This window comes from Dromiciops gliroides, chromosome 4 (assembly GCF_019393635.1).
Source record: "Dromiciops gliroides isolate mDroGli1 chromosome 4, mDroGli1.pri, whole genome shotgun sequence".
Lineage (NCBI taxonomy): Eukaryota > Metazoa > Chordata > Mammalia > Microbiotheria > Microbiotheriidae > Dromiciops > Dromiciops gliroides.
This window is the reverse complement of record NC_057864.1, coordinates 250,353,783-250,425,871: the sequence shown is the minus strand read 5'-3', so window position 1 is coordinate 250,425,871 and position 72,089 is coordinate 250,353,783. Positions and strand designations below refer to the sequence as shown.

Below are 72,089 nucleotides of genomic sequence, written 5' to 3'. Positions count from 1 at the left end.
TTTGTGACCCCATTTGGGGTTTTCTTGACAAAGATGCAGGAGTGGCTTGTCATTTCCTTCTCCAGCTCATTTTTATAGACAAGGAAACTGAAGCAAATGGGATTAAATGACTTGCCCAGGGTATAAGAGGCCAAATCTGAACTCAGGAAGACAGGTCTTCCTGCCTCAAGACCCAGTTTCTATACACTGAGACCTTAGCACTTACTAAACATTATTTGCTCAGTCAGCACATAAAATGCATTGCTGACTATACATGATTGACTTTTTTAATAGTTTTGGGATAGGATGGGGTTTTAAGAAATGTTTTAAATAACATGAAGGCTAGCCAGACTATCACTCAAGCAAACAATCAATAAGCATTTATTCAGTATGAGGCACTACTGCTAGGCATTGGCAACACGAGCCCTCTCAAATAAAATAGTTCCTATGCCCAAACTTGCATTTTATCAGGGAAAACAACATATTTTAATATATGTAAAACATATAAAATGTATAAAAATGTATAAATGTAAAATATGTATAAAAACATACAAAATGCAAAAAAAGTACAAATCAAATATAAGGTAATTGAGAGGTGAGGTGATACTATAATTTGGGGGGATCAGAAAAGGCTCATGAAGAAATGGCTCTTGAGGTAAACTTTAGAGAAGGTGAGGGTATTTAAGAGAGAGAAGTAAGGAGGAGGCATATTCTCAGAATGAAAGTCAGTACAAAGGTACGGAGATAGGAAGGAAACAAACATTATTAAGCAATTACTATAACGCCAGGCACTGTGCTTAGCACATGGAGAATAACAAATACAAACAAAAAGAAGATAGTCCCTGCCTCAAGAAGCTTATATTCTAATAGAAGATAAACAGCTAAAAGGGAGTGGAGTAGAGGTAGAAGCAAATGATTATGGTCCAGCATAAGGACTATTCTGGAACTATGCCCAAAGGGCTATGAGAGTGTTCATACCCTTTGACCCAGTGGTACCACTGCTAGGTCTGTATCCCAAAGAGATCATAGAAGAGGGAAAATGACCCACATGTACAAAAATATTTATAGTAGCTCTCTGTGGTGGCAAAGAATTGGAAATCGAGGGAATGCCCATCAACTAGGGAATGGCTGAACACACTGTGGTATATGAATGTAATGGAATACTATTGTTCTGTGAGAAACGATGAGCAGGAGGATTTCAGAGAAACATGGAAGTACCTACATGAACTGATGTTGACTAAGGGGAGCAGAACCAGGAGAACACTATACACAGTAACAGCAATATTTTGTAATGAACAATGGTGATAGACTTGGTTCTTCGCAGCAGTGCAATGATCCAAAACAGTTTCAAAGAATTCATGATAAAAAATGTTCTCAACATCCAGAAAAAGAACACTGTGGTTTATGAATGCAGATTGAACCATACTGTCTCTACTATTGGGTCGTGTGTTTTTTTTTTCCTTTCCTTCTTTTTTGAGGTTTTCCCTGTGCTCTGATTCTTCTTTCACAATATAACTAATGCAGAAATATGTTAATGTGATTGTACATATATAGGCTTATATCAGATTGCTTTCTGTCCTGGGGAGGAGGGAGGGAAGGGAAGGTGGGAGAAAAATTTGGAACGAAAAATCCTATGAAAACAGACCAAAAAAAAATAAGGACTTATACTGAAGCCAGAAATAGGGGTTGGAGGAGAATGAAGGCTGCCTACGCCTATATACATAATGAGGCTCTGAGGGTCCTCACTACGGGAGGAGATAGGTCTGACAGAAGGAGTTCCATGTTGAGAAAGCCATAGGACTGGTTGCATTTTCCAGGGTAAGGGAAGGCAGTTCTAGGATGGGGACAGCATGGTTTAGCAGCCCAGAAGCCAGGCTTGGAGGAGAATGAAGGCTAGCAGGGGCCCCTCTATACAATGGAGCCTCCAAGAACTCACAAATGGGCAGGCTTACAGAAGAATAAGGCTACAGGGTAAAGCTGCATGTTCAGGCAAGGAGGCTCCATAGGCTGAGAGAATTTCTAAGAGGAGACAGCATGGTATTGAATTGCTAGAAGCCAGGAAAAGATATACCTGTTACAAAGTGAGTGAGAAGGCCAAACTGAATGAACTGTATAGTACATGGAGGGAATATGTTAATAAGTCTGGAAATAGTTGGAAACCAGGTTAGCTATGGATCAAGTGACTCTGGTACTACATGTAAATTTTAAACATCAAATTTTAAACTCTACACCACAATACTTGCCAAGAAGTTGTGTGGGGATAATTGTGTAAAAGGAAAATATTATGTTGTTTTAGTTTGGAAATAACCAAAAGTTGAAACAAACTCTTACCTTTAATATTTTTGAATGTGCAACATTTAACACATTTAGACAGCTTACAATCTGGCCCTTTTTAATCTGCTCAATAATAAAATTAAATTTAGCAGACATGCGCTTCCAGTGTTCCAATTCAGTGAGTGGACCTGAATCATCAGCTTCTTTTCTCATCTGTTCACTCTCAATTAGAACCTACAATCAATAAAATGATAACTTTCTTAATGTCATCATGTTCAATTGAGAAATTTATACTATATCACCAAAAGTTGCTATAGATATAAAATCTCTGCAAAAAAGAAAGAGTATGCAAATGCTACATTTATTGGGCAGCCACCCACCATATATTTAACAAATTCATATTTATAAATCACAAGTCTGACCATGTAGTCTTTTTTTTTTTTAGTGAGGCAATTGGGGTTAAGTGACTTGCCCAGGGTCACACAGCTAGTAAGTGTTAAGTGTCTGAGGTTGGATTTGAACTCAGGTACTCCTGAATCCAGGGCCAGTGCTCTACCCACTGCGCCACCTAGCTGCCCCTCTGACCATGTAGTCTTGACCTGTGCTCAAGAAGCTTCACTTACACCTAATACTTATTGGATAAAATACAAACTCCTCTGTTTGACATTTAAAGTCTTCACAAACTGGCTCCAACCCATATTTCCAGTCGACTTTACATGACTCTCTACCTCATGCACTTTCTATACTACAGCCAGACTAGACTATATGATGTTCTCCCATGCATGATATTCCATCTCCAGCCTCAGTACTTCTGAACATGCTGTTCCCCATGAATGAAATGCAATCCTGCCTACACCTCTTAGAATCACTAGCTCCACTCAAGGTTCAGTTCAAGCGCTACCTCCAAGAGAAGGCATTTCCTTATCCCCAACATAGCATTTTATATGTGTATTTTTCACTGACTTAACTGCGTGGCAATTGTCCCCTCACCACCTAGTAAAATTCAAATTACTTTTGAAGGCAGAGGTTGCTTCATTTCTGGCTTTGTATCCTAAGCACCTAGTCTAATACCTTGCAAGGCAACCAGAAAGTAAACTGAATGAATCCAAATGTGAAACTAACTTCACCCTGTAATACTGTTTCTCTTTCATGTTTTTGTAGCACAAATTAACTAGTTTAGGTGGGAAATGCTTGTATATATCTATGGCCATATCAGTAGGAACACTATTTTTTTTAAATGAGATTGATTTATTTGGCATTACTTGCACTTAGTGATTCTTTGCCTAAATTTGGCACTTTCTTTGCTAAATGAGCATTCACCCTCTGTTTAACAAAATGTGAATTTGGTTGCAGAATGAGTTTTGGCTATAGTCTGTAATTTCTGGAATCCAACAATATTACTGAGATCCAACACTTTAATACTGGTGGTTATAGAGCAGAATTTGATAGTAGGAAGAGCTATCTTAGATCCTATCCAAACAATTTTAGCTATTTAATTATTTTGCCAAAAAGTCTCAGCATATTTCACCTATGAAATTCTCCCAGGAATAGGGATGTCAATTGATAGCAACACTATATCAGTATATTTTTGTTACTAACCATTGTAAAATGGTTAATATAGGTACAGCAAAAACTGTAACCAGTTTTTTGGTGTTTTTTTTTTTCTTGAAATCCAAACTTGATATAACTATAAAGCTCTGGTATTCAATTTCCATACTCTACAGAGATTGAAAGAAGAAATAAAGGGCGTATTGGAAAATGAGATATTAAGTACAACACATAAGTTGACTGCTAATAGAGAATCCACAAAATCATAATTAGGAGGTAAAAGGGACCTCAAAGGCCATCTAGTCCAACCATCTCATTTTACAGATGAGAAAACTGAAGTTCAAGAAAGTGATGTGACCTGCCTAAAGTCACACACAGTAAATGAATCAGATGAGGTCCATCTGGAGAAATTCCCTTCACATTCAAGAATCATATGCTAGCCATCATTCAGAAGTCTTATTTAAAGCTAATACAAAGTATGGTGGCTCAGTCTACCTGTTCAATCTGTTTATACCATATCATAAGCACGGTCTTCTAGTTGATGAACCATTTCTGAATTGGCAGCTGCTAATGACACTTCATCAAAGGGAATGCAATCTGGTGAGGTCAACGGTCTCTATCTTCTTTAATTCTACAGTTCCCCTCAACTACTTACTCTGGCACCTAAAGGCAAACTCAACATTGGAAAATCCATAAACTCTCTGAAAAGGAATGAAGTGGTATATTCCTCTTTGTAATACCCCTATGTACTTTAATATGTGGTAGGCACTCACTAGCAATGCGCTAAATTCAAATTAAGCGAATAATAAATACCAATGCTGAATTTGATCAATATCTGTTTCCCAAGAGCATTAAATTTAAAAAGATAGTCATTCATTTAACATAATACAACTTAAATAAAAATGTATGTTAGTGGTTTGGTAAATACCTTTTCCTCAATTTAATAATGCTAAAATTGACAATTTCAAATGTGAAGTAAAAAACTCAGTACAAGCATTCAGTAGTAAAAGAGAAACATATTCACAGAACAATTTCCCCTACTTCTATATAAAAGAGGAAGAGTTTGTAGCAATTGATTCCTGATCCGAAATCTGATCAAAAGGCTGATCATATTTTGTAGAACAGAATCATCTTTGCCCTTTAATTCTCTTTAAATGAAGTTCTTATAGTCATGATTTCTATCTTTTTCAGCATGAAGACCCCTTTTTAAATATATAAAGAACCCCTTTTAATATACAAAATTTCAAGTTCCCTTCGTAATAAAACCTGTACTATTAGTATATTGATTTGAGAAAATAGATGACAAAAACCTATAAATTCAAGTAATTCTTTTAAATAATCTTATGATTTTATAATTATATAATTTATGTACATTGAAAAGAATAAATATACGAGGTATTATTTATTGCAAGCTATAAATGGAATGTCTAATTATTTACTGAGTTACTTAATGAGATACCTTTTACAACACACTAGGCAGAAAAAAAATTATGGCAGGCATATAGCTAACTAAAGATAGACAATGCTTGATGAGCATGTGATTGGAGGACTTCTTGTACTGATTCCCTAATCTCCCAGGGGGTACACCAGTCCACAGCTGAAAACACTGGTCTATTAACAAGTCCAGTTTAATAAGTACCCCCCTTGTTTTTGGTAATCTATTTTATTCCAAACTATAGTTTTATTCTTACCATCTAAAAAGGCAAGGAATCTGTTAATGGTTTCTATGAAGATAATTTTTTTCCAGATTCTCCTTGTTTAGTCTGGTTAAAGCACCCCAATTACTTGTTGCCTGAATTAGCTGGTAGAAAAATTTGTTGTAACATATTCTAATTCCAATTAAGAGTCCTTCAGATGCATCCATTAAAACTAAAAAGAGTTTCCTGTAAAGATAGCAATCAAATATTTATGACAAATTATATTTTGGGAACTACTGAAAAGTTATAATCAAACTAACATTAACAGTTTTCATAACAATTTAACTTTATAAGAAATCTGAATAGTAGAAAAAAGAATGGCCTTCTAAACAACATAATGGGCTTTAGCTCATGCTCAACTATTTACTCCCCACTATATCAGGGCCATTTTTTCTTCTGTGTTCAGTTTACTAATCTACAAATTTTGAATTTTTTGTCCATGCTACCTTTAGATGTCATAAAGGCAACAGGAACTAAAAATATGATGATGATGATGATAAAGTACAAGGAATTATATTAACTATATTTTATAACTATATATGAGAGGTATTGTAGCATGGCTTAGGAGACAGACAGATGGCCAAATCAGTTAACAGCCCACATACAGTGACCATGGCATGTCATTTAACCCCAAGCAAATCCCCAGGGCTACAAGTTAAAGAAATTTGATATCTGCACCAATGAAGGGAGTCCTCAACAGGAGTTAGAAACCCTGATAAACTTAGATCCATACTAAATATATTCCAAAATTGGCTTGGGGGCCTGTAAGGGGACTAGGGGGGTGGGGGGTGGGATAGGCATAGAACATGTGAATTCATTGGTCTGGGAAACTTCCAGTGTGGAAACTCCTCCTGATATAACTAAACCTGTAACTCATGGTTTTTTACAGAATTGCCTCAGATACTAAAGGTTTAGTGACTTGCCCAAAGCAGACAGTCAATGTGTATTTCAAAGAAAAAACCTGAACTTGTCTTCCTGATTTCACAATGCAGTGCAGCTTCTTAACCATATATGCCTCCCACCATAAATTTCTTCATTATTTATATTAGCACTTTAGCTGAGAGCTGCTAGTTTCCTAGAACAAAGATTTGTAAGATTCAAACTACAATTCTGAAAGTAAAGGAAATCCTAAGCAAAGGCACCGCCACCCGTTTTTTCTGTTGTTTAGTCATTTCAGTTGTGTCTGACTCTTCACAAGCCCATTTTGGGGTTCTCCTTGGCACTTAAAAAACCAAATGGAAAAGGAGATACAAAAAAACTCTCAGAAGGAAAATAATTTACTAAGAATTAGGATCAAACAAATGGAAGCTGGTGAATTTTAATTTATAAAAAACCAAGAAACAGTAAAGCAAATCCAAATGAATAAAAAAATAAGGGTAATATCAAATATCTCCTTGGAAAAATAGCTGACCTGGAAATAGATCCAGGAGAGATAATTTGAAAATCATTGGACTACCTGAAAACCATGACCTTAAAAATAAGAGTTTAGACAGCATCTTCCCAAGAGATTTTCAGGGAAAATTGCCCTATATTCTAGAAGCAGAAGGTAAAATAGAAATTGAAAGAATCCACTCATCACCTCCTGAAAGAGATCCCAAAAGAAAAACCTCCAGGAATATTATAGTCAAATTCCAGAGCTCCCAGGTCAAGGAGAAAATACCTGCAAGCAGCTAGTAAAAAATGAATTAAAATATCGTGGAGCTACAATGAGGATAAAACAAAAATTTAGCAGTATCTAATTAAAAGACTGGAGGGCAAAGAATATGATATTCCAGAGGGCAAAGGAACTGGGATCTACAGCCAAGAATCACGTACCCAACAAAACTGAGCATAATCTTTCAGAGGATGTGACCAATGAAAAAAGAGGACTTTTAAGCATTTGTGATGAAAAAGACCTGAACTGAATAGAAAATTTGACTTTCAAATACAAGACCCCAGAGAAGTATGAAGAGGTAGACAGGAAAAGGAATTCATGAGGGATATTAAAAGATTAAACTGTTTACATTTCCTACATGGGAAGATTATACTTGGAACTCATAAAAACTTTTCTCAGTATTAGGATAGCTGAAAGGAATTCACTTAGAGGACACAGGGCGGAACGGAATATGAAGGGATGATAACTGTAAAGCATTTATTTTTTGTTTTATCCTTGTTCTTTTTAGGGCAAATAGATGGGGTGTCTTATGTCTGAGGCCAGATTTGGCTCAGGGTCTCCTGGGTCCAGGGGATGTGTGCTCTATCAACTGTGCAACCTAGTTAACCCATTATGACAGTCTTTAAAATAGGTTGAGGGATAGAAGGAATGCACTGGGGAGGGGGAAGGGGAGAGGTGGACTAGGGAGAGGTAGCTCACATGAAGGAAACAAGAAAAAAGGTTATGGAGGGGAGGGGAAGAGGGGGAAGGAATTGGGGAGTGAGTGAACCTTACTATCATCAGAATTGGCTCAAAGAGGAATAGCATACATACTCAAGTAGGTATAGTAATATATTTTTGCTCTGGGAAATGGGAGGGGAAGGAGGGAAGGGTAGATTGGGGGAGGAAGCAGTAAAAAGCAAAACACTTTTGAGGAAGGTTAAGATGTTCTGCATAGCTGCACATGTATGACTTATCATTGAATTACTTGATTTCATAGGGAAGGTTGAGGAGGGAGGGAGGAAGGAAAAATTTAGAACACAGAATTAGCTCAAAGACCTTAATCTCATCAGAGTGGGCTCATGGAGGCAATAACATACATACCCAATGGGGAGAAGGGAATCTATTTAACCTTACAGGAAAGTAGAAAGGGGAAGAGGATAAGGAAGAAGGGTGAAAGATGGGAGGGCAGAGCAGTGGAGGGGACAGTCAGAAGCAAAACACTTTGAGGAGGAATAGGGTAAAAGAAGATAGAAAATAGAGTAAATATCAGGGAAGGGAATAGGATGGAGGGAAATAGTTATAATGATTGACTATAATGGCAAAAACGTATAGTACCTATTTTGCTGGGCTACTGTGAAGAAAATTCTTTGTCAAGTTACTCTATAATAGTTTGATGAACAGATGCTAAGCAGAAAAAACCTGGAAAGACCTACATGAATCTGAAGCAGAGTGAACGTACTGTATACAAAATAACAGCAATAGTGGTAAGATGATCTGTAGGGAAGCACGTGGTTATTTTCAGCAAGGCAATGATCCAATATAAACTCTGAAGGACTTAAGAAAATTGCAATACATCTACAGAGAAAGAAGCTGATGGTACTGAAAACAGATCGAAACGCTTTTTTTTTTGACAATTCCTTATCTGAAGTTTTGTTTTTATCTGTTTTCCCTCTCCACAACCTAGCTAATGTGGTGATGTTTTCCATGACTACTCATGTATAACATATTGAATTGCGTGAGTTCTTGGGTGTGAGGGTGGGAAGGGAGGGAGGAAGAGAAGTTAGAACATGAAGTTTTAAAAATTGATGTCAAAATTTGTTTTTACATGTAATTTGGAAAACAAAATTCTAAACATAGAAGAAAAAAAAAAAGAGTACTGGAGTGGCTTGCCATTCCCTATCCACTCATTTTACAGATGAGGAACTGAGGCAAACAGGGGTGAAGTGACTTGCACAGGGTCACATAGCTAGTAAGTGTCTGAAACAGGATTTGAACTCATGAAGAAATGATTCTAAGCCCAGTGCTCTCTATTTCAACACCTAGCACTCTTTTTAATCACTTGTAAATCATCTTTTTCCTCTCCTTCATGATACAGCCACAACCTTGCTAAAAAGCATTCTTTTTAAACCTTAAAGAATTGCTGAAATGAGAAATATTAGATCTAATTTCCAATTATTTAATCAGAGGCGTTCTAAGATTAATGAAGTTTGCTAATAGGGGCAGTGGATCATTTTTAAAATGAAGATATGGGAGGAAAGGTGAGAGGAGAGGACTTTATAGAGTAAAAATACTTAAAATCTACATGGTACTAGGATCTCACCAATTTGAGTCCTCCTTCCACGGGGACAGATTTCAAAGGGACAAACTAAAAAAGGAAACATGCTTGGGGAAAATTTAGAGCTGGTAGGTACCTTTGTGGATCACCTGTTCCAACTCTTTCACTTTATAAGATCGTGAGGGGACCATGCTACTTAGAGGGAGAGCTTTACAACTCTGTAAGAACTTCACAACTTACTAGGGAAGTTCAAAGTAAAGTTCAAACTGTGACCCTGGAAATATATTTAGATTTTGATTTTATAGTTAGAAAACAATTTTAAAATATACCTCAGAAACATTTTTGGCATTTATAACAATATCATTCTACATCGAACAAAAAATAAACATAATCCTTTGAGTCCATCGGGTGCAGAATCCACATATAATCTCATATTTTTGCTCCTTTTGCAACTCCAGTCAATACTCGACCACATTCTGAAAAGAAACTCAAGAGGTTTTAAGTGAGCAGATGGATCATTTGGATTGTATACAGTTGTGTCTATTTCTCTATTCCATCATACATTTCCAATACATTGAATGACTCTTTAAATGACAAAATATAGGGTCAAGGCCAATCTTAAGGGAAATTCCTATCTCTTAGCTAAATTTCCCCACAAAATGTGTCTACATGTATTGTGTGTGGTGTGTGTGTGTGTGTGTGTGGTGTGTGTGTGTGTATATATATATATATATATTATAAATACCACACACAATACATGTAGTAAGTGTCTGAAAGTGTAGATATATATATAGATAGATAGATAGACAGCATTAGGTGAATGACCAATCTAATGTTGTCTATTCTCCCTATCTCTAGAAGTTAATTTGGTTCCAATGTAGGAAAAATTAGTACAGACTAGGCTGGTGGTATAGGAAAGGAAACCCTAGTTTCGACCCAAATGATCCTAGGAGGTACCACGTGAATAAAAGGCCATTCCTTATACAGAAGTTTCCTAAGAAGTGTTGAGGAGTGAAAGTTCAGCTGTCTGGCAAACACTCTCCTTTAAAACAAATCTGATTTGAGAATAACCCCAAGTCTAGCAGAATGTATAGTAAATAAAATTGATTTTAAACATGTTGCTTACAGTTTAGAAAAGACAATGAAACCTAGAAATGTAAGCAGTGCCCTACTAGGCAGGATATTAATATTTGGCAAAGGGGGTTATAGATATTTGTGAAGAACTTGGGATTTCTGAAAAATAGGTTTAAAAACAATCACGAGCAGCTCCATAGCAAGAGAAGAGAGTTTAGGTGAGGGGGTGAGAGCTATAAAAGTAAAACGAGGGCTCGTTTAGACAAGTCTCTCTTTGGCATATATACTAGGTTGGGTACCAGAAAAGGAAGCTTCATGGAAATCTGAACAGGGCCTTCCTTGGTAAACTACTAAAATTTTCATCCAAAATATATACTTAAGCTTTTAACTCAAAATGACTGATTCTGTATATGAATAAATATTACAGAGGACAGCAAGGGGAGTAGGGATATCACAGTAATCAGGTACAGATGAAAGACATAATTGTCATGGGCCTGTTCTTTGAAAAGAAACCCTGACACAAATGTCTAGATCAAGAGATATTCCTCCAATACATAAACAGTCAGAGATATGAACAAACAGCTCTGAAAAGAATTTCAAATCTTTAACAATTCACATGAAAGAGTGCTCTAAACCAATGACAAAAAGAGAAATGCTAAGTAAAACAACTCTGATGGATTGAGAAGGACGTGAGTTCAAATTTTGGCCTCAGACTACTTAACACTTACTAGCTGTGTGACCCTGGGCAAGTCACTTAACCCCCAATTGCCTCACTAAAAAAAAATTTAATTTTTAAAAAAACCTTTAAATTAAAAAAATTGGGGGGCAGCTAGGTGGAGCAGTGGATAAAGCACTGGCTCCTTGGATTCAGGGAGGACCTGAGTTCAAATCCGACCTCATACACTTGATACTTACCGTGTGGACCCTGGGCAAATCACTTCACCCCCATTGCCCTGCAAAACCAAAAACCAAAACAAAACAAAACAAAAAAACAACTCTGAGATTTCACCTCACATTCAAAAAATTGACAAAAAGAATCCATTGGAAATAGTCAAAGTTAAAGGAGTTGATAAAACTAGGAATGATGCTACAATGCTGGTTGGAGCTATGAATAAGTTCAATGATCCTGGAAAATAAGTTGGAATTATGTGAAAAAAAGTAACTAAAATGTCCATGCCTTGACTCAGAAATCCCACTATTGATAATGTTTCACCAAATAGGCCAAAGATTGATCATGAAGATGAGATTTCAGGTAGGGGCCACTCCAAGGGGTCAAAATGAGAGCTAGCATGCCTGGGGGGGCTCACAGACACTCCCAGGAGATCAGCCTAAGAACAGGACCAGCTTTCCTATAGTTCCTACTGGAGAAGTGACAGACTTCTAGCTTCTAGCACTGACACATACTTTTTAAAACACTTTATTATTCTTGTTTTTTTGACGGCACTTCCTTTGCAACTGTCTAATATAGGAGTGTTTTGCATGATTGTATATGTATAATCTATATCAAATTGCTTGCCTTCTCAAGAGGGGTGGGGGGTGAAGGAAGGGAGAGAATTTGGAACTCTATTTTTAAAAACCAAATGTTGGGGCAGCTAGGTGGCGCAGGTGGATAAAGCACTGGCCCTGGATTCAGGAGTACCTGAGTTCAAATTCCGACCTCAGAACACTTTATACTTACTAGCTTTGTGACCCATAGCCCCCACCAAAAAAAGATGTTAAAAAATTTTTCCATGTAATTGAGAAAAAATGAATAAAAATTAAATGTAAAAAAAACAATTTGGTGCTAATATGTTTAGTATTGATATTTCTTCATTATTTATGGTACCTTTTAGCAAATGTAGTTTCGCTGCTTATCCCTTCTAATTAGATATAATTTTGTTTGTTTGTCTGAGATCCTTATTGTTAAACCTGCTTTTTTTTTTAACTTCAGCTGAAGCACATAATAGATTCTGATCCAGCCCCTTATGTTCACGCTGTATGGTCTCTGTTTCATGTTTGTTTCTTATAAACATATTGTCAGATTCTTCTTTTCAATCCATTCTGCTACCTACTTCCATTTTATGGATGAGTTCATCCCATTCACAGCTATGATTACTGTGCATTTTCTTCCATCCTATTTTTTTTTTGCCAGTTTTATACTCTCTCTCTCCTCCCCTGGTCCCTATGCAAAAAGTCTGTTTGCTTCTGACCACTGCTTTCCTTATTCTGCCTATCTTCGTACAATCCCCAACCCCCACCCCTTATCCCCACCCTTTCTATCCTCTTCCCCTCCTACTTCCCTATAGAGTCATGAAGATGTCTATACTCATTGATGTGTGTTTGTTATTCCTCTTGAACCAATTCTGATGAGAGTAAGGTTCAAGTGTTTCTACCTGCTACCCCTGCATCTTCCTTTCCATTGTAAAAGCTATTCCATTCATACCTCTTTTATGTGAAATAATTTTACTCATTCTACCTCTCCCTTGCCCCTTCCCCCAGTGCATCCCTTTATTTTTTGAAATCATAGTCAACTCACACCCATGCCTTCTGTCTATGTAGCCTCCTTCTAACTGCTTTTTAGGATAAATCTTCTCATATAGAAATGTAAACAGTTAAACCTTATTGAATCTCTTATGATTTCTTTTTCATGTTTATCTTCCTATGCTTCTCTTTAGTCTTGTATTTGATAGTCAAATTTTCTATTCAGCTCTGGCCTTTTCATAAGGAATGCTTAAAAATCCTCTATTTCATCAAATATCCATTTTCTCCCCAAAGGATTATACTCAGTTTTGCTGGACAGGTTATTCTTGGGTGTATTCTGAGCTCCTTTGTTTTCTGCAGTATCATATTCTTTTAATATAAAAGCTACTGAATCTTGTGTCATCCTATGGCTCTACAATATATGAATTATTTCTTTCAGACTGTTTACAATAATTTCTTCTTGACCTGGAAGTTCTGGAATTTAATTATAATAATACTGGCATTTTTCATTTGGGGATTTCTTTTAGGAGACAATCAGTGGATTCTTTCATTTCTATTTCATCCTCTGGGTCTGAGACATCAGGGCAGTTTTCCTTGACAATTTCTTGAAATATGATCTCTAGGGTTTTTTTGATCATGGTTTCCAGGTAGTACAATAATGCTTTAATTATCTCTTCTGGATCTATTTTCCAGGTCAGTTTGTTCCAGTGAGATATTTCATATTTTCTTTTATTTTTTCCTTCTTTTTACTTTTATTGTTTGTTGATGTCTCATAAAATGATTAGCTTCTACTTCCCCAATTCTAATTTTTAAGGAATTATTTTCTTCGATGAGCTTTTGTACCACTTTTTCCATTTGGCCAAATTAAAATTTTTAAATGGAATACCTCATCACAGCTGAATTTCTTGACAAAAAATTTAAAATGAAAATAAGGTTGCAACCAATATATGTTTCCAAATGGCTCCCTTGTTAACCAAGCAAGGGAAGCTGTTTACTGATTATGAATTATTGGATAATGTTAGCTGCAGCTAAAGAAACATGTCCAGAGAAAATACACTTGTTTAGGATTATTAGCCTTTTGGCTCAATTAAAATTATATGCTTATGGACTGATAATAGTATTTGACAGTTCCTATTTGTGTGAAAAGACATTTTCAAAGATGAAATAAGTAAAATCTCATTATAGATGAAAATTTGTGATTGATTTTTATAGGGAATACTAACTTTGAACCCAAATTAAATCACATAGTATCCCCCACAGAAAATAATTTAATTCTTCTCATTAGTAGACTTTTACTACAAAAAAGTAAAGTATTATTATTTTGAATCTCATCAATAAAAATTTTTAAGTGCCTACATCATATCACTGATTTTGCCTCTTGGCACACAAAGCCCAAAATATTTACAATCTGGCCCTTTACAGAAAAAGTTTGCTGCCCCCTGGAACAGAGGACTTTCAAGCATTTCTGACAAAGAGAACAGAGCTAAGTAGGACCACTGAAATATAAACTTAAAGAGTTAAGACAAACCAAGAAAGGTAAATTTATCTGAGCAACTAAAAAGGATTCTATGATGATGTAATGAAAACATTCTAATGGCAGTAGAAGAAATGTGTCTCTTCTGAACTTTAATGTCTCTAAAGGGTATTGAGAGAGTTAAATAATACAAGTTGCTGTGGGTCTATTGGTTCTGTTCTAAGGAACTGAAGAAGGCAAAAAGGAGGAAATGAAAAGAAATATGCTAATATAGGAAAAGAAAGGAGGAGATGCAGCTTATTACTCCTCATAAATGGAGTCTGTGAGAAGAGTGTACAAGCATGGAAGAAGAGGTGGAGGTAACAGGCAAAAACTGAACCTCATTCTTATCTGAATAGACAAAGAGTTTAGTGTAAAAATACATCAAACAACAGAGAAAAGTGGGGGGAGGGGGCTAGGAAGGAATGGGTTAAGAAGGAAGATAATACCAGAGAGGGAATAGCTGCAAGCATAACTAACTTCCTGATCCTGAAGGGAGAAGTATAAGGAAAGAAAGGAAAGGGGGGAATGAAAGTAAGGGGAAAAGGGAAAAGAAAAGAAAAAGAGGGTGACAGATTGTTTTTATGACAATTAGGGAATGGCTTAACAAAATCTGCTATACAAATGTTATACAACATTACTGCATCATGAGAAATGACAAAAGAGGTTATTTCAGAGTAAAGTGAGCAGAACCAGCAGTACAATTTATACAAGATAGCAACATGGTGAAGAAAAAAAATAACCTTTGAAATAATTAAGAGCTCTGGTCAATCCAATAACCAGGTCTCAAGAAACTAAAATAAAGCATCACCCACATCCTGAAAGAGAAGTCTGAATACAAGGTACAGAGACAGACATTTTTGAACATAGCTACTACATTCTTATTTGTTTTGCTTGACTATATTTGTTATGTCCAGGAGTCAAAATGGCAGGGAGAAGCCACGAAGTTGCCTGAGCTTTCCCAAATTTCCCTCAGAAACAAAGCTAAATTAAGCCTCTCAACAGATTCTGGAGCTGTAAAATATACAAAAAGAGAGAAGGAAGCAATCTTCCAGCTTAAGATAACCCAGAAGGTTTTCAGAAAAGGTCTGTTTCACATAAGTAAAAGGGGAGCACAGCTCAGTAAAGAGAGTATCTGTGCAAGTCAGCAGAAGGCTCTTAGTCATAAGCACAGATCAGCAGCTGAGGACCCTTGGTCCTAGCTCAGCAAGCTATGGCCATAGCAGGCCAGTTGTGAGGCCCCCAGCTTCAACCCAGAAGCCAATCTTCCAACTGGGGTATCTGCTACTCAACAGGTGCTACTAGGTGTGAGTTTACTCCATTCCAGTGAGCAAGCTTCAAGCAGCCAAGACCTCAGAGCAGAAAGGCCCCTGGCCTCCAGCAAAAGAAGCCTGAGACAGAGCACACTGTACCCCAGGAGCAGAGATCAACTTTAAAAGGCATGAAATAGGCTAAAATATGAATAAAAAAACAGAAAAGAATCCTCACCATAGAAAATTACTATCGTGACAGGGAAAACCAAAACATAAACTCAAAGGAGGACAATAATGTTAAAATACCTACATGTGAAGCCTTAAAGGGGAAGATGAATTGATCTCAAGACCAAAAAGCCCTCTTAGAAGAGCTCAAAAAGGATTTTATGAACCAAATAAGAAAGGCAGAAGAAAAACTGGGGAAAGAAATGAGAGTTATGAGAGAGTCAATAGCTTGGAAAAATAAAATAACACTTTAAAAATACAATTGGAAAAAATGGAAAAGGAGGTACAAAAGCTGACTGGGGAAAATAATTCCTTAAAAATGAGAACTGGGCAGAGGGAAGCTAATGACTCAATGAGACAACAGGAAGAGATAAAGCAGAATCAAAACAATATAAAAGTAGAAGAAAGCATAAAATACCTCTTCAGAAAAACAATAGACCTGGAAAATAGATCCAGGAGGGGCAATTTTAAAATAATTGAACTACCTGAGGGCCATGATCAAAAAGAGCCTGGACAACATATTTCTTGACATTATCAAGGAGAACTGGCCCACTGTCTTAGAACCAGAGGAAAAAATAGTCATTGAAAGAATACATGGATCACCTTCTGAAAAAGACCCCCAAAGGAAAACTCTAAGGAATAGCATAGCCAAATTCCAGAATTATCCCATAAAGGAGAAAATACTGCAAGCAGCCAGAAAGAAATAATTTAAATATCAAGGAGCAGCAATCAGGATTACACAGGACCTGGCAGCTTCAACATTAGCAGATCAGAGGGCTTGGAATATGATACTCTGGAGGGCAAAGGAACTTGGATTAAAACCAAGAATGTAGTACCCTGCAAAATTAAGCATAATCTTTTGGGGGAAATGATGGGCATTCAATGAAATAATAGGTCAAAACCTTTTATAGTAGCTCAAAAAGGGAATAATATATATACTCAGTTGGATATAAAATTTTATTTTACCCTAAAGTAAAGTAAGAGGGGAAAGGGGAAAGAAGAGGGTGGGGTAGGGGAAGAAGGGAGGGTAAAACTAGGAGGCAAAGGGGGAAAGGGCAAAAGGGAGGTGGGGTTGATAGAAAAGGAGGTAAACTGAGGGAGGGGGTGGTCAGAAGCAAAACACTGGTGAAAAGGGACAGGGGGTAGGAGAGAGGAAAAGCATAAACAAGAGGAAAAATAGGATGCAGGGAAATACAAAGTTGAGTAATCATAGCTGTAACTGTGATGGGATGAACTTTCCAATAAAATGGAAGTGTATAGCAGAGTAGATTAAAGAATACATTTGTTTTCAAGGGTAACAAAAGTTGCTACAAGGTTTTTTTGTCTCTTTTTTCTCTCAGTTAATGGGTACTGGAGGAAGAGGGAGTAGCAATGGGGATGCAGAGAGAGGCGGGGGGGGGGGGGGTGGGGGGAGAGAGAGCACAATTGTGACTTTATAAAAAACATACAGAATAAAACCAAAAAATAGTGAAGGAAGCACAGACAGAACTGTCACTTTGCCTGAGCCTGCCAAGTAAGAAAAGAAGCAGCTGCAAGGGAAGGATGGTAACTTCCTGGTGCCAGTTTTCCTGAGCCAGCCATTCCACCCACTACCTCTCAGCACCCGCTTTACTCTCCTATACTTCCATCAGTCACATCACCTGAGCACTCTGCCCATGGTAATCCCTAACCCCTCTACCCTTCCTGATACCCTTCAAGGACCAAACACCTAGGGAAGAGGATAATCTAGTCCTCAATGATAACAAACTCCCACTCTGTCATACACTGCCCACCCCAGTAATTCTGTACCCCTAGCTACCCACTATTGAAATCCTGCTCTCTGTAGCCCACTGATTACTCACTTATTACCATCACCCTCAGCTCAATCTCCACAGCATCATTTTAAATTATACTCTTTCCACTGGGACCACTGGTAACAAATTCACTTTCATTGGAAAACCTTTTCCTTTCTCACTCCTTCCATCTCCTTGCATGCAGTGAGGATCCAGCTATTTCCTGACCTATGTGTCACAGCTTCCCTGAAACACCCTTTTTTATTAACACTGGTTATACTTTAAACTCATGTTAAAGTATGGGAGTTGGAATACTCCTTGCCACTACTATCACTTCCAGGGTCATCTTCTACCACTATCATTCTTCTTCTTTGAGGTTCACTCAACTCTTTATTTATTGCCCAGTCAAAATTCTGGTAGCTGTTGCCTGCTGACCTCCATAACATTCTTCTTTCCTTCAATGAGTTTAATCCCTGGCTAAGTATTCCTCTCTCTCATACTCCAGCTATCATAGAATGACTTCAACATAGATATTGATACTCTCCCAAATACCCTAACCTTATACTTCTTCAACTTACTCATTTTCCATGACCTACTCCTTCACCACATGCTAACTACATACAGAAATGGTTCATGCCCTTTATCTTTCATCACCCACAAGTGTTTTACTTCAATGTTCATAAATTCTGAAATTCCCCTCATTAGACTGGCAATCTGTTGTCTTTCTAATTCTCTCTCTGCCTTGTAATTCAACCCTATTCTTCATCCAATTCACCTAAAATTTTCTTTACTCTTCAGTTCTTCCCTAGGTTATTACCCTTGTACTGCCTATACTGTATTACTGTCCCCATCATGACCCCTTGGTGAACCAATTCAACTCTCTCAATTCTTTGTCTCCTTATCCTATCACCCATGCTGCTTTGCAAAGTTTCAATATTAGATTCCTCCCACCATCTGCTGCCTAGGCCCTTATTCACAAGCTGCTAAAAGATGGAGAAAAATCACCAAACCATGATGACTGATTCCACTACAAATTTATGTAACATAATTTCAACCACCAATTATTAGCAAAAATGGTGGCCCCTTCTTTGTCTATAGTCACCCACCTATCCAAAGAAAGGAAGGAGATGCATTTTATCATTTCTTCTTTAGGATCAAAATTGGTCATTATAATGACACAGCATTAATATTGGTTTTATTGAACTGTGCATATCCTTTGATATGGTTGGCAATACCACTACTAGGTCTGTACCCCAATGATATCAAAGGAAAGGGAAAAGGATTATATATTTAACAGATCTTTTTTTGGTGGCAAAGAATTGGAAATTGAGGAAGTGCCCATCAGTTGAGGAATGGCTGAACAAGTTGTGATACAGGATTGAGATGGAACACTATTGTGCTATAAGAAATGATGAGCGGGGTGGAGCAAGATGGTGGAGGAGAGGCTGTGACTCCCACAAGCTCCAGATAAACCTTCCATTCACGCCCAAATAATGCGGTAAAAAATCAAAAACCCAGAACAGCCTAATGCACATAAAAACAGAGTGAGTGACTATTTCCCCCGCAAAAGAGGGCAATTCTGATCACTACTGATCAGGCTGAACAGCTCAGCACGCAGTCCGGTACCAGCCCGGGGACACTGCTTCCAGCACATATCAGAGTCTTCAGCACCAGCAGCTTCTGAGGGCTCCAATCATGGACTGGTGAGGGGGTTCGGCAGTAGGCTGGGGTGAAGTGGAGGCAGTATCTACTGGAGTTGGGGCAAAGCGCCCTGGGTCTGAACCAGTGGGCTAAATCGAGTGGTGGTGGCCGAGTCGGGGAGGGGCAAAAGCACGCCAAGCTTCCGACCATAGAGAATCAGAGTTCAATCAGACTTCTGTTTCTGGGTCAAAGAGAAAGTGGCTGGGATTACTCACAAGCCAGGCAGGCTGAGAAGAAGCCCAATCACCCCTGGGCCACACTGTACGCACAAACAGTGTGTCCTGGAAGCAGCGCCACACTTTAAGAGTAAAAAGCCAAGAAACAGTAAGCCAGGATGAGTAGGCAGAGAAAGCAGAAGACCATCAAAAACGTCTTTCGGGGGAAAGGTAGACCACAATACATCCTCAGAAGAAGAAGATAATACTGGGTCAAAGCTCCAACACCCAAAGCTTACCAAGAAAAATATAAACTGGTCTCAGGCCATGGAAGCTCTCAAAAGGGACTTTGAAGAGAAAGTAGGAGAGATAGAAGATATAGAGAAAGAGAGGAAGGAATGGAAAGAGAAACGAGAGCAATGCAGAAGAGTCATGAGGAAAAAAGTCAACAGTTTGAAAAGCCAAATGGAAAAGGAGATTAAAAACTGTCTGCTGAAAATAATTGCCTAAGAATTAGGATTGAACAAATGGAAGCTAGTGACCTTATGAGAAACCAAGACACAGTAAAGGAATCCAATTGAATGAAAAAAATAGAAGGCAACGTGAAATATCTCCTTGGAAAAACAGCTGACCTGGAAAATAAATCTAGGAGAGATAATTTGAAAATCATTGGACTACCTGAAAACCATGACCAAAACAAGAGTTTAGACACCATCCTCCAAGAGATTGTGAGGGAAAATTGCCCTGATATTCTAGAAGCAGAAGCTAAAATAGAAATTGAAAGAATCCACCGATCACCTCCTGAAAGAGATCCCAAAAGGAAAACCTCCAGGAATATTATAGCCAAATTCCAGAACTCCCAGGTCAAGGAGAAATATTGCAAGCAGCTAGAAAAAAGGAATTCAAATACTGTGGAGCTCCAATAAGGATAAAGCAAGATCTAGCAGCTTCTACATTAAAGGACCAGAGGGCACGGAATATGATATTCCAGAGGGCAAAGGAACTGGGACTACAGCCAAAATTCACGTACCCATCAAAACTAAGCATCATCTTTCAGAGGAAAACATGGAATTTCAATGAGAAAGAAGATTTTCAGGCATTTGTTATGAAAAGACCTGAACTGAATAGAAAATTTGAGTTTCAAATACAAGACCCTGAAGAAGCATAAAAAGATAAACAGGAAAAAGACTTTATGAGGGATATTAAAAGATCAAACTGTTTATATTCCTAGATGGGAAGATAATACTTCGAACTCATAAGAAATATCTCAGTAAGGAATTAACAGAGGACACAGGTCTGAACTGAATATGAAGGGATGGTATCTGTAAAGCATTTATGTTTTGTTCTTTGTGGGGTGCTTATGTCTGGGGCCAGATTTGGGCTTGAGGCCTCCTGGGTCCAGGGCTGGTGCATTGTCCACTGTGCCACCTAACTAACCCATAATGACATCTTTAAAATAGGGTTGAGGTGTAGAAGAAATAGACTGGGGGAGGGGGGAAGGGGAGAGATGGTCTGGGGAGAGGTATTTCACATGAAGGAAACATAAAAAAGCTTATGGAGGGGAGGGGAAGAGGTGGAAGGAATTGGGGAGTGAGTGAACCTTAATATCATCAGAATTTACTCAAAGAAGGACTGACATACATACTCAAGTGAATATAGTTATATATTTTTGCCCTGAGGGAGGGGAGGGAGATAAGGGGGGGAGAAGAGGGGAAGGAGGGAAGGGCAGATTGGGGGACAGAGCAGTAAAAAGCAAAACACTTTTGAGGAAGGTAAAGATGTTCTGCATAGCTGCACAAGTATGACATATTGAATTGCTTGATTTCATAGGGAGAGTTGAGGAGAGAGGGAGGAAGAAAATTTGGAACACAGAATTAGCTCAAAGACCTTAAACTCATCAGAGTTGGCTCATGGAGGGAATAACATTCACACCCAGTTGGGAGGAGTAATCTATTTAACCCTACAGGAAAGTATGAGGGGAAGAGGATAAGGAAGGAAGGGTGAAAAAAAGGGAGTGCAGAGTAGGGGAGTGGACAGTCAGAAGTAAAACACTTTTGAGGAAGAATAGTTTAAAAGAAGATAGAAAATAGAGTAAATATGGGAAGGGAATAGGATGGAGGGAAATAGTTATGATGATTGAATATAATGGCAAAACGTATGGTACCTACTTTGCTGGGCTAATATGAAGAAAATTCTTTGTCCTGTTTGAGGTACTTTATTTAGGTTATGATGAACAGGATACTATCAGAAAAACCAGGAAAGACCCACATGAACTGAAGCAGAGGGAAATGTACTGTATACAAAATAACATCAATAGTGTAAGATGATCTGCTGGGAAGCATGTGGTTATTTTCAGCAAGGCAATGATCCAATATAACCCTGAAGGACTTATGAAAATGGCAACTCATCTACAGAGAAAGAAGTGATAGTATCTGAAAATAGATGGAAACACATTTTTTTTTTTGGTGAGGCAGTTGGGGTTGAGTGGCTTGCCCAGGGTCACACAGCTGGTGGATGTTGAGTGTCTGAGTCCGGATTTGAGCTTAGGTGCTCCTGGTTCCAGGGCCAGTGCTCTGTCCACTGTACCACCTAGCTGCCCCTGGAAACACATTTAAAAAAACCTTTTTTTTCTTCTTTGACAATTCCTCAATCTGAAGTTTTGGAGTTTTTTTGACTGTTTTCTCTCACAACCTAGCTAATATGGGAATGTTTTCCATGACCACTCATGTATAACTTATTGTGAAATGCTTGAGTTCTAGTGGGTGGGGGGTGGGAATGGAAGAGTAACAGAAGTTGGAAGACAATTTTTTTAATTGATGTTAAAATTTGTTTTTACATATATTTTGGAAAATAAAATTCTATTCAATAAAAAAAAAATGATGAGCTAGGGGCAGCTAGGTGGAGCAGTGGATAAAGCACCGGTCCTGGATTCAGGAAGACCTGAATTCAAATCCAGCCTCAAACACTTGACACTTACTAGCTGTGTGACCCTGGGCAAGTCACTTAACCCTGACTGCCTCACCAAAAAAAAAGAAAAAAGAAAAAAGCACTGAATCTAATATTCCACCTAACTGCCTTAAAGGAGAAGTTGCTGAGTGATCATGGCAGTCTGAAAGAGGCAGAGAAGAGCAAAGACACAGTGGAGGAGAGAAAGGAACAAGAGAAGAGGGATATTTGGTCCTCGTGAAGATGGCCAGGGATAGAAAGTCTTTTGGAGGAAGCCAGCTTTGGGTGTGTATAAGATGGAAGGAGTGTGAGAATGAGAAGCCTAATACAAAGGAAAGTTTATCAACAAGATAGTGAGGTTCCAGAAGGCAGAATGAGATGGAAACTTCAGAAGTGTAGAGCTAAAGTAGATGGGAACTAGTGAGGGTTGAATGGGCAGCAAAGGAAGAGAGTTTTTGTATATGTAGCCTTTGATTTAATCCTCAATTGCCTTCATTCAGAAAGAGCAAGGAATTCGAGAACCATAGGAAGGTTGATTGTTTCATCTTCCTCAGTAAGGAATTGCAGTCCTTATTTCCCTGCAGTCCCCTGTTAAGTTGTAACGGAGAATTCTGACAATGTTGATTTCCTTTCTCTCCTGATGGATAAAATTGGTCCTCAGTAGAACTGGTCTCAGTGGCAAGAAACCAGCTGTCTGGGGACTCTATGATTATGATGAGTTAAAATGTTATGGATTTTTCTCATCCTTCCCCATAAACAATGGTGATAAAATGATAGTGTTTTATTAAAATTTATTTTCTATCATTACGCAGTATGGATTATAGAAAAGAGAGGCTATTGGTTTGCACTGCTTACAGAGATGGCATGATAAGGTCTGAACTAGAATGAGAGTAGTGAGAACAAGGACAGTATCAATTTACCATTTGGAAGGAAAAGTCCAAAGGATTCTGGGACTGTTTAGATTCTAAGAGATTAAGATAGGTTTATGATGATGTTATGGCATTAAGGACTGTTGATTATTATAAGAATTACAAACATAGTGTGGTAAAAAAATATGAAAGTTTTTTAACAGTCGGTTAGGATAACTGAAAGACGCCAGTTTTTCTTTAAGGACCACCCTTTCGGGGAGGAGACCAATGGCATGAGCTACGCACGCAAGTGCACCTGCTGCGCATGTCAGACTGCCTGCTATGCACTCGACTTCCGGGGTGCGAGCTGAAAAGACAAGGAGAGAACGGAAGTGGAGCTTTTTCCTGCTCCGCTGGTCTCCTGGCTGCGCTGCACAGACAGACGCGGACTGGAGTTTGATTCGGCCCGACTCTCGGTTAACAGCACGCGCTTGACTTGGTCTCTCTCCCCAAAAGTGGCCTTGGGTTTTGGTGAGTTTTATACAGAATATAGACTAAGCCTAGACTTAAGACGATTTGTATTGTATTTCTACTTTCCTATCCTTCTAATCAACATCACCTTGTGACTACCATACAATAAAGGCTCTATCTAGAAAACCAGAAGCTTCTTCCATTTACTAGTCTGGGAGATAAATTAAGGGAAAGGTTAAGTAGGGGAGATTTATGATCTAATATCCAATTTTAATCTCACAATAGGAAGAAGAGTTGGATACTCCAGCTGGAAGTTACAACCAGAATGCTGATAGCACTGGACATCACAGAGTTCATTCCAAAGAATGTTTGGGTAACAGAATTCTTATAACACCAACTTCAGTATAATAAAAGATTTTGGTGAAAACCTGTATCCTAACCTCTAGAATTTCATTATTCCCTTCTAAAACCATGATAGCAATGACTAAAATTTTGGGCATTTCTTTCAAGCAAACAGTAATGAAAAAAATATTGAAAATCAATTCTTTTCAGTACAATAATACTTTTCTCAAATAAAAGTTTTGTAATACATTCCTTCAGGAATTTGGGATCCCACTAGAGAAAATTATGACTTTGTCTTAGCAATATAATTGCTAAGGCTAGGGCATTTGAGGGTATATAAACCTATGGTTTGACTTAATACTTGTGTAATCATAAATAACTTTTAAAATATATTTACCTATTCCAGGTGCCTCTCCTTCCTGATATATAAATTTCAACGTTTTACAACCACCCTTCATAAAAAATGTTAAAAAAGGGTTCCATCTGTAAAATTGAAGAGCAAATCAGTTATAAACTAAATTATAAGAGAGAATTATGTCATAGATTCAGCTTAGGCTAACAAACTAAAAGGCATGAATTCTAAGAGATTTTAAGGACTAAATGTAAGCAGTTCCCTGGTTTTAGATACATTGCTATTAAATATGTTATGTGACTCCTACCAGGCACTTAATCTTTTTCTGTTTCCTCGATGATAAAGAGAGTAATTCTCTTACCTACAGACTCTTCTGGGAAATGTACATGGATCACTTTGAGCTTATGGAAGGTAAATGCAAAATATTATTAAGTGACCAAACAGGTTCCATACTGATGCTGAAGCATAATATCCTGATAGAAAAGGACGGATTCAGGGTACAAAACGATATATGGTTTTTGAGACATGGCTAATGTGGGAATTTGTTTTACTTGGCTTGCATACTTGTTACATGGGTGTTCTTTTTCTTTTTTTTCTTCAATAGGAAGCATAGAGAAAGAAAAAAAAAGATGCTTGTTAACTAAAAAAAAACTATGAGATTAAGTAAAACCCATTTTATAGTGCTAATGTTGGAGAACAATTTTCCCTATCAACCACATATATTAAAATTTCTTCATGTTTCAGGATACATGATTTAAATCACAGGGGATGTGGACCTGGTATTTTTTTGGTATTAGGAATGCCCAGGTTGAGAAAATTCCCTCTGCCAATGCAGATCAACACCTTCCCTGCAACTCATACCCTCAAGAGAGTTGCCCTCAAGATTAAAGGGTTAGTTACTTGCTAAAATCAAAGTGCCAAGTATGTGTCTGAGCTGGGGACTTGAATTCAAGTCTTCCTGCCTTTGAAGGTGGCTTTCCATCCATTATACCATGCTGCCTTTCACCTGAACAACAATGCAAGTCAAACCCATATTTTAAAATCCATTCTCAAGGAATTGTTTTACTCAGAGCTGTGGAAGGGAGCTTAGGAAAGATTTTGTCCCACAACTTTTTTTTTTTTCCTAAACAAATAAGCAAATTGAGGTGCAGAGATATTAAGCCTTTTTTCCAGGATCACACAGACTTGGAATTCAAATCCATATCCCTCTATAGTATCATTTTTAAAAGTCATTTTCCTGTGATAATTTATAAGTTAATTGAATAATTTGATAGGCTGTATTCAATAGCCATGATAGTTGCTCACCTCAAATTCATGAAATAGGAATTACTCTTCATACCTTTTCCCAAATGCATTAGTTCCTACCCTCTCCAGAATGCCTATCTCCATCTGCTGACTACTTCAGTTAAGCAACCCAAGTCCAACAAAGCCACTTTTCTTTGAAAACTGGCAAACAATAGTTTGGTTCCAGCTAACTTTCATAGCTTGCCCTTCCATCTTTTATATGGCCCTAACAGACAGAGCCACTGCCTCTCTACAAAACTATTCTCATTAATCCCCTGACAAATCACTAATTCATTACTTTTTTGTGTCACAGACCCCTTTGGTAGTCTGGTGAAGTTAACGGATCCCCTTCTCAGAAACATGATTTTAATGTATAAAATAAAATATACAGGATTGCAAAGGAAATCAATTAATATCAAAGTTATCAAAATATTAAAAGTTCCAAGTTCAAGGGCCCCTGAGTCCTTGTCCTAAAACATTTTCACATCACTGTCTCCTGATTCTGGATGCCCGCTCCCTTTTTGAAGGCATGGAAATTCTCAAAACTAAATCAAATTTCCATTGTCAAGATGGCAGAGTGAAGAAGGAACTCCCTGGGGCCCTCCCAAATTCCCCTTCAAACAACTTGAAAACCACTTCAGAACCAATTTAGGAAAAGGAAAGCTTATTAACACAGCAGGAAAGGTCTATCTCACTGGGGTAGGAGGGCAGCAATCATCCAAGAGGCACATAGCAGGGGACCTTCAGCAAGGCTCCAAGCCCCAGGGCATTCCACCAGCAAGGGCCCACCCTCCCATGTAAGCCAGCAGCCTCTATGCAAGTGAACAGTCCATGAAGCCCAACCCACCAGGTCACTCCCATCACAGACCACCACTGAGGCCTCAATCTCTATTTCTGACCAGTAAGCTAACCACTGCTAACATCTTGTCCTTGGGGTCAGACAACAGTTAGATCCCACCCCCAGGGAAAGGCAGCAGCAAGGCCCTGAGCCCCTGCACAAGAAGCTTGGGATAGGGAAGGAGCATAGCCCAACTCTCATATAAAAATGCCAAGTCACAAACCAGGCAGAAAAAATGAGCAAAACACAAACAAAACAAACCCTTGCCTTTAAAAAGTTAACTGGTAACAAGGAGGATCAAGGCACAAACTTAGAAGAAGCCAATGGAGTCAAAATGTCTACATGTGAAGCCTCAAAGAAAAATGTAACTTGGTCTAAGGCACCAAAAGAACTCCTGGAAGAGCTTAAAAAGGATTTTTTAAAAGCAAATTAGAAAAGTAGAAGAAAAATTGAGGAAAGAAATGAAAGTAATTCAGAAGAATTATGAAAAAAAAGTCAACAGCTTGGTAAAAGAAACACAACAAAATGGAAAAAAAAAAAGATATACAAAAATTCACTGAAGGAAAAAACTCCTTAAAAATAGAATTGGCTAAATGGAAAGGGAGGTACAAAAGCTCACCAAAGAAAATAATTCCTTAAGAATTAGAATTGGGCAAGTGAAAACTAATGATGTTATGGGACATCAAGAAACAATAAAATCAAATCAAAAGAATAGAAAAATAGAAGAAAATCTGAAATTTCTCACTGGAAAACAGACCTGGAAAATAGATCACAGTGAGATAATATGAGAATAATTGGACTACCTGAAAGCCACGATTCAATTGGGGGGGGGGGGGGAGGGAAAGAAGCCTGGACAACATCTTTCAAGAAATTACCAAGGAAAACTGCCATAATATCCTAGAACCAAAAAGCAAAACAGAAATTGAAAGAATCCACTGATCACCACCTGAAAGAGATCCCAAAATGAAAACTCCCGGAAATATTATTTATATATGACATATATAAATCCTTTCCATCTTTCTTCTATTTATTGTCCTATTTTTGATCTCAAGGCCTTTGGGATGACTTTTCTTAGTTAAATGTTCTGCCAATCTTTCTTTAAAGTGACTTTGTCTCCACTGCTTCTCTCTGATTTATGAGATTTAAAAAAAAAATTTTTTTTGGGCGGGGGCAATGAGGGTTAAGTGACTTGCCCAGGGACACACAGGTAGTAAATATCAAGTGTTTGAGGTCACATTTGAACTCAGGTCCTCCTGAATTCAGGGACAGTGCTTTATTCACTGCACCACCTAGCTGCCCCCCTGATTTATGAGATTTTACTGTTCGTAACTGTCCATCATCCTCCTTAGTATGACATTACAAATGAGTTCCTATTCTAATTGGTAAATTAGTATTAATTCTAATTTGGTATCCATCTCTGTGTACTTGGCAAATAAGTCAAATATATTTGCTGACTGAGGTATTTTCTGGACTCTTTTTTAGTCTCCTTGTGGCAACCAACTTATTAAATTTACTGCTTTATTGGCTAAACTTTCATATAAAATTATTACATAATTTATGCCAATGTCATTTCTGCTGTTCACTTCCATTTTTTGAAGGGTCATTACTTGTGTACATAGTTTAAGATTAAGTCACTTCAACTATATATCATATCTTTTTCTTATAATTCTTTATGCTTTTTACTAATTCTAATTTTACCTGTGACAAAGTGATGTTCTGAATTTAAAGTCACCTGATTCAAAGATAACTCCACATAAATAACAAATCTTTTCCTATTAAAATATAATCTTTCATTTTTATGACTATTACTTGACATTCACTATATTTAGTGCCTATCAATTCTTTTCTTGAAGAAAGTATTCATGATATAAAAGCAGAATGAACAGGCGCGGGGCAGAGAAATTCAAAGTGACAAGTTGATGACTTCCTAACAGTGGAACCTCTAGATCATAACCTTAGGGGAAAGTTCTTAACCTTTTTTTGTGTCATAGTTCCCTTTGGCAATTTGGTAAAGCCTATGGACAAATTCTCAAAATAATGCCTTTAAATGCATAAAATACATAGCATCACAAAGGAAACAAATCATATTCAAATAGTTATCAAATTACTGGGGAAAAAAATAAGGTTCTCACATCCCAGGTTAAGAATCCCTTGCTCTTGGGGGCAGCTAGGTGGTGCAGTAGATAAAGCACAGACCCTGGATTCAGGAGAACCTGAGTTCAAATTTGACCTCAGACACTAGACACTTCCTAGCTGTGTGACTCCTGGGCAAGTCACTTACTTAACCCTCACTGCCCTCCCCCCCCCCCAAAAAAATCCCTTGCTTTAGATAATGTTAGCTTTGGGTGAAAAAAATAAAGTCTACTCATAAATTGACCAATTTATATCTGGATTTCAATGTCTGTATTTATGTTTTAGAACATATTCAGATCTGCAAAAAAAGCACAACCTATCATGATAGGATTGTTCTATAAGATATTATAACACATAAGCTTAAATTGTCTACTATGATGTATAAGCAAGAAAAAAAGTGTTGGTCTTTAAAATCCATGGAATTTTGGCAAATTAAGTTTTTTTGTTTTGATGACCATAGGGGAATGTATTCAATGTATTCAATTCAATATCTGACATAGATCAATAAACTGTTGCTGTTTATCATCTGTGGTGATGAGTCCTGTCACAAACTGGGATTTAGAATCAGGGTTCAATAAAAATTCTAAGCTCTGAGCCAAATTCTATCTCTACACCTACTAGAAACGTTTCTTTATCACTCTGAAAGCCTTGAAAACAGGCATAGGGACTTCCTGTGGTCAAGTATTTGTGATCTATTAACTTTCTCAGTTTGTTTACAGTCATGGTAATGATAAAATTAACTGTTCCCTAGTTTGTCTTTGTGCTGTTCCTTTTTCCTTCTTCAGACATTTGTATCTATACTTCAGTTGTCTAAATGTTTCCCTTCTGAATATATTTTATTCAATTTTGCCCACTTTTCTAACTTATAAAGTAAATTTGTATTTAATTCTATCCTAATGCAATTTGGGAGTTAACCACCCTTCCATTTCCCTGTGTTCACAACAGTGGACCTAATGTGAAAATGACTTTTAGCTATCCTAGGCTAATCCAAAAATAGGCTAATCCAAAAATAGTCAAGAAAATATAGTGGCAGCCATTGTCCCAAACTATTTTTTTTATAACAGCCCTATTTTCCAACTATATATTCACAAATATCACACCCTCCCCACCCCCAATTTTTTTGGCTACATAAGAATTACTTAAACTTACTGATGGGCAGTCCAAGATCATGTCTTCAATGACTGTTATGTCTAAACTGAGTTTATCTGCCAGGACTTCGAAGATGTGTTTGTAGGTGGAATCAATCTTCATCCGTCGGCCCTCCCGTGCCTCCTTATATCTGGCCTAAGCAGGAGGAGCAAAAAAGAGCCTTCAGTGGGTATCTGGGAAGCACGTGGTTATTTTCAGCAAGGCAATGATCCAATATAACTCTGAAGAACCTAGGAAAATTGCAGTACATGTACAGGGAAAGAACTGATGGTATCTGAAAACAGACTGAAGAAGAGCCTTCAGTGCTGGCCTGGCAGCGGCAGCGTGTAATTGATCCCCCCCACACACCCGCTCTCCGCACCTGCTTCTCTTTCATGGTCTCCTGGAGGGCCTGGATACAGCTCATGCTGCGATGGAACTTGGACTGCCTGCGGGCCTGAGACACGAAGCCTTCCGAAGAGGGCACATTACGGCTGGAGGGCCGCTTGCGAGGGCGATCTGGGGCATCGTCCTCGGGAAGCACCATGGGCTCTTCGATAGCGGAGGCCGTTGCTGTCACCGGGGTCGATTCTTCCTCGCCTGCGGGCACCGGACCCTCACCTTCTGCAGGGCCTGCTTCCCCCTCAGCGGGGGCGCTTCCCTCCTCTGGAGGAGCCCCTTCCGGAGCGGGAGAGGCGCCCTCTGGAGGTGCAGCAGGAGGGGGTGGAGAAGCGGAGTCTCCGGGAGGGGCACCCTCATCGGGAGGAGGGGGCGCAGCGCCCTCTTCTGGAGGAGGAGGTGGGGGAGGAGAAGAAGGAGGAGGAGGGGGAGAAGGAGGGGCGGCGCCCTCTTCTGGTGGAGGAGGTGGGGCATCTCCCTCTTCTGGCTGAGGCGATGGGGCAGCACCCTCTTCCGCACTCATGTTTGGTTTTCCTTTTTTCTTCTGCAGGACGCTTTCAGCCTCAAAACCTGCATTTTTAAAGCAGTCAATTAGAAAGAAATGCTTAATAATCTATCTTCCAGCTCCACTGTTTGCAAAATTCCCCATCTCCGGGGCAGCTAGGTGGTGCAGTGGATAGAGCACTGGCCCTGGAGTCAGGAGGACCTGAGTTCAAATCTGGCCTCAGACACTTAACACTTACTAGCTGTGTGACCTTGGGCAAGTCACTTAACCCCAATTGCCTCACACACAAAAAAAAAAAAGAAAAAAAATTCCCCATCTCCTTTGTCCTCTTTCCAGATCACATGAGCGACCTGGATGTGTTGTTAGTATCCTGAGACAACTGCTTAACCACCACCAAGATAATGATGGCAATGTAGGCTAAACACTGTCATTTCTACACATATTTAAATCAAGTAAAATATCAGCTTTTTAAGAAAACAGAAGGAACAATAATACCTTCCTTATTCGGAACTCAGGCACTTGATAACTTTACCTTTGTAGAAGTGAAAAAGCAGGTAGTACGCAAAAAAGAAAAAATTAAATTAGTACTACTAATAATAATAACAATACCTAGTATTTCCATAGTGACTACTATGTGTCAGGCCCTATGCCAAGAGTTTTACAAATATTATTATCAGTTCTCACAACAATCCCTGGAGATAGATGCTATTATTACCCCCATTTTACAGAAGAGAAAACTAAGGCAAATAGAGATTGCCAACAGACAATCACAAGGTTAAGTGACTTTCCCAAGATCACTCAGGTAAGTAAATATCCAAGGCCAAATCTGAAACTGATGCGTTTCTGTCTCCAGGCCCAGTGTTCTCTATCCACTCTACCACCTAGCTGTCTCAGATGTCAAAATCTATTTATGAAAGTGAATGCATTTTATTCTTATATTGTGTTTGGTTCCATTAACAAAATTGTATTTTCTCTCCTTCCATCCCCCATTGGAGAAAAGAAAAATAGAACTCCTGAGATATGCATATCAAGCAAAAACAAATTTTCACATTGGTCATGCATGTCCAAAAATATGTCTACACCTAGTCTGTCACCTCTCTATCAGGAGGTAGATAGTATGCTTCATCACTGGTCCTAGCTTAGAAAACAATTTGTAGACTAAACAAAGATGTTGAAGTGAAAGGAAGTAGTACAGCCAAGTTCCCCTCCACAAACTTCTCCAAACATATCTACAAAATACTCCAGACTGAATCCTAATAGAGAAATCCAGAAAAGGTCTCAGCGAACCATTTTTCCAGCTCAGCTCAACACAGAAAGACAAAGAGGAAAGTCTGTGAATGCTGAAGACTGATACTCTAAAGAGTACCCCCAAAGCACTCTAACACCCAAGGACCGTGCACCAGGTCAAGATGACATCCCCAGACCTAAATGGTGGCACCAGGAGATCATAAGAAAGGGAAAAGGACCCACATGTACAAAAATATTTATAGCTCCTCTTTTTGTGATGACAAGAAATTGAGGGAATGCCCATCAGTTGGGGAATGATGAAACAAGTTGTTGGGGAATGTAATGGAATATTATTGTGCTCTAAAAAACGACAAGCAGGCAGATTTCAGAAAAACCTGGAAATACTTACACGAATTGATGCTGAGTGAAATGATCAGAACCAAGAAAACATTGTACACAGTATCAAAAACATTGTGTGATCAACTGTGATAGACTTAACTTTTCTCGGCAATACAATGATCCAAGATAATTCCAAAGGACTCATGATGGAAAATGCTCTAAACATCCAGAAAAAAGAACTGCAGAATCTGGATGCAGATTGAACCATATTGTTTCTACTTTTTGTTGTTGTTGTTTTGAGGTTTTTCCCTTTTATTCTGATTCTTTTTTCACAACACGACTAATGCAGAAATGTTTGATGTGATTGTACATATATAACGTATATCAGATTGCTTTCTGTCTTGGCGAGGGGGGATGGAAAGAGGGAGGGAGAAAAATCTGGAACTAGAAATTTTATAAAAACAAATGTTGAAAACTATCTTTGTATGTAACTGGATAACAATGAAATACTTTTATGATTTTTTTAAAAAGAGTGTAGAGAGGGGCAGCTAGGTGGCTCAGTGGATAAAGCACCGGCCCTGGATTCAGGAGTACCTGAGTTCAAATCCGACCTCAGACTCTTGACACTAGCTGTGTGACCCTGGGCAAGTCACTTAACCCCCATTGCCCTGCAAAAAAAAAAAGAGTGTAGAGAGAGAATAGAACCCAGGGTAGAAAACTGAGATATATTCATACATATCATACATATACCCAGCAATATGCTGATAAATGCTTAGCAACCAGTTCTTGGGGAAGTGTCAGGGGAGGGGAAAATGTACATACAAGACACTTTTAAAAGTTTCATATGTATTATAAACATTTTCTCCATCATTTAAGTCTAGATGGTCAACAAAACAATAAATCAAATCCTAATTTGGGAAAAAAAAAAAGAAGAAAGTTCAGAAGCTACCAGGAGCAGCAACAACACTGTAGCTCAAACCTCAGAAGTAAAGTATAGTCTTACTTACCGTGTTTAGCCCAAGTCTGCAGAGAAATAATCAGGGCAGAAATACCAAACCAAAGGGAAACCTATAGTTCTGCTGCTCTGAGCCAACAGAACTTTTCAGAGGGCTGATGGGGGCAGACCCCTATTGCTCAGACCCAAACCCAAGTCAGGAACTTGTAGAGCTCAGAAAAGGAGGCAGCAATCAGACTTTGCCCTCAATTATAGCACTCTGGGAACACTAAAAGTTTGCAGATCCCTGGCCTGTTCCTGAGATTTTAGAATAACACGATACCCGATATCCCAAGAAAGTAACAACAGAACCACTTCCTTCCAAGAAGTGTGACAGAAATAAAGCTTGACATCAAATCCGAAGTCAGGAAGTAGGGTGGAAGAATAAGCAAACAAAGAAAAAATATCCCACAATAATGAGCTATTATGGTGGCAGGGACACTCAAGATAAACTTGGAAGAAGGACTGACTCCAAAACATTTACAAGCAAATCCTCAGAGAAAAACACAGTTAGATACAAACTCAACTAGAATTACTGGAGGAGATGAACCAACAGTTTAAAAAAAAGAGTTTAAAACTGTTTTTATAAATGGAATGAGAGTGCTTGAGGAAAACATGAGAGCTACAGAAGAAAGAACTGGAAAGGGAATTAACTTGGGCATAAAAGGTACAAAATCTTGCCCAAGCAACTAACACTCTAAAAATTAGAATGGGCCAAATGGAAGTTAAAGACTCCATGAGGCACAAAGAAATATTGGAACAAAGTCAAAAACTTTTTTAAAAATAGAAGAAAATTTAAGAATCTCAAAGTAAAAATAACTGACTTGGAAAACATATTGAGGAAGAAAAATTAAGATTAATTCGCTACCTGAATGCTATGATTTTTAAAAAAGGAGCCTAAATAGCTTATTCCAAGAAATCTCAAAAGAAAACTGCCCAGATCTCTTAAAACCATAGGGCAAAGTGGAAACAGAAAGGATCCACAGCTCACTTTCTAAAAGAAGCCCCAAAATGAAAACTCCCAGGAACATCATAGCCCAAATCCAGAGTTTCCAGGTCAAATAAAAAATACTGCAAGCAGCCAGAAAGAATGCAAGGATCAAAGAACCAGAGTGAATATCACACATGATTTAGCAGCCACCACAACAAAATGGAGAGCTTGGTCTACAATATTCCAGAAGGCTAAGGATTTAGATTTACAACCAAGAATATCTTGCCCAGAAAAAAAAAATTAGTATAACCCTCCAGAAGAGGAAAAAAAAAAATGGACCTTTAATGAAATGGACCTTTAATGATCCTTTAGAGGTTCTCCTAACATTCCATATGAAAAGGCCAGAGCTGCACAAAACTTTGTAGTTTAAATACAAGAGAAAAATAAAAAGGTAAACATGAATAATTGTAAGGGACTAAACCAGGATAATGTGTCTCCTCTAAACCCTAGCATTCTCAGGGGTCATAGAAGGAATCTAATTAGACAGTTAGACTTATGCTTTAGAAAGATCAATTTGCCACCTGAGTGGAGAATGAACTCCAGAAAGGAAAGGCAGAGTAGGAAGTCTGGCCCAGGGATCAGGTGTTGCAGAGGGTAAGAGCACTGGGGCCTGGAATTAAGAAAAGTTCCAATCCAGCCTCAGACACTTACTGGCTGTGTGAGCCTAGGCAAGTCACTTAACCTCTGTTTGCCTCAGGTTCCTCATCTGCAAAAGGGGGATAATAACAGCACTCATCTCCCAGAGGTGTGAAGATCAAATGAAATAATAATTACAGAGTGCCTGGCACATAGTTAGTACTATATAAATATTAGTTATTATTGTGATCATTAGGATTATTCTCTCTCCAGGGCACTCCCTTGAGAAATATCACCTATCGATATATAATCGCAGATTAGCGAATACTAAAATTTTTACAATTTATTAATTGTAGAAATTTTTCTACAATGCTTCTACAATTTTTTTCTGCAGTCTAGTTTCAGAATACTGGGGGGGGGGGGAATGGTTGCAGCTAGGTGGTGCAGTGGATAAAGCATCCACCTTGGATTCTGGAGGACCTGAGTTCAAATCCAACCTCAGACACTTACCACTTGCTAGCTGTGTGACCCTGGGCAAGTCACTTAACCCCCATTCCCCCCCTCCCCCACAAAAAAAAAGAATATTGCCTGAGACCCAGAAGTGGTCCCATAGCCAGAAGAAGGTCACGCCTCCTCTCTCTCCAAGGCTTTCTCCAGTCTTCTCTTCCTCTTCATTCTCTAGCCTCTCCTTCCATCCCCTTCTTCCCTTCCGGTAATCTCTGTCCCCTCCCCTCTTTCACCTCCACTTCCTTTCTCAACAAGAAAAAGGACTACACTGAGGGGATGGGAGGACGCTTGGGGGGGAGCGAGGTGGGGCAGTGAGGAAGAGAGGAACCAGCACGGGGCGGGGCTATTACCCAGCAGCCTCTAGGGAACTTAAGAGAAAAGTGTCACCCAGACTTATACTCAGTTGCCTCTTTTCTCTCCCCAAGGACAGGCTTTCTGGGCGGACTCGAAGACCACACATCCAGCTCTCACCTGGGGCCAATAATAATGAGGATGGGGAGGGAGCGAGGGCTGTTGACATTCGAAATTCTACCACATGACCTCGCGCAACAATCACCCTTCACACCACCCCAGCCCCCAGCCCCCCGCCCTCCTGGCCAGCGAAGCCCACAGCCGTTAGGTGCCCTGGGCCGCGCATGCGCTGTCTTACTCCGCCTCTCCATCCCCTAAATTCTTACCTCACCTCACTTGGGTCTTAGGTCTAAGGCTGAAAAGTGACTTCACAGGCCAAGTCCGATTCCGCTCCTTTTACGGATGAGGAAACTGAGACCCAGGGAGGTTGATTTTCATTAGCTGTTTAGCTCCTTGAAAACAGATTCCATGTTTTGCCGTGTTGGTGAATGCCTGGCACCCAGTAGCCGCTTAACTGGGACTTCTTGCCTTGACTTAAACGATTTACCCAAGATCACAAGTAGTAATAGGCAGATGTGGGAACGGAACTCCAGATTCTGACTCCTCATCCAGTGTGTCCTATGAATGTCCTATGAAAGTTAAATGACTTTCACACAATCACAGGATGAATCTCAGAGTGGCTAGGGAGTCTCTCTAGTTCAGTTCTTACCTGAACAAGAATTCCTCTTTATCACAATCACAAGTCATCCCCCTCTCCTTGAAAATCTCCAGTTGGGAGGTCACTGCTTCCTGAGGCCATCTAATTCCACTTTATAACAACTTTTAAATGTTTCCTACTGCCAAGCCTAAAATCGGCTTTTTTTGCAACTTTCATCTCTTGTCTCTGGTTCTGCCCTGTAAGGCTAACCAGAGATAACCAGGCAGAAATAAATTTAATTACTTCTTAAAATTTCAGCCTTCAAATACTTGAAGATAGCTATCATGACCCCCTGAACCTGAAGACAATTATCTTTGTAATACAAGTTTACATCATCTGGTGACTTCCTTTTAACTCTCATACTCAAAGACTGCTATAGATAAAAACCTGGGCAAAACAGGCAGAGTTGAGATGTGAAGAAAAGCTTGACAAAAAGCAAAAATTGAGGGTAGAGAGCATTTCTCTCTCCACAAAAGTTTCCAGTTTTTCAATGTGCTTCTCCATTTCTGAATAGGCATGCCAAACACAGTAAGTGTATGAGCAAATCAAGTAACATATTACATTTTTAGATTCCTAACAGAGGGAGGGACTTAGTTTTTTAAAAAATGTTATGTTTAAATGTTTAATTAACAACTTTAGGGCAGCAAGGTGGTACAGTGGATAGAGCACTGGCCCTTAAATTGGAAGGACCTGAGTTCAAATCTTACCTCAGACACTTAGTAGCTATGTGACCCTGGGCAAGTCACTTAACTCTAATTGCCTAAAACATCCAGGGCCATCTCCAGTTGTCTTGCTATATATCTTGCCACTGTACCCAGATGGCTCTGAAGGAGAGAGTGAGGTTGGTGACTTTGTACAGCGTTCCCTCAATAAAATTCAATTCACTTTAAGTCATGACATCATCCCAATGTTATGGCCCTCTTCGAGAATGAAGGACAAACAACAACAATTAAAAACTTTAATATTATACTTAATACCTTAAAATATTATTATATCTTTTTTTTTTTTTAGTGAGACAATTGGGGTTAAGTGACTTGCCCAGGGTCATACAGCTAGTAAGTGTTAAGTGTCTGAGACCAGATTTGAACTCAGGTACTCCTGAATCCAGGGCCAGTGCTCTATCCACTGCACCACCTAGCTGCCCCTATTATTATATCTTTTAAAAATTTCTCCAAATTTTTACCCTAAAACAAAAGAAAACAACAAAACTAATGCTTTACCACCAGCAGCAGTGAGTTGAATCATTTCTGGAAATGATTTCTGGAAGAGAAAAAAATGTAATGTTCTATCTCTTGAGGATTACTAAAGGACTACAGAACTTGGAAATATATCATCTGCAAAGCTCTAATTCCTTCAATTGCGTTTCCTTCTCTTATTGCTATAGTTAATTTTTCTAGTGCAATATTAAATAATAGTGATGATATTGGGTATCCTTGCTTTACCCTTGATCTTACTGGGAAGGCTTCTAGCTTATTATCCCTATTATATGTAAGACTTATAGTTGTTTGAAGGTGAATATTGGAGAATTCAGGTGATTTCCTGTTCACTCCACCATCTTGGCTCCTAGACATCCACTTGCCAGGTTTTTCGACATCATTTGTTTGCTCAAAGTCACCAGTTCTGTGAAAGAGCTTGTTTGGGTTATGGAATTCCTAAAAAAGGAATTGAGTTACTGAGAATTTTCGAGTTTATTTATAACATAGAAGTGATTTCTAGTCATTTATCTCTACACCACAATGAGTTTAAACTTGAGGGAAAAAGAGAAAAAAACAAATGAAATGCATTAAGTGCAATCAGGTGTGTGTGTGTGTATGTGTGTGTGTGTGTGTCCTGGTAAATTTTTACTGCTTATTGGTGCTTCGGGAATTGTCCTATGGTATTATTTGGATGTTTCTTGGAGCAATTGTGTCGTGAGTTCAAGAGCTCACTGCCTTTCCTCTGCCATCTTGACTCCGCCCCAGAAAGACCCTTTACTGCTTATTGGAACACCATGAAAGTGATAATAATTATATCCAGCCTTAAGCTGTGATTACTGAAACTTGTTATTTGAGGTAAAATCTCTTGGGACTGTAACTGATATTGTTTTAAGTTTTGAGTTGTCTGTTGGATCATTAAGTCAGAAGTCCACCATTTGATTGTGAACCGTGACAGGTGGATATCTGTATGTAAGGAAAAAAAGATTCAGAGGGCGACTTTGACATGGCTGAAGGTAAAAGTATCTTGCCTAGGTTTCCCTATTATTGTGCTTTCTTTTACAAGAAAGGAAAAAGAAGAAAATATAGGGATTAGAGAAAAAAAAACATTTACATTAAATGACTGATTAAAGCCTGACATCCAAAATCAAAAAAGAATTGACAAATATATTGGGTGAAGAGCCATTCTTCAATAGACATCTAGCTAAAAAATGTGAAAAAAAGATACAAACCATCAACACAAGCCTGAAAAAAATGTGCAAAATTACTAACAATGAGAGAAATACAAACTTCATGTATCTCTTAAAGCATTCCTTCACAATCATCAAGCTAGGAAAAATGCTAAAAGATGAGAAAACTAGTTGTTAGAAGTGTTGTAGGAAGATAGACTCCACTAATTTATAGTTGGTGAAGCTGTGAATTGGTTTAAGCTTTCTAAAATTAGGTCAAGAAAAATTACTAAATTGATCATTTTGACCCAGCAATCCCAATACCAGGACTGCACCCCCAAGGAGGTTATTGATAGCAAGAAAAGATCCATATGTTTAAAAATGTTCATAGTAGAGCTGTGTGCAATAGCAAAAAGTTGGAAACAACTTATTCATCCAACTCTAGAAGAATTGTTGAATTATGGCATGTGGTTGTAATAGAATATTCATCATAAGGAAATATGAATATGAATAATTTAGAGGGCAGGTGATGATTTGTATGAAATGATAGGAAAAAAAGCAGGGTCAAAATACTGATTTATACAATGCCAACTGTAGGGGCCAAATTTAATATGGGGAGAGTTAATTGGGTGGCTCACCGTAATATTGGGGTTCAGAAAATGAGGTACCTCTAGGTCCAAAGTTTCTTCCCCTCTGAACTGCCTTTTTTAGTTATTTCTCCCAGGCCAATAAGAAAGGAGCTTAACAGCTTCCTTTCCACAAACAAATCAGGTTTTATTTAATGGGAATAAAATACACAGCAAAGGTGAAATTAATAAAGTCAAGGACAAGGGAATAGGGAAAAAGGAAAATGGATAATCTCCCTAACTCTAACAAAAACCTATACAATCCCCAAACTGGCTTCCAGCTCAGCTAATTCAAAGGGCTGGATTTAACTCACCACCAGGGGTCCATAATTTCTATGGCAGCAAGTCCACTCTGAAGCTCCTTCAAGGCCAGAGAGCAAGTGAGGGTGTGTGTATGTCTGCTAATTCCTGTTGGGGTCCCCTTTTCTACCTTTTTTCTCCCTCCCCCAAAGGGGAGGTCTTTCAAGTAGTGTGACTGAGACTGGTTCCCTGTTGATGACACAGTCCACAGCCTCTGAGGACACTCCTTCTCAGGGTTGGCCAAGTTAGACTAGGTCTGACAGGGCAGGCCAGGCGTGACTCAAATCTAATCATCTTTAAGTGGGTACTTAGTAGTTCCTCATTCACACTCAATTCAAACACTACTAAATCAATCAAGTCAGACCCCTGGGCGTCTGCCAAATTCCATTATTTTACCACACTACAATAAAGTAAAAAAAAAAAAAAGTTGACATTGAGGGGCCACAAAACTATTGCCAAATCCAACTGTTATTGCCAGCACCACCTATTAAAGGTATCCTCATTTCTGTTAACAACTGAAAACCTTGTTTATGGGGAATGTGCTTTTTAAAGGGAAGAGATGTTGTTTGGGTGTTTTTTGGGAAGTGTCTAATGTGATTAAGAAAACCAACAACCCAATAGATACTTTTAAAATATAATTCACCAAACTCATACCAGGAAAAAATTAGAAGACACGAGATCAGAAACTTTTCACAACTCTACCTAGGGGAATGTTTTGTAACCAGGCCAAAGGAAGAGAAGAGTTTATAAAGAATAAACTAAATATTTTTAATTACATGAAATGAAAGATTTTGCATGGACAAAACCAATGTTCTTAAAATAGAAGGGGTGGGGATCCTTACAGCAATTATCTCTGTTAAAGAAATTATATGTCATTATCTGTAAAGACTGGCACCCACAACTGTTGGGAAGAGGAGATCCTGTTGGGATCCGGGCAGGTAAGGTTTGGACTTGGGCTATTGAGAGAAGGGGTCTGCTCAACTCCCAATTTGAATTAGAATTCCAAATACCATACAAAGAGCAAATGTCCAATGGTGTGTTGCACTTTGTGAGCTTCATGGCAGGCCTAGATGACCCATGTACTTTTGTCTGGGGAATTACAGCAATAAGCTGTGGTAAAAAGTACGCCAGTTTTTGAAGGACCACCCTTTCGGGGAGGAGGACCGTGACAAACGGCTGTGCATGGGCTACGCATACCACCTCCGTCTGTTAGGCACTCCACTTCTGGGGTGCGAGCTTAAAAGGCAAGGAGAGAACGGAAGTGGGGTCTTTTTTGGTCCACTCTCCTTGTCCGCTGAGTGGCTCTGCACACACAGACACTGACTGAGGTTCTACTTGGCCCAGTTCTCCATAACAGCACGTGCTTGACGCAGCTCTCAGCTTCAGAGGTGGCCTTGGGTTTTTTGGTGAGTTCTATACGAAATATAGACTAAGCTTAGATTTAAGACTATTTGTTTGTATTTCTACTTTCCTACCCCTCTAATTAACATCACCTTGTAATTTCCAAACAATAAAAGCTCCAACTAGAGACCAGAGGCTTCTTCCACTTACTAGTCTGGGAGATAAATAAGAGAAAGGTTAAAAGGGGAGGTTAATGCTCTAGTATCCAATTTTAAATCTCACAAAGCATGGGAAAAGTAAATGAAAGACCACAAAGCTTCCTTTCCCTTTATAATTGTTAACCATGATCTATCTGTGGGTAACTGGAGTTTTAGTCACTATAACCTCTCATTGTAAATCACCAGTATGGCCCTCAACAACAATGTGGTTATGTCATGTTTTTGAATTGGCAAAGCTTCTGATTCACTATACAAACATGTAAACTGGTAGATTGGAACAAAAAGGTATTCAAATGGCACAGGCCTTCTGAAGTATCTACCAGATCCATACCAAGAAGAAAAGTAATTCAAGTTCCCACCACACTTTCAATAGGATTTTTTGGTTTTGTTTGGGGGTTTGGGGTTTTGTTTTGTTTTGTTTTGTTTTGCAGGGCAGTGAGAATTAAGTGACTTGCCCAGGGTCACACAGCTAGTAAGAGTCAAGTATCTGAGACCAAATTTGAACTCAGGTCCTCCTGAATCCAGGGCCAGTGCTTTATCAACTTCACCACCTAGCTGCCCCAACAGGAGGTTTTTATTTGATGTTCCAGGGTCTCATTATATTTCTTTCCAGGATTCCTAATGCCCTTTTCTTCAAGGTTTCCACAAGCCAGGATAGACATTTTAAGTAGTGAGATAGCTTTGGTCTCTGGAGGTGCAGAAGGAAAGCAAATGAGCTGGGTCTGACAGATTTTTCTGAGTACAAGCAGTGTGAAGTCTGATGATTATGTCACTGTCTTAATATACTTAGAAAATTAAAACAGAGCAAACAGTTTGTCATGGCCTCTGTGAGAACCTTAATTCTTCATGGTCCTAGAGAAAGAAGGTCAGAGTTTAAATCATACTTCTGTTGCACTCTGGGAACAATCAACAATCAACAAGTATTAATTAATGTCTAAGATTTGCCAGGCACTGTGGTGGGTAGTAGGTGTGCAGATAAAAAGAAGGCAATATGTACATATGTGTATGTGTATATACATATATGTAATATATATGCATATGTGTATATATAACTATACACATAGACATATAAATATGTACATATACATATGTAATTTGCAAAACTCAACAGCATTAAAATCATCTGAAATAAGTATTTACATAAATACATACACGTACACACACACATACATATGTTTATACAGAAATGTAAAGAGAATGCTTTCTATGAGGAAGAGAAAGAAGGCCAATTTGGTTGTATCACAGAATATGGGAAGAGAAGTAAGGTACAATATATGTGTAAAGATAGGTTAGGGTTAAATTCTGAAGGGCTTTAAAAGCTAAACAAATCTGACCATGTCACTCTCCTATTCAGATAACTCTGGTGGCTCCCTATTGCTACAACAATAAAATAAGATGTGTGTTTAAGGAAAAGCGTGGAATGGACAGAAAGGCTTTATAATACTTAAAGTACAGGAGGAGAATCCAGGGAGAAATAGCTCCATGCCCAAAAGCTGAGTCAATTTCCATTGTTTCATATGATAATGACATCACTTGAAGTTCTCCTTCAATTTTAATTAAAATTTGCTTTCCTTCTGTTCCTGGTCTCTTTGTGCTTTCTAAATGCTACTTCCTATTCTACCCCTGAGAAAACAGCGCATACTCACACAGCCCAGGGATTAGACTCCAGAGCAGGAAATATTAAAGTAACAAGATGTACAATGCTCAGGAGACAAGGTTTTCTTTTTTATTTGAGCTCTAAATTATGAACAATACCATGTCAAGAGCCAAAGAGGCAAGAGGCAAAACAACAGGAACTAAGAGCAAACACACTCTGAGAAACAGTTCTCTCCCATCTATGCAAACACTTTGTGGGTGTAGGAAGAAAAGAAGAGATGACCATTAGTGGGATAACCCTGGACAGAGAAGCTTCCTTGCTCTTTAATTTGATGGCAGTCAGTGAATCAATCAGTGTTTATTAAGCATTTACTAAGCATTAAGGATACTAAGAAAGGCCAAAAACACCAAAACCAATCCCTGCTCTCAGAGTTTACAATCTAATGGAGGAGACTATGAAAAAACTATATACAAACAAGATACATACAGAATAAACTGAAGGTAGTCTCAGGAGAAGGTATTAAGATTAAGGAGGACTGGGAAATGTTACCTACAGAAGGTGGGATTTTCGCTGAGACTTGAAGGAAAATAGTAAAGTTAGGAGGTAGATATAAGCAGGGAGAATATTCCAGGCACGGGGGCTAGTCAATGAAAATGGTATATGGGAAATGAAGTGTCTCATTCAAGGAATAGCCAGGAGGCCAGTGTCAATGGATTTCAAAGTATGGGAAAGGGAGTAAGGTATAAGAGAACTGGAAGGGAAGGTAGCACCTCATGCAGAACAAAGGGTCATAGCTTTAGAGCTACAAAGTACTTGAGAGGGCACCTGTTCCAACACCTTCACATCACAGACTCAATAATTTGCCTATGGTTGCATCTGAATCTAGATCCTTAGACTGAAGAGCCAAGGTTCTTTCCACAGAATTATGTAACTTCAGGAAAATATCAAGGGAACATTTCTTGCAAAAATGGACATGATAAAAGACAAAAATTGTAAGGACTTAACAGAAGTAGAAGAGATTAAGAAGTCACAAGAATATACAGAAGAACAAGACAAGAAAGATCTTAACATCACTGATAACCACAATGATGTGGTCTACTGGCCTAGAGCCAGACATCCTGGAGAATGAAGTCAAGTGGGCCTTGGGAAGCATTGCTAAGAATAAGTCCAGTAATGGGATTCCAGCAGAACTATTTAAAATCCTAAAAGATGATGCTGTTAAAGTGCCACACTCAATATGCTAGCATATTTGCAAAACTCAACAGCATTAAAATCATCTGAAATAAAAAGGAAACTGAGGATAACAGTTACCAAGCCATCTATTATTTAATTTGCAAAGCTGGCATTTGCACATCAAACCAGGTCATCTGACTCCTCAGAGGTCAGAGACAAGGTGTGATTTACAGAGCTGATTTTTATAAAAAAAAAAAGAAGAAAAAAAAATGCAGAAACTTGTTTCCAAGATAATTCAACTGGACAAGGCAGGTCATCTGACTAATTAGCTTCTCCCAGGCTTTCTTCCCCAAGTCCTTTCCTTTCAGTCAGTGCCTTTTGTAACCAGAAAGTGTACTGGGAAATAGGAACTTGTCATGAGTCCCCCATTTTCCATAGAAGATTCCATTTCCCAACTTAGACTCTAGTTCAAGAAGAAAGGGAACTTATCCACTAAGACTGGAAAGAGGAACTTAACCTCTGGTCAACCCCCACTTTCTGCCAGAAGGGGAAACTTAGTTTTTAAGAGTATTCCTATGATTATTTTATTATGTCTTCTTCTAAATATATTCTAAATTTATTCCAAATTCTTATCTGCTACTAAATGATAAAGTCTTCTCAATCTATATATTCACTAAATCTATGGGTAACCTAGACTTAAGAGACAAATCTATGTTAGTCTGGCTTAGCTGAGAGCTAGCTCTTCTTTTTTTTTTTTTAATAAAGTATTTTTTTCCCCATTACATGTAAAGATAATTCTCAACTTTTGTTTATACAAGCTTTCCAATTTCAGATTTTTATCCCTCCCTCCCCTCCCTCCCCCCTCCCCTAGACAGCCGGTAATCTGATATAGGTTATATATACATATAAATATATATATATATATAAAATAACATTAAACATATTTCTGCATTAGTCATGTTATAAGAGAAAAGTCAGAGCAATGAGGAAAAACCTCAAAACAGAAAAACAACAGCACCCAAAACAAAAGAAATAGTATGGTTCAATCAGCATCTATACTCCACAGTTCTTTTGTTTTTCCTCTGTATTTGGAGATCCTCTTCCATCATGAGTACCCTGGAACTCTTCTGTACCACTGCATTGGTGAGAAGAATCAAGTCCATCACAGTAAATCAACACACAATGTTGATGATACTGTGTACAATGTTCTTCTGGTTCTGCTCATCTCACTCATCATCAGCCCATGCAAGACCCTCCAGGTTTCTCTGAACTTCTCCTGCTCATTGTTTCTTACAGCACAATAGAATTCCATTACATGCATATACCGCAACTTGTCCAGCCATTCTCCAATTGATGGGCATCCCCTCAGTTTCCAATTCCTTGCCACCACATAAAGAGCAGCTATAAATATTTATGTACATGTGGGTCCCTTTCCCCCTTCCATGATCTCTTTGGGAAAAAGACCCAAAAGTGGTATTGCTGGGTCAAAGGGTATGCACAGCTTTATCGTCCTTTGGGCATAATTCCAAATTGCTCTCCAGAATGGTTGGATCAGTTCATAGCTCCACCAACAATGCATTAGTGTTCCAATTTTTCCACAGCTTCTCCAGCATTTATTATTTTCCTTTTTTGTCATTTTAGCCAATCTGATAGGTGTCAGGTGGTACCTCAGAGTTGTTTTAATTTGCATTTCTCTAATCATTAGTGATTTAGAGCATTTTTTCATATGGGAATAGATAGCTTTGATTTCTTCATCAAAAAAACTGCCTGTTCATATCCTTTGACCATTGCTCAATTGGGGAATGACTTGGATTCTTATCAATTTGATTTATTCCCTATATATTTTAGAAATGAGGCCTTTATCAGAAGTACTGGCCATAAAAATTGTTTCCCAGCTTTCTGCCTCCCTTCTAATTTGGAATGCATTGCTTCTGTTTGTACAAAACCTTTTTAATTTAATGTAATCAAAATCATCCATTTTACATTTTATAATATTCTCTATCTCTTGTTTGGTCATAAACTATTTTCTTTTCCAAAGATCTGAAAGGTAGACTATTCCTTTCTCTCCTAATTTACCTATGGTATAACCTCTTATGTCTAAATCATGTATCTATTTTGACCTTATTTTAGTATAAGGTGTAAGATGTTGGTCTATGCCTAATTTCTGCCATACTATCTTCCAGTTTTCCCAGCAGTTTTTGTCAAATACTGAGTTCCTATCCCAGAAGCTGGAGTCTTTGGGTTTATCAAACACTACATTACTAGTGTCATTTACTACTGCATTTCCTGAGCCTAGCCTATTCCATTGATCTACCACTCTGTTTTTTAGCCAGTTCCAGATAGTTTTGATGACTGCCACTTTATAGTAAAGCTCCAGGTTTGGTACTGCTAACCCACCTTCCTGTGCATTTTTTAAATTATTTCCCTGGATATTCTTGATTTTTTGTTTTTCCAGATGAATTTTGCTATTATTCTTTCTAGCGCTATACAATAATTTTTAGGTAGTCTGATTGGTATGGCACTGAATAAGTAAATTAATTTAGGTAGTATTGTCATTTTTACTATATTACCTCTGCCTATCCATGAGCAATTGGTATCTTTCCAATTATTTAGATCTGATTTGATTGGTGTGAAGAGTGTTTGGTAATTGTGTTCATAGAGTTCCTGGGTTTGTCTTGGCAAATAGACTCCCAAGTATTTTATATTATCTACCATTACTTTAAATGGAATTTCTCTTTCTATCTCTTGCTGCTGGACTTTGTTGGTCATGTATAGAAATGCTGATGATTTATGTGGATTTATTTTATATCCTGCTACTTTGCTAAAGTTGTTAATTGTTTCAAGTAATTTTTGAGTTGATTCTCTAGGATTCTTTAAGGATATTATCAGCAAAGAGTGATAGTTTTGTTTCCTCCTTGCCTATTCTAATTCCTTTAATTCCTTTCTCTTCTCTGATTGCTAAAGCTAACATTTCTAGGACAATATTAAATAATAGGGGTGATAATGGATATCCCTGTTTCACCCCTGATCTTATTGGGAAGGCCTATAATTTATCTCCATTGCATATAATGCTTGCTGATGGTTTTAGGTAGATACTGTTTATTATTTTGAGGAAAGCTCTACCTATTCCTAAGCTCTCTAGTGTTTTTATTAGGAATGGGTGCTGTATTTTGTCAAAAGCTTTCTCTGCATCTATTGAGATAATCATATGATTTTGGTCAGTTTTCTTATTGATGTGGTTGATTATGTTAATAGTTTTCCTAATGTTGAAATGGCCCTGAATTCCTGGTATAAATCCCACCTGGTCATAGTGTATTATCCTGGTGAGCACTTGCTGTAATCTCCTTGCTAATATCTTATTTAACATTTTAGCATCAATATTCATTAGGGAAATTGGTCTATACTTTTCTTTCTCTGTTTTTGCTTTGCCTGGTTTTGGTATAACCACCATATTTGTATCATAAAACGAATTTGGTAGGACTCCTTCTTCACCTATTTTTCCAAATAATTTGCATAATATTGGAATTAATTGTTCTTTAAATAGTTAGTAAAATTCACCTGTAAACCCATCTGGCCCTGGGGATTTTTTCTTAGGGAGTTCATTAATGGCTTGTTCAATTTCTTTTTCTAATATGGGCTTATTTAAGGATTTTATTTTCTCTTCAGTTAACCTGGGCAGTTTGTATTTTTGTAAATATTCATCAATTTCATTTAGATTGTCAAATTTATTGGCATACAGTTGGGCAAAATAATTCCTAATTATTGATTTAATTTCCACTTCATTGGTGGTAACATCACCCTTTTCATTTTTGATACTGGTAATTTGGTTTTCTTCTTTCTTTTTTTTAAATCAAATTAACCAATATTTTATCTATTTTATTGGGTTTTTCATAAAACCAGCTCTTAGTTTTATTGATTAATTCTATAGTTTTCTTGCTTTCAACCTTATTAATTTCTCCTTTAATTTTCAGGATCTCGAGTTTAGTATTTAATTGGGGATTTATAATTTTTCTTTTTCTAGCTTTTTAAGTTGCATGCCCAATTCATTAATCTCCTTTTTCTCTTTTTTATTCATGTAAGCATTTAGAGCTATAAATTTTCTCCTAAGCACTGCTTTGGCTGCATCCCATAGATTTTGGTATGTTGTCTCATTATTGTCATTCTCTTGGATATAGTAATTGATTATTTCTATGATTTGTTGTTTGACCCATTTATTCTTTAGAATGAAATTATTTAGTTTCCAATTGATTTTCAGTCTACTTTTCCATGGCTCTTTCTTACATGTAATTTTTATTGCATCATGATCTGAGAAGGATCCATTTACTATTTCTGCCTTTCTACATTTGACTATGATGTTTTTGTGCCCTAATACATGGTCAATTTTTGAAAATGTGCCATGTACTGATGAGAAAAAGGCAAATGCCTTTCTATCCCCATTCAATTTTCTCCAGAAATCTATCATGTCTAACTTTTCTAGTAATCTATTCACTTCTTTCACTTCTTTCTTATTTATTTTTTGGCTAGATTTATCTAATTCTTAGAGGGGGAGATTCAGATCCCCCACTAGTATACTATTACTGTCTAATTCGTCTTGTAACTCATTTAACTTCTCCTCTAAGAACTTGGATGCTATACCACTTGGCGCATATATATTTAATATTGATATTACTTCATTATCTATAGTACCTTTTAGCAAGATGTACTTGCCTTCCTTATCTCTTTTAATGAGATCTATTTTTACCTGTGCTTTGTCTGAGATAAGGATTGCTACCCTCTGCTTTTTTTACTTTAGCTGAAGCATAATATATTCTGCTCCAGCCTTTTACTTTTACTCTGTGTGTATCTCTCTGCTTCAAATGTGTTTCTTGTAAACAGCATATTGTAGGATTCTGGTTTTTAATCCACTATGCAATTTGCTTCTGTTTTATAGCAGAGTTCATCCCATTCACATTCACAGTTATTATTACTGTCTATTCCCCTCCATTCTATTTACCCCCATTGTACTTTTCCCCCTTCTTTCACCCTATTCCTCCTCACCAATTTTTTGCTTCTTACCCCTGCCTCCCCCAATCTGCCCTCCCTTTTTATCACCCCCTCCATTTTCTTTACCCTTTTCTTCCTTGCTTTTTTCCTCTCTTCTATCAGTCCCCCCTTTCCCTTCCCCTTTTACTTCCCTAAAGAATGAGCTAAGTTTTTTTTATCCCAATGAATGTTATTCCCTCTTTGAATCAAATCTGATGAGGGTAGGGTTGAAACAATGTTCACCCTTCCTTTCTTTCCCTCTATTGTATTAGTTTTTTTTTCATCTCTTCATATGATGTAATTCACTCCATTCCACCTTACCTTTCCTCTCCTCCCCATAGACTCCCCTTTTAACCCCTTAATTTTCTTTGTATCATCACATCAAAGACAATTTATATTTATACCCTCTGTGTAAAGTCCTTCTCTCTGCCCAAATACATTTACAGTTCTTAAGAGTTGTGAGTATTATCTTCCTGTGTAGGGATGTAAACAGTTTAACCTAATTAACTTTTTTTCCCCCTCTGTTTACCTTTTTAAACTTCTCTTGAGTCTTGTATGTTAAGATCGAATTTTCTATTCAGTTCTTGTCTTTTCATCAGGAAGCATTGAAAGTCCCCAATGTCATTGAATGTCCATCTTTTACCCTGAAAGAGAATGCACATTTTTGCTGGGTAATAGATTCTTGGCTGCAATCCAAGCTCCTTTGCCTTCCGGAATATCATATTCCAAGCCTTGCGGTCCTTTAATGTTGAAGCTGCCAGGTCCTGAGCAATCCTGACTGTGGCTCTATGATATTTAAATTGCTTCTTTCTGACTGCTTGGAGTATTTTCTCCTTCACCTGATAATTCTGGAATTTGGCTACAATATTCCTTGGGGTTTTCCTTTTGGGGTCTCTTTCAGGAGGTGATTGGTGGATTCTTTCCATGATGATTTTATCCTCTGATTCTATGATATCAGGGCAGTTCTCCTTAATAATTTCCTGGAATATGGTGTCTAGATTCTTTTTCTGATCATGGCTTTCAGGCAGTCCAAGGATTCTCAAATTGTCTCTCCTGGATCTGTTTTCCAGATCAGTTGTCTTTCCAATGAGGTATTTCATATTTTCTTCTATTTTTTTCATTCTTTTGATTCTGCTTGACTGATTCCTGGTGTCTCATGGATTACTTATCTTCCAACTGTCCAATTTTTAATTTTAAGGCATTGTTTTCTTCAGTGAGATTATGCACCTTTTTTTTCCATTTGGCCAGATGAATTTTTTTTTTTTTAGTGAGGCAATTGGGGTTAAGTGACTTGCCCAGGTTCACACAGCTAGTAAGTGTTAAGTGTCTGAGATCAGATTTGAACTCAGGTACTCCTGACTCCAGGGCCAGTGCTTTATCCTCTGAGCCACCTAGCTGCCCCAGGCAGATGAATTTCTTAAGGCATTGTTTTCTTCAGTGAGATTATACACCTTTTTTTTTTTTTCTATTTGGCCAGATGAATTTTTTTAAGGCATTGTTTTCTTCAGTGAGATTATGCACCTTTTTTTCCATTTGGCCAAATGAATTTTTTAGGGCATTGTTTTCTTCAGTGAAATTATGCACCTTTTTTTCCATTTGGCCAAATGAATTTTTTAGGACATTGTTTTCTTCAGTGAAATTATGCACCTTTTTTTCCATTTGGCAAGATGAATTTTTTAAGGAATTGTTTTCTGCAGTCAATCTTTGTGCTTCCTTTTCCAAGCTGCTGATTCTTTTTTCATTGTTTTCTTGTTTTGCTTTTATTTTTCTCCCCATTTTTTCTTCTACCTCTCTCAATTGATTTTTAAAATCCTTTTTGAGCTCTTCCAGGAAGGCTTTTTGTTCTTGAGACCAATTCACCTTCCCTAGTGAGGCATCACATGTAGGCAATTTGAGGGTATTGTCCTCATCTGAGTTTGTGTTTGCCTCTTCCCTGTTGATACAGAAGCTCTCAATAGAGAGGGCTCTTTTTTGCTTCTTACTCATTATTGCAGCTTATTTATTTATTTTTTAAGTTGAGGTCTGCTCTGGGGGCACCAGGGTTCCTGTTTTGAGCTTCTTGTGCTGGGGTATAGGTGCTGTGTCACCGACTTTTTACACACTGAGGCCTTTATGGTATATGCAGTTCCCCTGCCCTGCACTTCCTGTCTGAACAAGCTGGGATCAGTGGGCCTAGTCACTTCTATCCTTTTCGTGGCCCTCCAGCTGGCAACCTGTCCTCTCGGGTGGTATACGTGGGTTTTGCCACTGTCCTGCTGTGTCACCAGATTTTTGAGCCAGGATCCAGGGGCCTCAGTTGCTCAGCTGTGGCCCACAGCTTCCTGCTGACTTGCCCCGACTCCCTCGGCACTGCGCTGCCACCCTGCGCTGCACCTCCCTTTTGCCCGAGTCAGACCGACCTTTCCTGAAGTTTTCTAAACTATCTCTGGTTGGAATTCTGTGTCTCTCTGTCTCTTTGCAGGTTCTGTAGTTTCAGAATCCATCCAGAGGCTTGATTTGATGTTCCTTTTGAGGGAACAGAAGGAGAGCTCAGGCAGCTTGCTGATTCCTCTCCGCCATCTTGGCTCCCACCGAGCTAGCTCTTCTTCTTCTTTTTTTTTTTTTGCAGGGAAATGGGGGTTAAGTGACTTGCCCAGGGTCACACAGCTAGTAAGTGTCAAGTGTCTGAGGCTGGATTTGAATTCTGGTACTCCTGAATCCAGGGCTGGTGCTTTATCCACTGCGCCACCTAGCTGCCCCCGAGCTAGCTCTTCTTAAAGAAGGGAGCATAATATTATAATCAAATTAAAAATAACTTTTGATGACCATGGCTCTGTGGATACAATTTTCACTCAAAAATACCACACTGCAAATGGCCAAAATTGTGAGGTACAAAAGCCTTGTATAATCAAGAAATGGCCAGTGCTTCCTCTAGTCAGAGGTTAAAGTGGCTCTGGGCAGTTTATTGGTGGCTGGGGAGGTAACTTTGGTGAAAATGATCACTTTTGCCCTAGTGGAAACTTCAGTGGTTATGGTGGTTTTGGTGGAAGTTGGGGTGGTGGAGGATATTGTGAAAATGAAGATGGCTCCAATGGATTTGGCAATGATAGAAGCCACTTTGGGGGTGGTGGAAGCTATAATGATTTTAGCAATTACAGTAATGACTTCAAACTTTGGTTTCAGGAAGGGAGGAAACTTTGGAGGCTGAAGTTCTGGACCTCATGGTAGGATTCAATATTTTGCCAAACTATATAACTAAGGTGACTATGGTTGTTCCATTAGTAGCATTAGTTATGATAGTAGCAGAAAATTTTAATTACTGTTAAAGGAACAATATATAGCAGGAGAAAAGGGCCAGGGAAATAATAATAATAATAGTTGTTATTGTTCAGGCATTTTCAGTCATGTCCAACTCTACATAACCCTATATGGGGTTTTCTTGGCAAAGATACTGCACTGGTTTGCCATTTACTTCTCTAGCTCATTTTATAGTTGAGGAAACTAAGACAAACAGGGTTAAGTGACTTGCCCAGGGTCACACAGCTAGTAATTGTCTGAGGCTAGATTTGAACTTAGGAAGATGAGTCTTCCTGACTCCAGGTCCAGTCTTCTATCCACTGTACCACCTAACTACCATTAGTAATAATAATGGCTAACATTTGTATGGTACTTAATAAGTGCCAGGGACTATGCTAAATACTTTATAATAATTATCTCATTTGATCCTTACAACATTCCTGGGAAATGGGTGCTATTATTATTCCCATTTGACAGATGAGAAAACTGAGGGAAACAGAGGCTAAGTAACTTGCCTGGAATCACACAGCTAGGGAGTGTCTGAGGCTTGATTTGAACTTAGGTCTTTCTGATTCCAGGCCAAGTCCTCTGTCTCCTATGCCATTTAGCTGCCAAGAAATCACAAGGAAGCTATAGGTTACAATAGTTTTGTGAACTCAGCTAAGCACAGGGATGGCAGGGCCTACCTGCCATAAGAAGACATGTTTTAAACAATACTTTCTGTTTATGGAAAAAAAATCCTGCTAGGACTGTGTTTGGGACTAATTGTGTAACTGGTTATTTTAGTTTCTGTTCTGTGGGAAGTGTGAAGTATGCCAACACGGGATTTTAATGTAGATTTTTTTTAACATCCATGCTGTTGATTGCTAAATGTAATAGTCTGATCTTGATGCTGAATAAATATGTCTTTTTAAAAAACTAGAGTTTAATATGTTCAGACCTTAATCTTTTGGGGAAGCTTCACATCCTGGGAAGAAGCAAGTCCCCTCCTCAGAATTGAACACCTCAAAAGAGAGATAGAAGTTACTGTAGTAACAGAGGATAGTTAGAGCAAGTTATAGGGGGAAGGAAGTCTACAAGAGGACAGAAGCCTTGGGGTTACTAAAAAAAAAAAAAAAACTGGACTGGGAGTCAAAAGGCAAGGATTTAAGTGAGGCAGAACCTTGCTCTCTCTTCCAGTCATAAAATTAAACCTAAAGCTAAAGTAGAATAAAAATATCTTAATGGCATGGCCAAAATAGCTAGGCCACTAACTTAAGCTGTAAATTGAAGAAGCAAGATTAATTGCCTATGTGGTAATTGACTAGAACACACTAGAATATTCTAGTAATTTTATAGTTATAAAGGCCTCCTATTTAATAATTTATAATTGTTGGGGTCTGTATGATTTGCAATTTCTTTATCTCCTCCTTTTCCTCCTCCTGGAATGCGGGAGGCAATGTGTTATTGATTTGTCACGATTTAACATTACAAATGGATTATTTTTCCCTGGCATCCTGTTCCCATTTACAACTTTTAGTGGGATATGTAGTAGGATATAACACAGTGGAGCTTTTATGAAGAGGATTATTCACTTCAAAAGTACCATTACAATTATACAAACTTATCTTCCCCAACACATAAGAGGCTTAATCCTCCTCTCCCCCTGTACCACCTCGGTCACTGGGGAGGGGAAAGGGATAAGGTTCACAGCTTAGTTTAGTTCTTTTATAGCACAGTCCCAGGTCCATGTTTAAACCCCTTCCTTGTGCTTGAGTTCCTGGCACCCTGGCTTCTCAGATATTCCATACCAGCCTGGCTGGCAGCTGTACTACCCCTGTCTGTGATTCTGGCTCCAGGCTCCAATGTCACCAAAGCTCAAACACCCCCAGGCTCATTTCTTGAAGCTCAGAAAAACTAGGCAGGCATAGCACCTGGGAGCAGAGGGGAAGGATGATAGGAAATCCAACAAACTGGAGCCCACTACTTATAAAGATGCAGATATAGAGTCAAGGAGTTTACACCCATCCTCGTTTTAGGAGACACAGAGAACTCCACATATGGCAAACTAGGCATGCTAAAAAGGCAGGTCACATGGATAACCACTTAATATTCTCAAGAATCCTCTCAAGAAGGTATTACAAAACAAAACAAAACAAAACCCCAGACTCTCTTTGTTAGTGGAGATTTGGGGAAGTAATAAGGACTTTATGCTAGTCAAAAGTCCTTCTTGCCATTGCTTGAAATATTAATACATATGGTTTTAATAAAGCTGAACATAAAACATAATAATGGAGAAACTTTTTTTTTCTCCCCTTGATCACTACAAGACTCAGTAGTCCTTTCCAGTTTTAAGATTTGCTCATTTTATGAGGTCCCTATTATAGGGATGAGAGAGAAATAAACTTCATTCATATCCTCTTCTCTCCAATCACACAGCCTGCACTCTGGTCCAGGGCCTCTTCATCTCTACCTTGGACCATTGAGTCTCAAGTCTCACCCTACTCCATGCCATCCTCCACCAAAATGATTTCCTTAAAGCACATGCCTGATCATGTCACCCTCACCTCCCCTCAGCACATCCCTTCACACCCCAATGACTTCCATCGGCTTCCTATTATCTCAAGGACCAGATAGAAACTATTCTGTTTGGTATTTAAAGCTCTTCATTACATGGCCAGTCCCTACCTTTCTAGTACTCTTACATTCTACTCCCCTTTAGTATCCAGTGACACTAACGTTCTTGCTAATTCTCACACAAGACCCTCTATATATCCTCTCTCTAAGCCTTAGTGCTTGCTGTCTCCGTGACTGGAATGCTTTGCCATCCTCATCATTACTCTGGCTTCCTTTCAAGACTCAGCTTAAATCTTCACAAGGAGGTCTTTCCCTGCCCCCCCCCTCCCTCAGCTGCTAGTGTCTTCCCTTCTCATATAATCTTCCACCTACTTATTATATAGAGGCAGCTAGATGGTACAGTGATAGAGTGCTGGGTGCAGGAAAACTCATCTTCCTGAGTTCAAATCTGGTCTCAAACACTTTCAAGCTGTGTGACCGTGGGCAAATCACTTAACCCTGTTTGCCTCAGTTTCCTCATCTGTAAAATGATCAGGAGAAGGAAATGGCAAACCACTCCAGTATCTTTGCCAAGAAAACCACAAATGAAGGTACAAAGAGTCAAACACAAATGCACAGCAACTCTCTCTCTCCATATATATATATATATATATATATATATATATATATATATATAGTGGTAAAATATGAAAGTTTTTAACAGTCGGTTAGGATAACTGAAAGACGCCAGTTTTTCAAGGACCACCCTTTTGGGGAGGAGATGAACAGTCTGCCTGCTGCGCATGTTAGACTGCCTGCCGGGTTTTTTGACTTCCGGGGTGGAGAGAACGAGAGTAGGCCTTTTTGCCTGCTTGGCGGGACTCCTGGCGGCGCGGCACAGACAGTCTCCCTCACTCCAAAGATGGCCTTTTCGGTTTGGTGAGTTTTTATAAGGAATATAGACTAAGCCTAGATTTAAGACGATTTGTACTGTATTTCTATTTTCCTATCCTTCTAATCAACAACACCTTATATACAATAAAGGCTCTATCTAGAAAACCAGAAGCTTCTTCCATTTACTAGTCTGGGAGATAAATTAAGGGAAAAGTTAAGTAGGGGAGATTTATGATCTAATATCCAATTTTAAATCTCACAATATATATATATATATATATATATATATATATATATATATATATATATATATATTCTATGTACCTAGTTATTTATATGCTGTCTCCTGTGGTAAAAAGTGAAAGTTTTTAACAGTTGGTTAGCAATAACTGAAAGATGCCAGTTTTTAAAGGACCACTCTTTCGGGGAAGAGATGGTGATGAACTGCCAGTGCGTCTGCTAAGCACTCCGCTTCTGTCTGCTAAGCAATCCACTTCTGGGGTGCGAGCTTAAAGGCAAGGAGAGAACGGAAGTGATGTCTCTTTTTCGCTCACTTGCTCCTGGCTGGCTCGCTTGGGACACAGACTCTGACTCAGGTCCTTGGTGATCGGCCTGGTCCTCCGTAACAGCACGTGCTTGACGCGGTTCTCAACCTCAGAAGTGGCCTTGGGTTTTTGGTGAGTTCTATACAGAATATGGACTAAGCTTAGATCTAAGACTATTTATTTGTTTTTCTACTTTCCTATCTCTCTAATCAACATCACCTTGTATTGTTGGCTAAGTAATTCCCAAACAATAAAAGCTCTAACTAAAGCTCAGAGGCTTCTTTCACTTACTGGTCTGGGAGATATAGAAGGGAAAGGTTAAAAGGGAGTTTAATGCTCTTGTATCCAATTTTAAATCTCACAGTTTGGTGACCATGGAAGGGACCTTAAGGACCCTCCCACTCTCCCTAGTTTGGCCACAAGCCAGCTAATTTGGTGGATTTTCCAAATACCCCCCCTGCCCCCCACAGACTTTCCCTTTGCCTAATCTCCCTTAAAGCCTTTAAGCCTCTAAAAGCCTTGCTTTAAAGGGAAAAAGCCAGTCCAGTTTAAAGGGCAAAATATGATTGAATTTCTCATTTTCCCTTTGGTTTTTTTTTTTTTTCAGTTTTTCTCATTGGAACGTATTGGGGTAGCATACTGTCCAAACTTAGACATCTAACTTACTCGATATTCCTTCATCATGTTATCAGTTTCCTCCTCACTCACATAGCAAAATCTTTTTGGTATAATGGTATGGGAGTAACTGTCTCCACTGAAAATGTGTTTAATATTAGTAGGAAATTTATACCTGCAGTTGAAATAAATTTTAATACCATACTCACGATAGTTCACATGACTATAACTCTCATTATGGGTATTATCATGGTTGTAATGTGGAAAGAGATTAAAGGTAGACCACGTGGTGAGAGAGATGCTAAGATAGCTCCCTCTGCTGGAGGTAACCCAGCTTAAGAAACAGATATTGGCCAGTCTTTAGAATCAGATCAGCAGAAACTACTCTCCCTGCAGGAAGCTATAGAACATAGTAAAAAGGGAGTGCCAATTCAGGTTAGAAAATATGACCCCTTTAAACCAGGTGACTTGAGCTCATGGAAATCAATCTTCCCTAGTTTTGAGAAACATCCAAGCATTGTAATTTCACAGTTAAGGACTATATTTAATACATATCAACCCACTTGGGCTGATGTTACTTGCCTTATGGAAACTTTACTGTCCCCAACTGAGATTACAAATATTGTCTCAGCAGGAAATGCCCTAGTTGCGAAGGGTCAGGCTGTTATGGCATGGCCTCTAAAGGATCCAGAGTGGAATTATAATAATGACAGGGAATTCCAAAAATTAAAAGATGCTAGGGAAACACTTATGAAGGGACTGGAATTATGCTCTAAAAAACCTGAAAACTGGATGAAATTTATGAGCACATTTCAGGAGACTAACGAAAGACCAAGCAGATTTTACGATGGGCTTTGTGAGGCCGCCAGGCAATATACCAGATTGGATCCAATTGATTTAAAAGATCCTCAACATGTTTGTTTGTAATTCTCTGCCAGAAGTACGCAAATATTTTCTGACTCAATGTCCAGATTGGAGGACCCTCACAGCTGATAGAATTAAGGACCTTGCGAATTATGTCTTTGACTCACGTGAGGAAAGTCCAGATCGTCCTAAACAGAGCATTCTGGCACTGGCAATTCCTAGTCAGCCATGTGAACACCAGAATAAGGGCACTAAGGTGTATTGTTACTGTCATAAGGAGGGGCATACATTGAGGGAATGTAGGACTTTGAGAAGAAATTTTAATTACAAGCGAAATCAAAATAGAAATAGATCTTTTCGGAGGAATACAGAGGGAGAGTATCAGAATACCAGTAATAGACCCTATCAGAGGAATACAGAAAGGCAGTACCAGAATAATGGTAACCAAGGTCCCCCTCAGAGGAGAGCACAGGAATGATGGGATCTTGGGGAGGAATGGAACATAGATAATGAAAGCCATATATTCCCAGATCCAGATTTTTTGAATGCCCTTGTACCCACCCCAGAGTAAAGAACCACATATAACCCTAAAAGTGGGGGAGACTTATTATGATTGTCTGCTAGACACAGGAGCTCCTAAATCAGTATTGGTAAACAAATCAGACCCTGGGTGTAGACCTGTAGGATTTTTGAATGTAGTAGGAGTCTCAGGAAAAACCCAGAGAGTGGTAAAATTGAACCCTCGCATGGTATCTATGGGGTCCTTAACAGTGGAACATTCATTCTTACTCATGCCTGATGCCCCTGTAAATTTATTAGGTCGTGATCTCCTTTGCAAGCTTAGAGCAACCATATCTTGTGCTCCAGATGGGGCTGTCTCCCTACAATTGCCAGAGGATACTGTTCATTTATTACCGATTTTACTTACAGAAGCTCAAGGAACAGTAGGGGAGGTATCCAAAATTCCCTCGGACATTCCTGAATCTTTATGGGCCTCATCCCCTAATGAGGTGGGGCTCCTTAAGTCTGCCATGCCTGTTACCTTTAAAGTTAGGTGGGTACCACCCCCCTCCATTCCACAGTATCCATTGTCTAGGGAAGCAATAGAAGGGATCACCCCTATAATTGAGGCTTTGAAAAGCCAGGGTATTATTATTCCATGTCATCACTCTCCATGCAATATTCCCATTTTGCCAGTTAAAAAACCCAAGCCTGGGCCAGATGGTAAATCTGTTTATCATTTTGTGCAAGATCTTAGAGCGATTAATAATTATGTTATTCCTAGACACTCTATAGTCCCAAATCCGGCTATGATAGTGTCATCAATTCCGTGTGAGACTACATGCTTCACAGTGGTCGACCTCTGCTCTGCCTTTTTCTCCATACCAATACATGAGGACTTTCAATATTTATTTGCTTTCACCTGGAACAATACACAGTGGACCTGGACTAGACTCCCACAGGGATTTGTAGACAGTTCTACATTATTTTCCCAAATTTTACAGCAGGATCTGGCCTCCCTTACCTTTAAAGGCTCCACACTAGTACAATTTGTTGATGACTTACTTTTGGCCTCCCCTAATGCTGAAATTTGTCAGGAAGATAGCCGTCACTTACTGCTGGAGCTGCACAAGAGAGGACACAAGGTACCCAGGTCAAAGGTACAATGGTGTTTGCCCCAGGTAGAATACTTAGGATTTATTCTGGCTGTTGGAACTCGCTCTGTCTCTTCTAAGTGAGTCCAGGCCATTCAACAACTCTCTTCCCCCACTACTAAGAGGAAGTTGAGAGCCATTCTGGGAGCAGCCAGGTACTGCAAACCATGGATACCCTCTTTTGGTGAAATTACTAAACCTCTCATAGCTCTAACAAAAAATTCTGTCCCAGACACTTTAGAGTTGGATCCCCAGCATCTCTCAGCCATAGCAGAATTAAAATGGGCCTTGTTATCAGCACCTGCCCTAGGACTACCAGATTATAGTAAGCCTTTCACTCTCTTTGTGCATGAACAAAGGGGGGTGGCTTCTGGAGTTCTGACTCAATCACTGGGGCCTAACCAACGCCCCATAGCCTACTATTCAACCCAGCTGGACCCTGTAGTGGCTGGAGCACCATCTTGCCTTAGAGCAGTGGCGGCCACAGCCCTTTTGGAAGAAAAAGCCTCTGATTTGGTCCTGGGTAACCCTCTAACTGTGCCATTGCACAGTTAATAAAATTCATGAAGTGGAGGCTCTCTTACTACGTCATAGGACACAAGCCTTTTCAGATCAAAGGCTGGCTAAGTATGAAATAACCCTGTTAGGCAATGAGAATATCACTCTAAAACACTGCACAGTCCTCAACCCAGCAACACTACTCCCTAACTTACCATTCTCGGGGGAACCATTGCATGACTGTGCTTCTTTAGTTGATATGGCTGAGAAACCCCGTGATGATCTTTTTGATACACCTTTAGAAAACCCTGATCTTGTCCTCTATATAGATGGTTCCTCATTTATGAGAGAGGGGACCCGTTTCACTGGAGCTGCTGTAGTTTCTGATTATGACACCCTCTGGGCAGCGTGTCTGCCTTCCCATTTTAGTGCACAGGCTGCTGAACTTGTGGCTCTTACACAAGCCTGTAATATAGCCAAAGGTAAGAGTGTCACCATTTTTACTGACTCAAAATATGGCTTTGGTATATGCCACTCTATTGGCATGATTTGGCTACAACGAGGCTTTTTAACATCCTCGGGCAAGGTTATTGCCAATGGGGACCTTATCAAGGACCTCTTAGATGCCCTGAAACTGCCCTCTTGCCTAGCCATTGTACATTGCCCTGCCCCCACAGGGAATAGTTATCCTGTTTCAAAGGGGAATGTAAGAGCTCATTCTGCAGCCAAGCTTGCTGCATTAGAAGCTCCTGAACATGTATTTAACCTTTCACCTTCTGAGGATATTCCTTCCAACCTAATCTATGATGATTCTGAAGTAGAAAAGTGGAAAAAGAAATTTAAGGCGAAACAGATCAATGGCATCTGGGTGTCTCCGGAAGATAAGCCACTTCTTCCCCGGAAATTCTACCACTAGGTATGCCTCTCTGTTCACAGAAAAGGCCATTTTGGTACACAAGGCATTGTAGACTCTATTAAGAGAACCTGGATAGGGGGCAGCTAGATGGCGCAGTGGTTAAAGGACCGGCCCTGGACTCAGGAGTACCTGAGTTCAAATCTGGCCTCAGACACTTGACACTTACTAGCTATGTGACCGTGGGCAAGTCACTTAACCCCCATTGCCTAAAACAAACAAACAAACAAACAAAAAAAGTTGAGAACTATCTTTACATATAACGGAAAAAAATAAAATACTTAAAAAAAAAAAAAAAAGAGAGAACCTGGATAGCACCAGGTGTGACTAACACAGCATCTCGAATCTGTTCGGGCTGCTCCACATGTCAATCTTATAATCAGTATGTTTTTAAAGCCAAAGCTTATGGAGGATGCCCTCTAGCATATACACCCTTTGAGCACTTACAAATTGACTATATTACAATGCCAAAAGCAGGACATTATAAATTTTGCCTTGTTATAATTGATCAACTCACTCGGTGGATGGAGGCATTTCCCAGCCCTGCATCAAAGTTCACAGAAAGTTAGTCTCTGAAATGATAAGTTTCCATACTTCTGAAACCTCATATCAATTTCACCAAAGACAGTATGATGGTAAAAATGTGTGCTATGCTCCATAACTGAGAATATATTAGTGATATATACAATAATTCCAAACCATACCCAGAGTATAATGACATATAAATAATAAATGAATGTAAATAGCTGATTATATTAGACATTATTACATAATCTTTTAACAAGTAAATGACATCATCTTATACATAAATTCACTATTATAACAGTAGCAGATACTTAAAGTGGTGATCAATTTATCAAAAAGAAATAAGACTTCAATTAGCAAGATTCAATATTCAATGTTTTTAGTGAGGTATCAAGCAATAGGGTTCCATAACCCTCCCTTTTTTTTTTCTTCCTGCTCATTGTTTCTTAGAGCACAATAGAATTCCATGAACATTCATATACCACAACTTGTTCAGCCATTCCCCAGTTGATGGGCAACCCCTCAATTTCCAATTCCTTGCCATCACAAAAAAAGCAGCTATAAATATTTTTGTATATGTGGGTCCTTTCCCCTTTTTTATGATCTCTTTGGGAAAAAGACCCAAAAGTGGTATTGCTGGGTCAAAGGGTATGCACAGCTTTATCACCCTTTGGGCATAATTCCAAATTGCTCTCCAGAATGGTTGGATCAGTTCATAGCTCCACCAACAATGCATTAGTGTTCCAATTTTTCCACAGCTTCTCCAACATTTATTATTTTCTTTTTTTGTCATTTTAGCCAATCTGATAGGTGTCAGGTGGTACCTCAGAGTTGTTTTAATTTGCATGTCTCTAATCAATAGTGATTTAGAGCACTTTTTCATATGGGAATAGATAGCTTTGATTTCTTCATCAGAAAACTGCCTGTTCATATCCTTTGACCATTGCTCAATTGGGGAATGACTTGGATTCTTATCAATTTGATTTATTCCCTATATATTTTAGAAATGAGGCCTTTATCAGAAATGCTGGCCATAAAAATTGTTTCCCAGCTTTCTGCCTCCCTTCTAATTTTGGATGCATTGCTTCTGTTTGTACAAAACCTTTTTAATTTAATGTAATCAAAATCATCCATTTTGCATTTCATAATATTCTCTATCTCTTGTTTGGTCATAAACTGTTCTCCTTTCTAATGATCTGAAAGGCAGACTATTCCTTCCTCTCCTAATTTACCTATGGTATAACCTCTTATGTCTAAATCATGTATCCATTTTGACCTTATTTTAGTATAAGGTGTAAGACAACATACACACTTTCAATGACCTCCTTTAGTGACTAAGAGTTTCCTCCTGATGAAGCACCAGAAACACCCAGCCCCATTCACAACCCTAAGCATCAGGAGAGGTTATGCCCATTTTCCTTCACTGAGCTCCCTTTTCATCAATGCTTTCTAATATTATAGTCTCAGACATCAGGGTCTTTGTCCACAGAGCCTTATTTTTATCAGTTGAGGGTCTTTGGATGGGTTCCATATGAGGAAAGAATAAGAAAGATCCTCGCCTCTTCCTTTAATGGCTCCTTTCACCATTTTTTTAACTTTGTCAAATTTTGTTGATTTTGAATGGACCACGTCTACCTACCCAAAGAGAGGGAAAACATCACCAACTTGGGAAATCAAATTCTCAGTGGATTAAAATGTATTCCTTCTTTTCTCTCTCTTACTCCAACACATAAACCTTGCTAAACTTGTATTTCCTTTAAAAAAATTTTGTTGATATACTGTTTTTATATCACCATCTCTTATCCATGTCCCTCTTCCCCACCCATCTCTTTTAACAATGGATAAAAGAGGGACAGCTAGGTGGCGCAGTGGATAGAGCACCGACCCTGGAGTCAGGAGGACATGAGTTCAAATTCAACCTCAGACCCTTGACACTTACTAGCTGTGTGACCCTGGGCAAGTCACTTAACCCCCAATTGCCTCACTAAAAAAACAAAAAACAAAACCAAAAAACAACAATGGATAAAAGAGGGAGAAGAAAAAGTTTAGCAAAATTAATCAGCACATTAACTAAATTCAGCAGTCTAGGCAATATTCCACACTCATATGCCCTGGCTTATGCAAAGGAGACCAAACTGAGTCATTACAATTTTATAGTATTCAGTTTTTATGCTACTGTAATCATTATATATTGTTTTCCTGATTCAATAGTTCACCTTAGTCTTCCCTTGTTTCTCTATATTCGTATTTGAAGTTTCTTATAGTATAGCAACATTTGTGCACCATAGTTTAATTTCATCATTCTCCAATCAATGGCCAAATACATTATTTTTAAAAATTTGTACTTTCATCCACAAAAGAGACAAAGACCTATTTGTACAAAATTATTTATGGCAGCTCTTTTTGTAGTGGCTAAGAATTAGAAATCAAAGAAATGCCCATCAATTGGGGAATGGCTCAACAAGCTGTGGTATGTGATGGAATATTATTGTGCTATAAGAAATGACAATCGGGATGATTTCAGAAAGGCCTGGAAAGACTTGTATGAATTGATGTACAGTGAAGTGAGAAGAACCAGCAGAACTTTGTACACAATGACAGCAATATTGTTTGATGAACTGTGAATGGCTTAACTATTCTCAGCAATACAATGATCCAAGACAGTAAAGAACTGATATCAATTGAACACAAACTGAAGCATGCTATTTTTCACTTTCATTTTTTCTTTTATTCAAATTTTCTTATACAAAATGACTAATATAGTAATGTTTTGCATAATTGCACATGGATAACCTGTATTTGCTTACCACCTCAGGGAGGAGGGAGGGGGGGAGGGATAGAATTTGAAACTCAAAAATTTAAATAAAAATGTTTATTGAAAGTATAATTTAAAAAAAATAAAGTCAAAATACAGTATATATTCCTTATGTATTCTTTACATAATTTGCATTTCATGTGCCCTCCTTTTCCACTACCTCCTTTACTCTCTCACCCCACAGGCAGAACTCATCTCATCATATATCCTGTTCTTCCATACTCTGTCCATGGTGAGGGGAGTGGGGAATAGGCAGGGAGTGGAGGACACATGGACTCTTCACTGGTAGCATCCTTGGCTCAAAACACTCTGATAATTTTTCATACCAACATCCAGTGTTTCCACCCAAATCTCAACGTCTAACCTGCTCCCCCTCCTGCTGGATGTTAGTAGGACAAATACCTTTGCTTCAAGATCTAGGGGCACAGAGAATGGCAATCCTTTGTCCCAACTCTGCCTCTAAAGCTAATTCATATACATCACATTCTAACCATTAGTGAGAGCTATGGAAGGAGACATTGACCAGGTTGCCCTTCCATGGTATGTCTCAGGGTATTGGAACCATAAGGCAAAGTTACACTGTTAACATCATGATATAAAACAGACTATGCTCTTTTTTTTCAATAACCCTTTGAGATGTACTGAAAAAATTCCCCATATCCTATCCAGAGGAAATAATCCTTTATAAACTAAGTAGAAAAAGGGTAATGGTATATTAAAGTGCGACTTCTGCAGATTCTATTTTATAAAATTATATTGATCCACAAAAAATCCTACATCTATGTGACATCCCAGTGACCTTCTTGAAGGCTATGCCACTATAATTTTATCTTTTTTTCTGCTAATTTTATTTTATAAAAACTCATTTATTCCTCTGGTGGTGTGGATAGACTTGGAGTTGGGGAAGCCTGTGCTCATATTCTGTCTTAATCACTTACCAGCTGTGTCACTTAAGGCAAGTCACTTAACCTTTCTGATGCTCAGTTTTCTCATTTGTATAATGGGAATAATAGCACCTACCTATGGTGATCTGTCTCTGTTTTTGGCTGTGTCCCTGTTTCTTTGTCTCGGTTTGTCTCTGTCTCTGTCTTCTCTCTCTCTCTCTCTCTCTCTCTCACACACACACACACACACACACTTCTGATGAGGAGGATGATACACACTCATGGGAGTATGGGAGGAACCTTGACTTCTTGAAGACTCTGTAATTTCTTTTTGGTTCTAACCTATCTGGAAAGGCTTTGAGTGTGATGCTGACAAAATACTGTCTATTGACTTAGGACCCACTTTGCCCATTCAAATTAGTTCAATTCAATGTACATTTATCATAGTCTAAGTATGAAGAGGACCAGCTAGGTGGCACAGTGTATAGACCTCAGTTCAAATCTCATCTCAGACACTTACTAGCTGGGTGACCCTCGACAAATAACTTAACCCCAATGGCCTTAAACATCCAGGGCCATCTCCAGGCATCCTGATCTATATCTTGCCACTGAACCCAGATGGCTCTGGAGGAAAGAGTGAGGTTGGTGACCTTGCACAGCCCTCCCTCACTTAAACCCAATTCAGTGCAGTCATGATATCACCCCAATGTCATGGTCCTCTTTGAGAATGAAACACAAACAGCAACAACTCTTAGGTGATTGAATGTTTTTGTTTCTTTGTTTTGTTTTGTGTGTGTACATGTGTATATACATAGTGAACCACTGGACTGGAATGAATACAAAAAGAACCCCCAAGAAAATGATTTTTTAAAAAATCTCCATTCAGAGTAGAAAAAAATATATGGGGTAAATATGCTTGATTACATTAAAATACAAATTTTCTGTAGAAAAAAAGCAGTGTGTTCAGAATAAAAAGAAAAATAATGGACTGCAGAATATATTTATAGAAATCATGACAATTAAAAACAGCCTCTAAAGTATATGTTGTTGAATTGTTTCAGTTGTGTATGACTCTTTGTTACTCCATTTGGTGTGGTTTGCCATTTCTTTCTCTGGCTCATTTTACAAAAGAGGAACTGAGGCAAATGGGATTAAGTGACTTGCACAGGGTCATGCAGCTAGTAAATGTTTGATGCTGGATTTGAACTCAGGTCTTCCTGACTCCAGGGCTGGTATTCTATCCATTGTGCCACCTAACTGCCCCTTTAAAGTATGTAAGGAAATGTTAAAAATATAAACAGTAAACTCTCAGTCCACAATGCATAAATGATCCAAATATATGAATACATAAATTGTTAGTACTGGAAGAAGCATAAATGTCCAACAATGATTGTACAAATTATGGTATTTGATACATGTAATTCATTAAAATGTTTTTATCATATTAATGCTTGAATAAATTGTGGTAAATCAATGTAATGAATTATAATAATGCAATTAAGATGGCAAATATGAGAAATACAAGGAAAGGCCTCCATAAAATAATACAGAGCAAAAAAGGAACAAAACACAGAGTAATTGAAATCACATTAAAAAGAAAAGTAACTGAGACTTGATGGAGTCACTAACATGACTTTTTATGAGTTAAATGTCATCACTGAAGTGAAAATATTTGCCAAGTCAGTTTGATTATATTGATATCCAATACTATTTATAATAAATTATTGTTTAAAAAGTATACAAATCTAGCAAGGGGAGGTGGATGCCAGAAAAAAATAAAAGAACCCCAGGGTTGAGGGATGACTTTTGAATCCTCTTCATCATCCCTCTTTTGGCTCCAGGGCTTTCAGAGTGGTTACTGTCAGGTAGTGTGGTAGAAAAGAGCACAGAAAATGCTAAGACTTATGCAATTCTTAGACAGTCTAGTCTGTCCTCAGATAGAAATATACCTCTTGGTACTTTTAATATGAGATCTCTTTTCAATGACCCATGAGTTGATGATAATATTATGGAACAGAATCATATCCCTTTTGACAACCTCACTAGAAATTAAACATGATGAAGGGCAGCTAGGTGGCGCAGTGGATAGAGCACCAGCCCTGGAGTCAGGAGTACCTGAGTTCAAATCCGGCCTCAGACACTTAACACTTACTAGCTGTGTGACCCTGGGCAAGTCACTTAACCCCAGTTGCCTCACTAAAAAAAAAAAAGAAAGAAACGAAACATGATCCCAAAGTGATGTTGGCCACCAAAAAGTATGGTGAAAAATATTTAGGAAAAAACAGTTCAAAATCAAGAAATGAAAGAAGCCAGATACTTGTAGACTTGTACACAAAAGCATCATCCTCAGACATCATGAAAAATTTCTTCAAGAAGAATGTCAAAGGTGTTTGATACAAAATGCCCCATTAACCCTGCCCATCCCCAAATGAAATTGACCTCACTTAAATAGGAAACTGGCTAGTGGCAAGTTGAGTTTTCTTCAGTACAACCATTTTTGTACAAGCAGGCCACAGTAAAAGGTCAAAACCAAATTACAGGCATGATTAGAGATGAAAAGGTCCTGTGTACTGCCTACCCATACTATGTTACCAACCTGATCTGTTTCGACAAGCTGTCAATTTCCCCAAATTGGGAAAAAGATGAAGAGGAAAAAAATTCATTCATCCAATCAACATTATTTAATAAAATTATTTCCAACTTGAAATACTAATAAATTGTAAAAAAAAAAAAATGGTGGTATAAGCATGTAATCTTGAAGAGGCTGAGATTGGTGGATCTCCTGAGCTCAGAAATTCTGAGTTATATTGGGCTAAACTGCAACTGGGTACCTGAAGTAAATCTGGCATCAGTATGGTGAAGCCCTCCTTCAGGAGAAGGGGTAAGGAGGAGGGAAATCAGCTTGCCTAAGGAAGGTAAATTGTCCCAAGCGAGTGTCTCTCAAAAGTGGGATTGGCTCCATGAAGAGCCATTGTACTTTCAGCCTTGGTGGTACAGGGAGATCCACATTTCTTTTTAAATGCTAATAAATGACTGAAAGGGATTTTGGGAGGGGAAGGTCTCCAAATTAAATCCTAAAACTCAAGTTACTTATATCTTACTTAAAAATAGTGATGCAATATAAATTATAACAATAAGAACAAGAAAACAATGAATCCATATGTCTATAATTTTTTATTATAGCCTTTAAATATGATTGCAGGTTAATATATGGTTATTTACTTTGCTGACTTCAATTTTTGCAATTTAATGTAGATATTTTCATCATTTTCTGTATTTCTTCTAATTTTTTTTCTCTTACAGCTTTATGGCCTTTTGATTTGATAGAAGATGGCTGAGGCAAGAAAAAGCAGAGAATACATCAAAACAACAAAGGACATAAGCACCATCTGGGAGTAGGGTTAGAAGGCACCTGAAATTTAAAAAAATGACACCCCTAATCGTTTGAGAAATAGGATTATTTTGTATTAATCCTTGACCATTTTGACTATTCAACATGTAGCAGAATCCCTCAGCTTTGTATTTTGATTGGTATGCCTTGGTCTGATTCTTTTCTGATTCTTTGTATTCTGTTTTCCCACACATGGCAGCCCCAAGTCATTCCTGTTAGGGGCCTCACCTTTGGATCATACATGCTCTTCTACCATCCTGAGTTTGACCACCCTTTCCACAAGTCAGAATTACCCTTTTTCCCATTTGGGAATATTCTTCAATATAGGTTTAACCACTGGGTGGCACTGCTTGCTACTAACCTAATCTTGTTCAAGAGGCTTAATGGGTTCCGAATTAATTCCACTCACCTGGGTGGAGGTCCTGGGTTGGGGGCGGTGTAAAGAGTGTCAAACCCTATGATTCTCAGAGAGCTTGTGCAAGTCCTTCTGCTTCCCAGCTCCTTTTCCTTTCAGAGTAGCAACACTGATGTATTAGTCTAGGAGGTGCAGTTGGTATGGATTTACCCAATCAGAAACAGAACTGCTTTTCTGCTTTATTGAAAAACTCTGCTGCTTCTCTGAATTTCCTGTTTCACTGAGACCTAGTCCCATGCCTATGGCTTGATGGAATTGCTCCCCATGGAGATATGAACATAGGTAGAATATTGTTAAAAAAAATCAATAATTTAACTTAATCTAAATTGAAAAAATTATATAACTGTACTTTTATGAAAAATTATAACTTTAGAAAAATTATAATTGAGCTGTAAGTCCCATCTGGGTCATGATTCAATTTGTAAGAAATATTTTAACTAACTTGGGGGGACTAATCTGACTGGTGGACTAATCTGGGGACTTATGACTGGCTGGCTATCTGACTGCTATTAACTTAGTATGAGCAGTTTAAAAATTTTTCCCACTGCTCTACTCCCAAATTGATAAGCAAAAGATTAAGAAGCCTCTTAATTAAATAACCAAAGCAGAATTTATTTATAAAAATCAATGTAAATGATAAGGGTAAAGAAATGCAAATTATACGACCTGTCTGCTTGCTGCCTCTTGCCTTAGGGTATGCTCCAGCTTTCTCCAACTTTCTCCTTCACTCCAACTCCCCTGTGCTGACTGCCCCCACTGAATAGCCCCCTGCTTCACTCTTTAATTTCTCTCTCACTACCATAGCGATGAACCCCTGAAAAGCCCCTTACTCTGTACCGCTCCTTCCTCTGTCTGTCTCTTCTCTTACTGTCTTCTTCAACCTCCAGTATTGTCTCCCCTTCTGTCTGGCCTCTTTGTGTCTGGCCTCTTTCCTTGCTCTTAGCTTTTTCTCTGTCCCCCCTCACTGTCTAACTCCCTGGTATATATCTTCCTTCAAACCCCTCAAACCTCGGGCTCCCTGTGCCCCTGCACATGCCAAGCTAATCTGCTGGCCCACACCAGGGCTGCAGCCAGGGGGGCTTGACCACACCCAGGGGCCCATGCCCCCTGCTCCATGCCTGTGACCTTGGCATGGGCTATGCCAGAGCCTGGCCTGGATGAGCCCAGGATCTCTGGGATAGATCCTCTCCGGGTGGAGGGAGCTGGGGCTTTTTTCCCCAGCCATCTGACCTGGCATCCTGTAAAGCCCACGGGGTTTTTTTGGCTTAGCTGAAGCAGAGGGAGAGGGGCACCAACCCCTCTTACACAGAAAAACCCTGAGGGCCTAAGGCTTTTTAATCTCAGCCCAAAGGCAGGGTCCCCAAATCAAAATAAATATCCACAGTCGCCCCTTTGCTTGGACAAGAAACACGTTGTGTTTCCTTGATGAAGCAGCAAAACAAAATATCATAACCTATGCTAGGATACAATGCCAATAACAACACAGGAAAAGAAAATTTTGTCCAGGGGGTAATCCCTCTTGGACTCATGCTTTGACAATGTCCACAAAGGGAAAGCCTCTGTAGAAAATACACATTACAGATGGTGTATGTGGGAAGAAACAAAAATGTCCATTTAAAGTCCTTTAAAATCTTGTCTTTGAAGGAGGGTTGAGATGTCATCAGGGGAACTGGACTCTGGTCTGGATTCTGGCTGTCTCTGGTTGTCTCTGGATTCTGCTGGTTGTCTCTGGAACTGCTGAGCTTTCACTAGTCTTTAGTATAGAATTGTCCAAAAATGTTCAATTTAAATAGTGCAAGTTCTTTAAACAACAGTGAAAGTTCTTCAAAATATACAAAACAAATTTGAACTTTATACATACACATCATATTGGAGTCCCCCTTTTTGGAAGATGTTTATATCCATACACAATACAAAATTGAGACAGTTATAACATTAATAACACTTTTTACCATTATATGTCTGGATCAAGGCCAAATTTAATAATGTGTCCATGATGACACCTGAAAATTTTATGGAAAGGTTACCATACCACATCTTGTGGTCCATAGACATCCAGTAATTGTACTAGGCCTCAGGTGGATGGATTCTAACCATGCCACCAGACTGAATGAAAAAGCCAAATTAAGTTAAACCAGGTAAGGGGCAGCTAGGTGGTGCAGTGGATAGAGCACCAGCCCTGGAGTCAGGAGTACCTGAGTTCAAATCCGGCCTCAGACACTTAACACTTACTAGCTGTGTGATCCTGGGCAAGTCACTTAACCCCAATTGCCTCACTAAAAAAAAAAAAAAAAGCTAAACCAGGCACATGGGCTGGAGTTTCCATGACACCAGACCAATTTTTGGAATGAGAGATGTTCCCTACTTAGCTGCTATTATCAGCAAACTATGAACTTACTGAAGGTATTTGGACTAAGGGAATCCTGCCTCCAGGTTTTGAGGAATGACTATTCTCTCAGCCTCAATCAGGGCATCTTACATGTACCTGTCTCTCCTCCTGTTGTACATATATTTTTTCCAAGGCCTGCATTGTGGAGTGGAATCATCTCCATCAAGTTCAGTGTAAGAGCAATTAGTCTCCGAAATGGTAAGTTTCCATAATTTATAAATCTCATATTAATTTCACCAAAGACAATATGATGGTAAAAATACATGTTCTGCTGCATAACTAAAGACACACTTGCAATATATACAGTAATTCCAAACAATACCTAGAGTCAATTGGGAAAGTGGTATAATGACCAATACAACAAAATTACTACTCTTTCACTAAGGATAATAAAAGCTATATACATAATCACAATGACATTTAAATGATAAATGAATATAAATGACTGGTAACATTAAATATTATTACAAAATCATCTTGTTCATGAATTCTCTATCTAGTATAATGACAATAACAGATATTTGTAGTGATAAACAATTTATCAAAAAAAAAAAACCCTTAAACATCAGCATACTTTTTTGTGTGTGCGCTGGGCAATGGGAGTTAAGTGACTTGCCCAGGGTCACGCAGCTAGTAAGTGTCAAGTGTCTGAGGCCAGATTTGAACTCAGGTCCTCCTGAATCCAGGATCTGTGCTTTATCCACTGCGCCACCTAGCTGTCCCTCATCAGCATACTTGAAGTGATA

At 38.6% G+C, this 72,089-nt stretch overlaps 1 pseudogene; it reads left to right on the top strand.

Moving 5' to 3' along the window:
* Window positions 1–35,934: 35,934 nt before the first annotated feature.
* Window positions 35,935–52,424, top strand: LOC122754982 (annotated as a pseudogene).
* Window positions 52,425–72,089: the final 19,665 nt, after the last annotated feature.